We start from the raw sequence: 72,089 nt of genomic DNA on the forward strand, positions 1-72,089 counted from the left end.
GGACCATCCTAGCTTTATAAAATTAATGTGTGTTATTTTAAATTGAATTGCTATTAATTACATGGAGAAGCTAACAATTTCAATACTTCATACTCCACTCATAACAATTACATTCTAAAAAAAGAATTACTTAAAGAGAAATTATATTCTTTAATTTCCACTTGAATCAAAGAGTATTATATTAGTAGCGTACATTATCCACTATATATAAAAAAATGAATTTAGTTGATAAAAACATGCAATGTTGGATGAAATAAAATAAATAAAATATTGATTAACTAAAGATAATGAATTAGAAGGCCATCATATTCAACTATATTATTCAATGACGAACATGATAATAAAACTGCATTATGTTCTTTATTACGTACAAAGTAAGCTCAAAATTATTGTCCCGTAAACTAAACAATGATCACTTTGGTAACACTATTTAAGCGAATTAATTGGATTAATCAAATTGATTACTTGGTAAAGTAAACTATCAGTTTCTAAAAGAACTTTCGATACGTATTTGATCAAGTATTACTGAAATCCTTTTAACACAGAATTACGATGTACAAAAACTCTCAAGAGAGTATTTTTACTTATTGAACACATTTCCATTCCAAGAAAACACAAAAATTTTGATTTACGAGAATGTTCACAGGTATTACTCAAATGAATGTTTTGGATGAATGAAGCCCGCATTGTAACCTTAACGGACAAAGGAACACAAGTAAATAATCTTAGATTGTTTATAGTTGATTAGTTCAAATCAAGAAGGCCAATAGATGCAGTTCTAGGAAGTCACAAAAACTTTGATTTATGGGAATGCTCGCAAATCAGATGTTACTCTAATGAGCGCTCTAGGTGAAGCCCGTATTGCAAAATGATCAAAAGTAGGTAAATCATCTTAGATTGTCTTTTTTTTTTTTTTGGTATACCCAGAGTTTCCACCGTCGGACACATTGACTAATCCCCTTGCCAAATTGTAAGTACCTCTTTTGGGTGGAACAGCTGACCTGGAAATTTTAGGCTGCTCCATTCTTGTACATATAAATTATTATTTTAGATTATGATTATATTATTACACATTAGGATTTGATTTAGATAATCATTTAACATTATTTGTATGTTTTTTTTCGATGGAAACTTGCAGCTACTACCTCAAGGTGTGCACATGTTAACCACAGAAGAATGATAAAATCATATGCGCAAGAAGATTTTGACAAAAATCAAACTCATCACATTATGATACGAGAACATGCTCAACCTACCCGATCACTCATTTCGATGCAACAAATTCTACTTTATTAATAAGGAATGAAGTAAATATGTACATATATAAACATTTACATGTGTCATTGGCTATAAATTTGGGAGTTTATGTACGGTCAAATTATTTACTATGACTTTAAATTACTTAATATTGGTAATCGAATTCATCTTGACTGACATCATTAAGGTGCGATGCAATCAAAGATTTCTTCTACCATGTGAAAAACACAAGTTAAGTTTACTATGTATCGTATCCTAAGGAACAAAGGAGAAGATATGTTTTTTTCTCTTTTTTTTTTTTTTAAATAAAAAATTTCTTTAATTAATAATAATACCAATATAATGTTGCAAAAGGCGCTAGACGCTACTCGATCGCCCGGGGGTGGCTGCCTAGGCAGTCAAGTAATTCGAGTATATCGTCTCCACTTTTCCCACTCAGGGCTAGGAGTTGTTATAATCCTCAAACTAGTTAACTGCATATGTTAAATGGTTAGTTGAGTACATGGCTGAATAAATAATGTAAAAGAGGAGTAGTCGAGCAGGTAAAAAAAATCACTCGGCCGTGTTGAACGTCAACTCCGCCGAGTTAGGCGCTCAACTCAACCAAATCGGCGCCTAATCGGTCAGCCAACTAAAAGTCACCTAAGGCTGAAACCGTCTCGGTCGATTTTTACAACACTGATAAATACACGTCATTCCGGTAAAGTAAAAAAATATATATTGAAAAGAAAAAGAATGGGACGGCGTGTGCGCCCGTGGGGGGTAGGAAGGAATCAAAATAAATTTCGTAGCTTTCATATACATTATATATTCTATACGCGGTGCAATGATTATTGGCAGGCAGTCCAATTCGTAGAAATTTCCTTAACATATTTCCATCAGACAAATGGTAGTAAGGTTGGTCGACGAAAAAGGTGTTCGGTTTTTGACTGATTGATTACAACAACACAATATGGGCCCATGGTATAAGACCAAAAGTTAGGGAGTTGTCTTGGGTTATATATGTTTGATTATTAACGTTAACACGTGAACAAGGTGGCCCTAACCAGGTATAATTTGTGTAACATAAGTGAGTGTAACGTAACTCCTAGCCTCCTCATTGTTTGCCAACTGTTTTACATCAAAAAACACCCCACATTTTCGTATTCAACATCTTTATGTTTACCTAATTTCCTGTTATATGGTTTGCCACTTTGCCAACTGCTTTCCGAGCTTGCTAGGAATAAGATGGTAGTTAGTAACGCAACCGATAAGGTAATGCCAAATATTTGATTGTCGCAAAAATTTAATTTTGAATCAAGTTGGAATAGGCCAATAGTAGTGAAGATATATATAGTACCAAATACATGATAGTATTCGAGATGAATTAATAAGTGTTAAATGGGTTGCTGATGATGCTTGTGGCTTGGGGTGGGAGGGAGACTTGGAAGAAAATCATATACATTTCGAGTGTGATTGACCGTGTTATTAGAGAAGATTCCATGGATGTTACGCGCGTTAGGAGGGTTCTCAAGAGATCGAGATCAATAAGTGCTTCTGGAGTTACTCTCCTCTCGGATCAAAAAAATGGGTTTCGAACAAAAACAGATAATATTTGTTCAAGTTTGTGTACGACAATTTTAAATGTATTCGAGTTCAAGTTAAAAATTACTAAGCAGGAAATCAGTTTGGTTGGCGTGAGTGGTCGTGTACTCTCTTTCCTTAAGAGAGGTCGATAGTTCGAATCCCCTCTCATATGGAAAAATCAATCTGAACAGCACTTTGTCCCTTGATTGAATCGGCCCAGTGCTGAGTCTGAGTATAGCAGTTACCATCTTTAATAGTAATTATTATTAGGGCAAGAGCTTTTATTGATGCTCAGTTATTATATATTTATCTATTAATGGGTTAGGGCAAGAGCTTTTATTGATGTTCAATTATTATATATTTATCTATTAATGGATTGTATATGTTGTAATTAATCTTTTAATTTTAGAAAGCTTCAATTCTTAGATTAGTGATATGCCCATAAGAATGAGAATAATTATTTATAGGAGTTATTGTATAATTAGAATTAGAGAACATTATTAACTTTATTTTTTTTTGGATACTCAAACAATTCATTATAGTTAATAAATACGAAGAATAACTATGTGGTCCAATGGTACCCGGGTTGGACTTCCATTTGGAAGATTATGAGTTCGAGCCTCAGTGGAGGCATTATTGGTTCTTTGTGTTTCAGTAGGTTGAGAAAGTATATGAACAGATACTACAATGTAATAGAGCCAGTAACTTTCAAAGAAGAATTAGAGAACATTACAATAGGAGTTCTTAATTACGGAGTATTATATTATTAGATTGGGTGGAACGTTCAAATTACTTAGACTTTACTTAAATAATAAGCTCTTCTCACCAAAAAAAAAAAAAAAAAAAAAAAAAAAAAAAAAAAAACCTCCAGTGAAGAACAACTAGAATAATATATAATCTTTATATGCTTTTTCCTATAGTTTACAACTTTATATCTACGCATGCTTTAATTTGGTATCAAAGCAAACCTCATGCAATAGGTTATGGACAGTCCAGTTATCAGTTTAGACTTTTAGTTGGAATGATGATTGTTTTACATTTATACTTTAGATAATGTTACTTAGATTGTTTTACGTTACAGTTGGTTAACTTGGTTTAACATTTTCCTTAGATAATATAATATAATGTTACTTAGATTAAACATGTATCATCTTTTATAAAAAACAAAATTATTAACTCGGGGCACAACGACATGAATTATACCAAGATTTGTTTGGAGTTTGATCGTCGTAATGTGTGGTTGAGGCCATCCTTAGATATAACATTTCATATATTGGTCCTATTCTTGAGCAATGTAATAGGTTACTTAGTTTCTTTCATAATTTTATTTCACGTTTTATCCCTCGTTCAGCGAATTAGCTAGCTCATGCCCTAGCTAAGAACACTAGCTCTCAATCTTATCGACATACTTGGGTTGATATCCCTCCGTTTTGTATTCCGCATTTATTAAGTTAATAATACATGTTTTTCCTTTCAAACAACTCATAATGAGATAAATTGAACAATTCATTATAGTTAATAAATACGAAGAATAATAATATGCATTATAAAGCACTTATTAAGATAGTATATATAAGACTCTATTTGAAAACTTGAAAAATATTGTTTGGAAGTCATTTTTTGAATTTTTCAGTGTTTGAGTATCCAAAAAAAAATAAAGTTAAAGGAAAATACACATTTTGATCAAAGGAAAAAAAGATTTAATTTGACAAATATGACTTCTTAATTTTCAATTGAAAGACATTTGCTGGATCATTTATTTTAGTATCACTCCACTCTATCTTTTCTCTCATCTCTCCTCTCTCAGGCTTGGCTCTCTCAAACTCTCCTTCTTAACAGGAAAATGCTTAGTGCCCTTATATTTATCGCTCACAAGCTTACACTTCATAATGTGACAAGTTTTAATTGGTTTGTTTTTATTTTTTATTTTTATTTTTTATTTTTTTATTTTTTATTTTTATCTCATAACTTAACCAATTAAAACTTGTAACATTAGATAGTAATAACTGTAAGGGCACTAAGTATTGTTGTTCTTCATTTGCCTTACTCTTCACCAAAACCAACCTCAGTCAAAGTCTAATATAAAAAATGAAAATATTTCTTCTAAAAATGGTCATTTTTCAAAAATTATTTGCTAAAAAATATTTTCTGAATGTCTAAATGAACCCTTAATGTAATATTATTTTCTATTTACATCTATGACCTTTTTTATGCTCTCAAGGGGATGACGGCCTAAATTTGAAGGAGAACGACAAGGGGACAAAGGAGTTGAATAATATGGCAATAAAGGTAAAGAAAAAGAAAATGCACGTTACTTGTCTCAAGCATTTGACATCAAATCATATTTTAAATAATGTACGTAAGTTATGATAAGTTTATTGGTTAATTCAAAATTTTAAATACAAGTGAATAATAATAATAATAATAATAATAATAATAATAATAATAATAATAATAATAATAATAATAATAATAATAATAATAATAATAATAATATTATTATTATTATTATTATTATTATTATTATTATTATTATTATTGAATAGATACTACATTGTAAAGAATCATATCAAAAAAATAATTTAATAAATTTTAAAAACCATTGGCGATAATAAGTTATGACAAACATAATTTTACATCTTGATTGTAGTTGTCTATGTTAGAGGGGTCATCGAGTTAAAAAGTCAAATTTAAATTCTGTTTTCTTGCATTGATGTAAAGGAAGGTTCTTTGACCTTATGTCATGGATTTAAATTCTATATAAAACGTGTTAAGTTTTAATTCAATTTGTATCATATTATAATTAAATAATTTGCGGCTAGTCAGTATAACCATACGAATAGCTGTAATTGAAATAGTGTTTTTCACCGTCATAATTTAATAATTCTATTTGTACTCAATTTCTTCTTCTTTTTTTTGGTTAAACCAGGAAATGTCCTGAGCAGGTCATAACTATAAGAGACACTTTTAAGCTCGTATTATACTTAGACTAATCTTTATTTGCACAGAATCGGTTCAATTAAGAGACAAAATGCTGGCCAGAATGAATTATTCCAAGCTTTAAAATATAAAACTGTCCCATCTTTCTAAACCTCTATAGGGGACAATATATATGAAAATGAGTTATATTATCGTTTGCATAAGATTATGTAAGAAATTCATTTATATAATTAACAGTCATCAGTGTTAGAAATAACTCCAACTCCTTTTTTTGTCAATTTAAGAAAATTATGTAAAAATTTCACTTACATAATTAATGATCATTATTGTTAGAAATAGTTTTTTTGCCCCTCATTCTCATTCCGAATAATAATATAGTCTAATAGTCTTTTAAATATACAAATATTATTTTCCTAAAATATGTGATATCCACAAAAAAAAAAAAAAAAAAAAAAAAAAAAAAAAAAAAAACTGAGTTCCAAAAAGCCCCGCCATGCTTTGCCCATTCCCAACGCCCATTCATCCGGACCCCCGTTCACATGGCAGGTCTCCCCCAATCTTCAAACCCAAACCTCAGATTTCATAACCATTAGAAAAAACAAAAAGATAAAAATAAATCAATAAAAAAACTCTCAAATCAATTTGTACATCAAATTAGTGGCCGAAAAGGTGACTGCGTAAAATATGATTTTTATATTTAAAAATTACAAATTAAATTCTAGCTAATTAATACTCTCCTAGTTGAACATGGTTTACGTACTTTACTTATGTGGTTTGCGAGTTATTATAAAAGAGTAAAGTTTCGCGTAACTTTTAGTACTAAAATTATATCATAAATGATATACTATCACGCAGATAAAATTTTAAATAAATAAGTATTTTATTAATTTTGAGGTAATGGTTTTATCCTTTTCTTTTTTGAGATATTAAAAAAATGTGATGGGTGGATAATTTATAGAATTATAATACACTATTATTGTATTAAATTTTCATTAATAAAATTGTAGCATTGGATTCTGTGAATATTTAACTTTCCATTGGCTTTAGTAAATGTATGGAGTCAAATGTTGGCATGCTTGCTTAAAGAGTAGTGATATGATTAAAGATGAATATTTGCTAGTACTTTAAACTTTTAATGAGACAATTAAATTTTTGAAATAAAGGAAATAACTTTTTTAGAGTTGTATTTTTCTTATTTTATTTTTCTGACAAAATTACAAATATAACTATACCACAATATAATTACTCTATTTTTTTTTTCTTAAATACCATAAAATTCTATTTTCTAAAACTTCTTTGCTCAATATTGTTATTTCTAAATGACCGAGGGAAACCTTCAACTACTATCCGAGAATATGCACCGAGTAAACCCCGCATTACGACCCTATTCGACAAAAAATCACAATAAACTAAACTACCCTAGGTTATCCAAGTTGCCAGATTAATATTTTTATTTTAATCACATTGTATTCTAGGCATCTAGCGCACAAATTTCTTTTTAAGTTGTCTACTAGTTTCACACAAGCAGCAACAACAACAACAATAATAATAATTTTAAAACTTAAATTATTATGATAACATTTATACCTAAAATTAAAAAAAAAATTAAAAAAATAAAATAATATATTCATGTGCTTATAAATCATTTTTACATTTTATGCTAAAACTAAACAATTAATTTACCAAATATACTTATATAAACCATTAATACTACCACATAATCAAAATAGCTAACACACTTTGTGCTATCTATCATCTGCTAATTGTCAAACACCTATGTATATCTATTTCCCTATTGAACACTACTAGATATTATGAAAAGAACTTACTAGTTTTTGTATAATGCCCATTTGTGTGTTGTATACATATTACATAGTAATAAATTAATAATTTTAATATGGTTTAAAGTAATAGTTGAACATTATATTGATAGGTGAATTTTGTGAGCCAATCTAATAAAATAATTACATGAAATTATGTTACTTTTTCTTCGTAAATTTATCTCCTAACGTTTACCTTCTTACATGGTTAGTTGATGTTTATGAATTAACAATATTCTACTTAGTAATAAAATATAATAAAGAACTACTAAGTTATTATTACATTAGAAAATAACATTAAGATATCTGGAAAAAAAAATAACATTACTTTTATAAGAATCTATAATTCTCATGCTACAAATTTGAATTTGTGTATTAGCCAGTCTTTCCATATTAGTATCTTTTATTATGACCGCTCAATGGTTTCATGATAAGTTGCTACCTAATGCCTCAATAGAATGGTATAATTATAGACCCATCGGATTGGATTAGGACAATAACGTTTGAGTTACTAGGAGATAATAACTTTCAACTTAAGGTCTCACAATTCATGAAAATAAGATGAAATTGATACGATAAACTAAATTTAGAATTGTTAATTTGTTATCAAAGTTAGAAAAATTATTACATTAAATAAATAAATAACCCACTCTTCTTTTTTATCATTTGGTGATTTTGCTATCACGACAACAACATTGATGCTGATAATATCAAAATACAGTGTGACAATCTCAACCAAGTTGATCGGACCGTTGTCTTTGTAATCACAAGATTCTAAATTTGATTTTTCATGAGAGTGATCAATTAGTCTTCTTAATTTGAACCAACTAGATATGAGCAACTTAGGTTACTTTACTCCTTTATGGTCTTTTACCAGTTAGGGTCAAAAGACAGACTTCACCCAAAGCACACATTTAGATAATGACTGTGTTTTTTTTTTTTTTTTTTTTTTTCACAAATCAAAATATCATGTACAACGAAATATGATATACTTATTATTTTTTTTATTTTTTATTTTTTTTGTATCGAATACTTAACACTAGTACTAACAATATGTCAATACTTGTTACAACTAAATATGATATAAATGATTGTATTTATTTGATACTATTAGAAAATCGCATTCATTTGATATTAAAAACAATAATAAAATAAGTGCACCACCATTGATTGCCGTGCGATCGGTGTAAATTCATCATTAAGTTTGCAAAAATATATGACACATTGTTCGAAAATACACAACAATGAAATGTGGCAATGCATCATAAAATGCACTATACCTAATGATACATTTCCGAACAATTTGTAGTGCATTTATGCAATTATGCATAATGGTGAGTGATCGCATGGCCACACAAGAAGCATTGTCCACACGGAAACCTAACTATATATATATATATATATATATATATATATATATATATATATATATATATATATATATATATATATATATATATATATATATATATATATATACACACACTAATAAGAGCCCAAGAGAGTTAGGCCTATAATGGGTAGAAAAAATGGCGGTCAAATTTTTTAATCAAATGAATGGCTCAGATTGATCAGATTTTAATTTTTCCTTAAGATTTTCTAATTTATCCTTAATGAATATGATTATCCGTTAACTTTTCCGTTAAATATTATCTTTTCCGTTAATTTCTGTTAGTTCACCGTTAACTAACTCATTGATTTCAATAAGGTCTTAGGTTCGAACCCCATCTCAATCAAAGTTGGCATAATTAGTACTCTATTTTACTCTTATTAAATTAAATAATAATTTAGTAGCTACAACAAAAAATAATACATATGCATTTCTTTAATTTAAAATTATGTGTCTACAATGTCTTTATTCAAAAAAAAATTATTCATTATCAATAAATTAAATAAGAGAAATAATTTCATTAGTTATATTGTCTTTATTTTCTCTAATATAAAAATTCTTTACATTCAAATTCATCAATTAATTATATTCGCTACATTGTCCCTACAATGTCTTTATTAAAAATAAATAAATTACTCATTATAAATAAATTAATTAAGAGAAATAATTTTATTAGTTATATTGTCTTTATTTTTTTCTAATGAAAAAATTCTTTACATTCAAATTCATCAATTGATAATATTTACCACATTGTCTATTATCTTTTTTTTTTGCACTATTTTTTAATTAAATATTAAAATTATAATACAACATAATGCTATATATTTATTTACCAAGTATTTTATTAATACCATGAAAAAATTAAAAAAATATAATTAATAAAGCCAATCATATTAACTATTTGAGTGATTTGTTGTCAAAGAGAGTATTCAAATCACACAACAAATTGAAGTGAGAACTATCTTGCAATGTCTTTGTTTGACAATCAGCATTAGCGGTTAGCGGCATTGACCAGCGAATTATATCAACGGTTGGTAAAAAGATATTTGAAAAAATTAGCTATTTAGATTAACATGTAAAAGGGATAAGGGTATACATAATAATAATAATAATAATAATAATAATAATAATAATAATAATAATAATAATAATAATAATAATAATAATAATAATAATAATAATAATAATTGTTTTAAAAAAATAAAAAATATATAATTAAGCCAATCATATTAACTACTTGGAGGATTTATTGACAAAAAGAGTATTCAAATCACACAACAAATTGAAGTAGGAAACTACCTCGCAATGTCCTTGTTTGGCAATCGGCAGTTAGCTCTTCAATATTAGTAATATTTAATATTTTATGCACTAATTTTTATTTGCTCTCCCTTATGTCTCGTATTTGGTTTCAACCATACCTATACAATTATTTTATTGACAATTATAATCAATCTTGACTATATTATCTTGCATTTGTAAACTTAGAATTACCTATTTAAATACGCAAATTCAATATTCAATTATCTATGCATGAGCAATTTCAATATAATCTTGCCTTGATATACTTTAAAGTACTTATTAAAAAAACATTAGGCATTATCTCAATCGCGCAATGCGCGTAAAAAACTAGTATATATATATATATATATATATATATATATATATATATATATATATATATATATATATATATATATATATAAGGTTCATATGCGGCAGTGGCTTTAGGTGCGGCGGTGCAGCCATATCAGCATCGTCCATTCTGCTTAATCTAACGGCATCAACTAATTTATGAAGATTTAAAGATTTAAGCGCGTCCTGGTAAGTGGGGGGTGTTATGGTAATTGTAGTGGTCATTTATATCGGTCGCTTGTTAGTATACACCAACACTGTTAACAAAAGACACCAATAGTGTTAGGAAAAAGCACCACAATGAAATGCATAAATACACAAAAAAACACACAACACACCCAAAAAATACACCATATAACTCACCACCCCAATGGTGTATTTCTGAACACAGTGTGATGCTTTTATTCATACCTAGTGGTGCGTTCTGGTGATGCGTATATAATTTGTGCATGTTTTTTTGGTGTGCATTTTCTAACATGAATGGTGTATATTTGTATAACTATTAGTGCGGAAAAAACTAGTATATATATATATATATATATATATATATATATATATATATATATATATATAAAAGGAAGGGTTCAGGTGCAGGTGATGCTTCCTGTGCGGTTGACGCACCTTAAGTACACAACTCACGCACATTACGCAATAAACAAAACACCTTACGAACACAAATCATGCACACAAATCACGCACCTTAAACACATAACAAAGCACCTTAAGAACACAAACCACACTCCTAAGGTTTTAAAAATGGTTCACTTTAAGTTTCACACAACTGACGCACTTAAGCATACAAATCACGCACCTTAAGAAGGGAAACAACGCACATTAAGAAAAAAACTCACGCACATAAGTTTCAGCAACTACTCACATTAAGCACAAACACACGCACCTTAAGCACAAAACTCACGCACCTTAAGCACAAAACTCACGCACCTTAAGCACAAAACTCACGCACCTTAAGTTTCAACACTACTTACATTAAATACAAAACTCACGCATCTTAAGCACAAAACTCACGCATCTTAAGCACAAAACTCACGCATCTTAAGCACAAAACTCACACACCTTAAGCACAAGACTCACGCACCTTATATACATAACTCACGCACCTTACCTACCACACAACCGCACGGGAAACACACAACCGCACCTGAACCTATTTATATATATATATATATATATATATATATATATATATATATATATATATATATATATATATATATATATATATATAATGAGATCCTGTATCCATCAGCCATTTCGTCAGCAAGAGGCAAGAGGTAGCTTGGTAATTGGTATGAGGATGAACACAATAATCCAACGATCCAGATTTTGGTCCCAAACGCATCTTCCCCGTTGAGTTCCCACAAGGCTTTTCCATCTGGGCGGCTGGGCCTTGTCCCACTCTTGTCCCCTAACTGTTAAAGCACTTGCCTCAATCCTGCTGCTTATTCTGCCGACAACTTAGCTTGACTTTGTCACAATTTTATGCAACTTTTTTATATTATTATTATTATTAAACCCCTCTTCTCTTCTATTCATCCCCTCTAATCCTTTATATATCTATCACCATTCCCACCTTCCATCATACTCATCATATTTTCTTCAATAACCAGAAACACCAACAATTCATCTTTCAAGTTCAAGTTCATCACAAGAGCTTTTTGGAGTTTGTGGCTTTTGGGTTTTACCTGAATTCAAGAATCATTTTGTTGGGGAAAATGGAAGTTTGTGTTGCACATGAAGATGGTCTCAATCTCAAGGCTACTGAGCTTAGACTGGGTTTGCCTGGAACAGAAGAAATGGTATCAAGTGCCAAGAACAACAATAACAACAAGAGGGCCTTACCAGAGCCAGCTGAAGAAGATTGTGAATCCAAATCTGAGTCTGATGCCAGATCTTCACCTGTTTCCAAGTAAGTCACATGGGCATCAATTCTTCATGTTTCTGGTTGAATCAAGCCATCCAAAATGTGGGGATTAACTCACTGTAATTTTGCAGGGCACAGATAGTTGGGTGGCCACCTGTGAGATCTTACAGGAAAAACACTGTCCAGCCAAAGAAAGCTGCAGAGACAGGTGATGGTGGAATGTATGTCAAAGTGAGCATGGATGGAGCTCCTTATCTCAGAAAAATTGACCTCAAAATGTACAAATGCTACCCAGAACTCCTAGGAGCTTTGGAGAACATGTTCAAACTCACCATAGGTGACTACTCTGAGAGAGAAGGCTACAAAGGATCAGAATATGCCCCTGCTTATGAAGATAAAGATGGTGACTTGATGCTTGTTGGAGACGTTCCTTGGGAGTAAGTTCTCTCCTCTTTCTCTAATCCCTCCAAACCCAAAACTTCTACCCTTAATTGTCTTCTAATTTGCTTCTGTTATGCCTGCTGCAGAATGTTCTTGTCATCATGCAAAAGGCTAAGAATAATGAAAGGACAAGAAGCAAGAGGCTTGGGTTGTGGAGTTTGAGAAAAATGAAAATCCATATCCCAAACTCAGCAAAACTATCAATCTGTCAGGACAGGAGTGGAAAAAAGAAGGTTATCTCTCTCTCTGCAGGGAAGAAGAGAGAATTTGGAAATCTGGGTTCTCATCCATATCAGAAGAACCTCGGCCTAGTTGTTTCAAACATCCTTTTGTATCATCAAAAACAGTTTTCTATTGGACTTCCATTCAGAAGTGCAAACAGCAGAAACCTTAATTAGTCATATAATGCTTTCTTTTATTTGTTTCATGTATAAGTATTAGCAGGAGAACCATGGTGGTTTCAACATCCTGTCATGTTCTTGTTATTGATTTTGGAATAATCCCATCAGTTACATATATATAATATATATACACACACAGAGTATTCACTTTTGAAGAAATTGTAAAAAGAAACACATACATAGTATCAATTTGTTCATTGGGAATTTTGTTTTTTTTTTTCTCAATTATGCCTTGTACAAACTGTCTCAATCTGAATACATGTTTGAATGGGACTTTTTTCTCAAATATGATTTGGAAAATCCTAAACAGCAATATCATACTCACTTAAAAATCAGATCTTTAAGATAATACTCACAGATATGCCTTCTGGTTCTGCAGCCAAATTTAGACATAGATATCCCCATCCAGAAGATTAAATCTGATGAGAGTAAACAAACAATCATTCTAATACAATATGAAAGGAAGATCAGAGCACATCTGTGCAAGATTGTATCCATACCAAAAAAGTATCATGTTTGCAGAGCATTACTAGGGGTTGGGAAGGGTTCAAACAACATCCATAGCATTTGTTAACAGAAGCAAACATACATTTTTTCTGATGCTACATTCATTAGAAACATCTATACTCGTAATTGTAGCTGTAGAAGTTTTGGGTTGAATTTCACTCCCAAATCCCCTTTGATCAAAGTTTACTCCAACCCACCACCCCTACTCCCAAAAAAAATGTTAAACCCGCAACTCAATTGGTAATCAGGTGGTAGATTATGGACGGGGACACATGATCACGACCTGATAACTGCAATATAGGAGTTACACCCAAGTGTCGGCAGAGCCACCGTGATTTACCACCCCACCATCTTGTCAGACCGAGGTGTGAAGTCCTTGGGGTGAGGAAACTTCGCCGTTTGTGAGCGTTAATTGAGAGAATTACATGTTTACTTTAATTCTCTAACTTTTGATTCCCTATTCTCTATCTTTTTGTTTTTAAAAAAAAAAAGAATTTGAAGAGACGTATAAGTAAATGTATTCTCTATTTTCTTTTCTGTTCTTCGAGAAAATTGAAGAATTTCTACAATAATAAACAGACTAGGTCTTCTAGTGACTTAGATTTGATTTTCCTCCGGACCAAGTTTCTGACTAGTAAAATACATTCACCAGCACATGCCACATGATTATGGTCAAAGTCAGAATCAGGAAACAGAAGCAAGCCCCTGTTTTGAACCTCCATGAATTGGTCAAAAGTTTCACCATTAATGAACATGCTATTCCTGCACAATTGCCTTGCCCTACTAAACACACAAATAATATAATTGAGACACAGACTTCCACTCCTAATGATTCATGTGGTTGGCTCTTAATATACCATTATTTTGATCCCTTTAGCTATTATTTGACCTTTAAAAAAAAAAAAAAAAAGCATCCAAAGTTCTCCTAACCAAACTGTAACCTAATGGATCGACAACAGGCATTATTGAATAACTACACCTTTCTCAAGAATCTTTTGAGCGATGAAACAAATATTTCTTGTGCTTGCAAACATTGTACTTCATTCATTTTTCCAAAAAATAAAAGTTTTGGTTATTAAGAAAATTTTCCTGGAGCCCTGTGCTTTATAAAATGACCAAAGTTTACTTAAAAGGCTAAAAAGTTAACCGATTTTATAATATTAAGGGATTTTTTTTTACATAAAGTATCTAGTATCTCTTAGACTAATCTGGATTCGGTTCATGTCAGAATTGCAAAGTCTAATTCTTACTCAAGAAAAGGCTAACCCAAAGCCCCTTTAACATGACACACTTTTATAAAAGTGGACCCTCAAATCTTGCAGTTGCATTAGCAGTTCGCTTACCAACTATCTCAAAATGCTAGGTTATATTAAAAGAATCTTAAGGTATCGATTATCACTAATGTTTTATTACACTAAATACAACCAAGAGTTGATAGTACCAAGTACAATCCAAAAAGTATACATAATTGTATCAGATATAAAAGATACTAATTAACATTGTTAAATTTCTTATAACCAACAAGTTGTGGTTTAAGTGAAAAGAGCTTGTGTTTCTCAAGCATAGTCTAAGGTTTGATAGTTTTGAATTAGATGAAACTTAATATAGCTACTAATTATAGTGCGTTTGTAACTAGATTAAAGAAAGCGCTACATTTTAAAATATAAGTCTCCACTCCCCAGTTCAAAGTAATAACCTGACATGCAATGAACTTACACACGCAATTTCACAAACACATGGCGGGGATGAGAATTACGAAGCAATAACGTAATGGTCAGAGCTGGGCAAAGATGAGACAGGATGCGACGAATAATCTATTTAAGAATTGGAGTTTTAACCTTACTCATGATGATGCAATGCACTGAACTGCTTTTAGAAAATGGAGATCTCTCATGTGCAGACCAATTCGTTGGAGTCAGAACGCTTCCAGGAGCAAGATTTAGCATGATTTCTTGGGTCGATGAACTCCTCAGTCTGCACACTGCAAAGCCTTTGGAATATTTAGGAGCCTGCCTGCCTGGATGCATGTAATCTAATCTCTCTATTGTTAGCAATTCTGTCAGATAATGGTTGATGGGTTGGGATAGGATATGTTTTTTCTTGAGCAAAGAGTTAATGCAGTTGGTATCCAAGGCAGATTTGAGCATTTAGTTAGAACAGTGAGAAAGATGAAGAGAAACTCAGGAAGATCATGGACTGGTTAGGCCAAAATGGCATAGTTCCCACAGAAGCAGAATCAATGTTGAAATCGCTAGGCGCCTGGGCCCGCCTAGAACGCCTAGGCGGGCGCCTATGGCGCCTAGGAGGCCGACCGCTTAGTGCCTAGGCGCCGATTAGGCGCGATTTTTGCAACACTGAACAGAACCAAAAGATCAGACTAAAGCTACTAATTGTTGGACTTAGCCCGACCTCCACCCAACAATAATAGAACATGATTTTTCGCCCTATATTGTACCCGATCATGTATCGAGTGGCAACTAACTGAAAGGCTACTCATGCGACTCGAATTTACACCCTCTAGTAACTTTTGGAACGGGAAACTAGAGGCTAGGATTAGTCTGGCGTAAGTGAAAGAAAAAAGAAAAAAAAAAACAAAAAAAAAAAAAAACAAAAAAAAAAAAACAAAAAAGAGGAAGCTAACAAACATTATTTTGAAAATTTGTTTTGATTTCTGTTTCTAGCACTGCTGTGAAAGCCAACAAAATGTTCTAATTTTCCTCAAATCAAAATCACAACTATGAAAGATGACATCCAGCTTGCTATCTATTTGAGATAAATTGTACATTGAACACCAGAGACCCAATAATCAACTTATCAGTACCTAAACTTGATAATTTAAAACTCACTATGGTACAAAAATCCATCAAGGAAATCAAAGAATCGGGTGACTAGTCGCGTGTTTTTCCTTTTGACGAGAATAAGTCTATTCTCAGCCTCTGAGTCCAATGATGTCCTATAGCAGGGATTAGCAGCACCAGCTCTACAATCCAGTATTTGAAGCTGGAAAAATGCGTGTATCTGTCACTTGAACAGTCTGCATCGCGCTTACTAGTTTCAGAAAGCTAAGCTCCATTCTGATGTAGCCTTGTGCTGGGCTTCTTCCAAACGCTTAACAGCTACCCAGATGATCTTTCTTCATTCTCGGGAAGAGGCGTTCTCTGGTTCTCTGTAGGTATCTTTTCATTTTCATTATCGGGATCATTTTGAGCACTTGTTTGGGAGTGGTCGATATCAGGGTTAGTAACCAGTACTAATGAATGTCCCGAAGTTGCTGGAGCCTCGCTTTGGCTTGATTGCTTATCCTCCTTTACACTAGGACTTGTAGAGGCCACATACGATATGCCAAATCTTTGCCCGTGAGTAAGCCCCTGACACAGTCCCTATCAATGAAACAGTAAGATCCATATGATGAGTCCTAATTTGGGAAAGATAACATATTTTCTTTTTGCCAGACCACGAGGTGTCCTGAGCAGGTCCTAACTGTAGGAGACACCTTTAAGCCCATACCATACTCAGACTAATCCCCGTTCGCACCGGGCCGACCCAATTAAGGGGCAAAGTGCTGGCCGGATTGGTTTTTCCATACGAGAGGGGGTTTAAACTCTCGACCTCTCTTAAGGGACAAGAGTCCACGGCCACTCACGCCAACCAAGCTAGTTGGGAAGATAACATATTGATAAATAAATCTTTATGCAACGAGTTTCTGACCTTAATCAAGCCAGACATGGGCGGGGATTTTTGATAACTGGGGTGTGACAAGAAACTGGAAGCGGTGGAAACCGTGGAATGGGGATAGGATCCACTAGAATTGATTTCTGCAATGTGTGAGGCATGAATTGTCGGTTCAAGATCACTGGTCCTACAGTACGCTCCAAGATATGAACAATGCTCATGTACTAGAGATATTTGAGGACTCGCAGGCAACAAGTGGCCTTCAGTGCTGAAGATGTACCTTGAAAAGCAAAAGAAATTCCCCCAAAATACCATTAGTAAAGACAGAAGAGTGAGGGTAGAAGATAATAAAAGGATTTTCTAATAAATACAAGGGCACTATATATAAGAGTTTACTTGTATGGGCCATTTTCAACTAGGTTATCTGGACCGGCAGCCAAATCAAAAAGCAGCCACAAATATTTGACCTGCAAAGTTTATAGAGATTTAGAAACATAAGAGGATGGTGAAATAATGAAATCATTCATTGCCATAACCCAGCCCATTTTTCCCTTTCTTTTCATATTCTTTTTAGAGTATACTCCATGAGGTCTTGGTCTCAAAAGTGCAAGTCCAAAGATAAATAGAGACTTTTTACAAATTCCTTCTTTAAACAACCTTGTAAGGCAAAACAAAATCACTAATGTTTAAAGTCTGGTTAAATATGATATGAATTTCTTACAGTCTCTGCCAAGAAGAAACTCTCCATGTGATCTTCTTGTTTGTGAAACTCAACATCAGATATATGACAATATCCACAAGTGCATCGTGCACCATATTGCAAGCTCGCTAGCATGTCCCTTCCAGCATCAAGATATCTACATCGAGGGGTTAGATAAAGGTTTCAGATTGGAAGAATATCAAGATTCTCTAACCATGAAAGTTGAGACATCTTTTAAGAGGAGCTGAAATAAATATCTGAATTCTGATTCTGACAAGATATTAGTGCATAAATAATGACCTACTCTCCAAAAAGAGCAATAAGAGAAGTGCAGTAAATGTTTGCCAATAATTGATTTTTATTAAAAATATAATATGCTTGTAGGAGAGAAAGCTTTTCTCAATTATTATAAGTGAGGCAAATCAGAATTTAACATAGAAGAACAAACCTGGGATCCCTGGTAGCTTTGTAGAGCCAATATGTGCTCTCAATTAATTCTGGACGCAAAGGGTAGCTTTTCTGGCCTGGCTGAGACAAAAAATCATACGTCACTATATAAAGAAAACTACAAGATAATGATGATACAGAAAGCATCTATCTAAAAAAATATCAAAGAAAATATAGTACCTTCCAGGATCCTACATAGAGATAGAGACAGAAGGAGGAACAAAAATCAAGGAACGGAAATGACAAATTGCTTAACTTGGATTTTCATAGTCTCACAATAATCACATTTAGAAAACAAACTATGAACCTACACTCCCTTAGGTATCTCATAGCATATAAAAACTAGACTATCATAATTGAGTTAATCAAGCAGTCCAGTCTCATATCTTCACTATCTCATATTATTCAACTACTTGCTTCAAGCATATAGCTTCCACCTTACTGGCCAGTGGTGACTCTTAGAGACCGACCTTACCTAAAACCTCTATATTCTTAACACTCATAACTCAAAGGAAAGAGAATATGTAATCACCATCAGGTTACTGTCCAATTTCCTCTAAGGTAATTTAGATCTGTGTACTTAACAAATGTCTTAAACCCAAAAAAAAAAAAAAACTTTCCTTTCTATCAGAAGCTACGGGGAGCATGTTTCCTTTTGTCTAATTCAGTATTCAAAAGGCCTGAGACTCCATATAAGAGGTCTCATGACCTATCCAAATTCCTCTCTTCTGTACCCAAAATAAATAAATAAATCAGTGTGGCAGATTCCATTAATCTAAATTTTGTGTGCCCAAGCTCTTGGATTAAAGGAGAACCTGTAAACAAAATAACTAGAGATTATAAGAGCAAAGAAGATACTTGAACATTGAGTGTTGCAAGGTTGAAGCCCTCTGGAGTAAAACCATATTTTTTCCACACACTAAAGAAGGCAGCATGTGTTCGAATGGCAGGTTCAATGTCCCCAGCTAAAACCTTTCAAATACCAAGTATTGTCAATTCTTCGGGCGTGTAATGAACAAAAGACATTTTCCTTATTTAGGTAAGCAACAGCAGTTGTAAATTTTTAATAGAGTTACCTGAAGACCCGGCCAGAATGCTTGTAGACTGTTGAATAGTGGCCACACAAGAGCAGCAGAATTCATATTTACCTCTACATACCTACAAATATAATTAAAAAATCAAAATAAATAAATAAACTCTGATTTTATAACTTCAAATAATAAAATGAGCTCAGCTTCAAACAGGATTAGGAGCTTATCCCAGATTGGATGTATCTATAATATGCAAAAAATTCAATGATTCTGCATAGAGCCTACCCTCCTAACACTAGCAACTCAAAATGGATAAATGACCTTACATACACCTCGTAACCTCAATTATTTACCAGGGATCACTATATAGATAGTTCATTGCAGCTTTGTATGCTTCTTGGAATATGAATAGATACTCTTCATCTCCAAATAACAAATGAGCCTAAAAGTCAATTAGAAAATCAAGGAACCATTAGAATGCATTTTGACAAACCATAACAACTACTTTTTCTGGATTATGAAATATGACTACTGACTAGGGAAATTCCAACATTGGCAGTGTTTCACTTCTATAGTAACAAAAAATGTGCAGAAGGATTGCTTTGGAGATTCAGTAACAGGGGAAAAAATATAAAATAAAATAAAATTAAATTAAATTAAAAAATAAATAAATAAATATATATATATATATATATATATATATGTGTGTGTGTGTGTGTGTGTGTGTGTGTGTGTGTGTGTGTGTGTGTGTATTAGAAGCTTTTTCTGAATTTCAAATGCAAACCAAATTTTTTAGTGATAGCAAACAAAATTTGATTATCCACAATTGGAATAAATAAAATGTTGCGAACTGTATTCCATTCCAGTACAAACAAGGCCATGAAATCATAGCTTTATTATCACTGGAAAAGCTATCTGATTCTTACCATCCACAAATAATAAGAGAATGATGCTAGAGCCCAACCTGCCAACTCACTTCAAAATTTTAACAATTTGCAATGTGTTGTCTTTATTCATACATATTTATCAATACTCTCTAGGTTAAGACGTTAAGTTGAAGGACTAGATCTGACTAATTCAAAAATTATCCTTAAGTAGACCTTAACTGCTAGCTTGCTAAGATATGAGATATCCAGACTAGTACTTCTCTAGTATAGAGAAATCACCTTCAAAAGGTACTCATAGAAAGAGTCTATACTTGTACCAATTCCAGCATCCTGCAAAGCAAGAAAGCAGGTTTAAGAATAATAAGAATATGTCAAAAGGAAGATATAAAAAATAAAAAATAAAAAAACAAAACAAAGGATGAAAGCTAAAAGAAATAATAATAAATAAAATAAAATAAAAACAAATGCTAGCTAGTTCTCAAGATAACAAACAGGAAAAAATAAAGTCTTGAATACAGCAAGTAAACTTCTTAATAGTAAACTTTAATCCTGTTGTTGCATGGTAGGCTTCAGTAATCAGTTGCTTTTCTTTAGCTTGGGCTACCCCCCTTGAGTGCTTAGTAAACATATTTATCAAAATATTAAAGAACAAAATAAAGCCAATCTAAATAGCCAACCAACTCCTATACGAAAAAACTTCATTTACATATTTGTCACCTTGACTTTCACCAATTGGAAATTCAAATCTAGATTCTTATCTTTGATGGATGGAAGTGGCATTACAGATCAAGCATAACTAAATTTTCTATAAAAATTACAGAAATTGAAAGTACTATAACAAGGTTGTTAGTCTAAGAAAATATGACCTTTTGTGTCCATTCACCAGTAAAAACATCAATATGAGCACCAACCAGATTAATCTTTGATCGGCGAGCCCATAGCCCCCGAACTGCATTCTTTGCAACTTGTTCAAAAACTGGATATTCATTGAGAAAGTTATAAGCAAAACTTCAAAATGATTCGAAGGGAGATAGAGACAAGTAGCATAGAAGGGATGAGTAACAAAAATGTTCACTGGGCAAATTTATGCAAACAATATTACCGACCAATTTGACTCTTTCTAAAAGATGTCTCGTCACTTCGGCATGCATCAGAAGTAACCTTATTCTTTTAAACATTTATCACAAAAAGATACTAAGAGGATAGTATTTATTCTTTCGGCTACATACCATTGGTTCTAAATACCATATTTAGATTTGAGATTGTAGTTCATTTTTTTCATCATTAAAGCAGTATTTTTAAGCCATTTGTTCCAGTTTTCCAACTCCAAGGTCTGTTGCCTTATAGTACATAGTATATGCATATTCTCTTCATAAAGCTACCCGACATCACCTGCTTATCTATATCCCTAACCTTCTAACCAGAAATCACATGCTTATCAATGCCAAGCTCAAAGGTCTGTTACCTTATAGTACATAATCCATGGCCGCAATGTCATTATTATCCTCTTAAAGCTACCCTATTTACATGCATAAGTGCATAACAATGTCCTTAACCTACTAACCAGAAATCTAATGTTCAACTTATATTATATGATATATAAATATATTCATGCCCAGAATCTGGCAGTCAAAATTTAAAATGAAAGCTCACAGCATACTTTGCACTGGAATGTGGTAGAATAATATAATAACTTCAGTACCAAAATTGTCAGATAATAATCAAATTGCAGATATACTTACCTGGATTATTTGTCAAGCGGCTAAGCACACCAAATTCTAGTGTAAGAGTCCCACCACCAGCTGTGGATGTTACCTAGACCCCAAGAAATCTAGTTATAGGATTATGTATATATCAATCCTGGGAGCAACACACATACATACAAAGAATAGAAACAAATAAAAGCATCAACTTGTTGCAATTTACATTCACAACACTTGACTCTCATAATTCAAAATTTGCTGCATATATAAGTTGTCTGTTCCATATGCAATTGGAAGTTGGACAAATGGAAACATCAAATCTGAAGACCTAGAGATTGAGAGCTTTTAAGGTTTCTTCTTATGAGACTTAAATTTTGAACAATTACATCTGTTCATATCAAAGTCTTCAGTTTACATGTTTTGCATATTGCTAGAGTAATCTATATCACAAACAAATGCAACACTTCAATAAGTAAAGAACAACACAAAGTGTTTTGCCTTTGCAATATTATCTATTTGTGCCAACCTATCCATCCTAAATCAAATAAGGTCAAGCATTCAAAAATATAAATAAATAAAGAGAATAAAGATAATATTTGCCTTGCTTTCATTTTCATCAACTCCATGCAACAGATTTACAGAACCAAATGGTATTCCTGCATCACAAATATTACAAGCATGTCAGCAGTCAGATAGGAGGGCAAAATTCTAAGACATAGTATACTCCCACAGTCCCAAGGGGTTCATTATTGGCATGTTTGGAGAGGGCATGTATTTCTAAATGTAGGCCTTCATTGGTTTGCATATAGTTGAACAGTTAAATTAGCTCTTTACTACTTACATGTTCGCTGAAGTAACTGTTTCCATTAAAGAAGGAAATCAAGCCTTAAAAGTATTTACAATTAGAGATTGATTGGTTTCTAGGGATAGTCACAGTTAAGAAGCGCTTTTGTCTAGAAAAGAATAGCAACTAAAAAGGAAAATAATAAAACAACCAATTAAAATAAAAATTGGCAAAAAAATAAAACAAGAGCAGAAGAATATTCCCAGAAATTGTAGTCAAACAATATATTAATGTGGCCACCAAACAACTTTGTAACACTACCTGTAGGAGTTTCAAATGCAGGCAAGATTCTCTGTGCTAAATCCGCAGCCAAATAAAGCAATTCATCATCATAGGAGGAAACCTTCATGCCCTGCAGTGTAAATATTTTGGCTAAAGTTTCAAAGCTACTAACATCAAAGCATATTAATACACAAAATTAAAATTGACAGGAAAAAAGAGCAAGAGAACAACTACATTGATAGCTGGTATGCTTGTAATACCGTATTGTAATCACTTGCAATGAGATGAGCAGAAAGCAGGCCTCCAAGAATCCGGATTGTAGTCTCAAAAACTGATACTGTCTTGTTCTGTCAAATACCATGTAAACATGCATCAGTCAGAAATGTAATTTTTGGGAAAAAGCAAAAGGGACATCATTCTGGGCACAACTTGCTCAACTTCTCAGCTCATACAAGAAAACCTAGAATACAACATTGAAGTAATCAACAAATAACTAGACTTTTAATGGAAGTTAATAAGCAAAATCGTATCATCAACGTTATGTTATATCTATGTGAGAATGGGAAAAGCTTAATAACCCACCACCAGATGTTGTGGGCTCATTTAACAGGCTTCCAATTTTAGTAATAAAAATAAGGATAACATAGTAGAGGAAATTATAAATTTAACTTCATTAGTTAATTAAATTGATCTTTCTTCATTAGCTTTGAAATTGGGGGATCCCAAGGTCATAGAAAATTGATCTTTCCTAATTTTGTTTTTTTTTTTTTAACAAGCTTCACACTACATTACATCCTTTAGCAAAGTCCATACTCACAATATCAAACCGAAGATTTTTACCAATCCATTCAACAGAAGTAGAGAAGCGCTCCTGATCACCAAGTAAAGCTAACGTGTCCAATGAGTCAATCTGCAACAGTGCATATATAGCAACATTAGTTATGACTTCACTAAGCCTGTATGCATGTCTTTACACACAACATTAGATTAACCACAGCAGTTCTCTTACAAGTGTCAGGGCATAGCCACCAAGTGTATCTTCTCCTTCACATGATAAAGGCTTTAACTCATCACGTGGAAAAGCATGCTCCATGTACCCGTCAAAGGCATGAAAAAACATTTCGCGCACCTAAACGATGAACAAACTTTTTCAGTTCAAATTGACCACTTGACATCTAATTACAATTTACAAAGGGAAAATAAACAATGTTGTAAATGATTTTTTTCAGGAAAGAATGATGCTAAAAGTCTCTCAAATACTCTGCAGCCAAAAAACCACATTAAGAAAGAGAATAACTGAACCCAATGTCGAAAAAGTTAAGATCTAACTATTGGTTCTTTCTACCTACTCTACATTATACCAGTAAATATAAATAAATAATAATTCCCAATACCTAATTTATTGTTTTGGTTATCTATATGAATTTTCTTCTACACTCCCCATGTTCCCACGCAAACCTCAGACAGTTCAGTCAAATGCAAAATAACTCTAACCAAAAAGATCATCTTGAAACCTCAGACAACTAATGATTATCAAAACAATACATTTTCTTCAGAGATTAAACATAAACAAAAGGGAACTAAAGTTGGGTATTTGTTGCCAAAAGTAACGTAAACTAATTTCTTAGAAATCCAAGGTTAAAATTAATTGGGGTAAACTGAAATTGAAGAAATAGTTTGATCTGAGTTAGAGTGAGGCAGTGAAGTCGATGGAGAAGTACCTCATCTCGGAGCTCTCTAGCCTCCTGAGGAGTGACAACCTCGGAGAGGGTCTGGCCTACGAAAATGTCGGAAAAGGTCAGCAGACAAATGAGGAGAATCGGGAGCTGTGACTTCGGAGCTTCCATAGATCACTCGCACGTTCTCGTCGTCCGCTGTAATTTTCAATGATAATTCCCAACTTTTTCGTGCCAATATGCTATGTATTGTTCGATATGTAACGATGTTCTCATGTTCTACACTCTACTTCTGTTGCCCAATTAATGTAAATTATGAGCTAAATCTCAATTTCCCTTTATATTTTCGTGCATTTAGTTAATTTTATCAAAATTTGACAATTGGTTTTCTTTTGCGAAAATAAAATTTTTAATTCATTAATTATATATATATATATATATATATATATATATATATATATATATATATATATATATATATATATATTGTAGACTCAAACTCGGTCTATTAATTATTACTATACACAACTTTTTCATTTTAATTGTGTAAAGTGACAATTTTAGTCCACCACTAACAAATTATATTAATATTAATAATTCATTTAAATTTTCAATTTATTGAGGGATAGCTGAGTTATTTTTTATTTATATTATTTTTTTATAGGGAAAATAGCACTTTTTACCCCTGAGTTATATACTTATAGTAGTTTTTCCCCCTCAATTATTTAGGTAAGCACATTAGTCCCCTCAATTATTTTAAAAGTGGTGCCTTTTCTCCCTGATATATAAAATTGACATTTATACCCTTAAAGTAAACATTTTATTTATTTTACTACTCTAACAAATTATTACGTATACGTAGGGATGACCACGGTTCGGTTTGAATTGAACCGGATACTAAAGCAATCGAATTAATAGTTTCCGGTTATAATTCAGATCTAAAACTCAATATTTAAATGTCAATTTATTAAAATTATGTATCAAAAAAATTGAATCTTGAACCGTGAACCGGCGATTCTGGATCCGATTCGCGATTTTGAACCGTCTTTATTTTAAAATTTTATTCTTTATTTTAAAATAGTTTAAATTCAACAATAAATGTATTTTATTTTTCAGTTCGGAACATGAACTGTCCGTTCCGGTTCACGATTTTAATAAACTCTAAATATCGAATTTCGATTCTAAATTGTAATTGGAATATTTCGGTTGGTTGCTATATTGTTTGTTTGGTTTGAACCAAATTATGGGTATAATTTGTTGGAGAAAAAAAATAAATTAAATATTTAGTTTAAGGGTAAATATGTCTATTTAACATTTCAGGGGGAAAAACAACCACTTCAATAATTTAGGGGGGAAATATGCTATAGGTATATAACTCAAGGGGAAAAAGTGTCATTTTCTCTTTTTTATATTAAATAATTAATTAATCATTAAGTTTGACATATATATTTTTTTGCCATTGAAGTGTAGTTAAAAATTAACATTGCATTTCAAATTTTCAAATTATTGAAAAACATTAGTTAGGGTTTTCTTAAATTCGATTCGCCCAACTAAATCTTCATATATACCGATTCTCTACATTTATAATGAAAAATTACTAGTGTTCTAATATTTCTAAACATGTACCTTCGTATCTCTACCTTCAAAGTTAAATGTTAATTTACTTGTCAAAAAATGAATTTATCTTTCTAAATAAGTAAGGTGATATTTATGTTTGGTTTTGTAACTGTATATTAGTGTAATATATGACCAGTATGTATTATTATTATTATTATTATTATTATTATTATTATTATTATTATTATTATTATTATTATTATTCTTATTCTTATTCTTATTCTTATTCTTATTCTTATTCTAAAGAGTCAATATCACCCTCTACTGAAGTTCAAACCCGCAATCTCTCATATGGGAGAGCAACTTGATGCCACTAGACCACAAGTTCCTTAGATGTATTAAACATTCAGCATCAACTACAAGAAGAAAATGAGTAAAATGTAGAATAACTCCAAACATGAGCTTTCAAAAAAAAAAAAAAAAAAAAAAAAAGTGGGGGGGGGGGGGGGGGGGAGGGGAAGGGGGGGGTGTGTGAAGATGAGATTCGTTATCATCATCAGATAGAGGAATTGCGTAAAACAATGAATACTTTGGTTAGGAGTTGAGCTCTCAAAATCTTGTACAGACATCCTGCAGCCTTGTACTTGCTGCAAATGTGAACTTGGTTCATGTCTGTATACAACAAAAAAAAGAAGCAAATCTAAGGAGATGTACCACAAACTGAAAACTGGAATCCAAAACCAGCATGATGATCTTATGTACAGAAATACACATTCAAGCTTTAGTATAAGCTATTTGCATTAACTCAAGAACATGCATTCACCAAACATGTTTTGAATGGGACATGTTTCCTTGACAAATCAGAGATAGAGATGATCAGATTCATATATACAAATGGGACATGTGAACAGCAGATTTAAAAATGCTTGCAGCAGGCTAATGCCAAAACAGTTGTCCATTAAACCAGAAAAGGTGTTTTAGATATCATCTAACATCCTAAACATTTCTCTAAAGACCTGGACTAGTTAAGCACCAAAATCACAATATTGTAAAGAGCATGTTATACCTGTTGCTTTTTCTTTTTTGGCCTCCTCTTTCTTCGCGGTTTGTGTGCATCAGAATTTGAACTTTGATTTCCACTGTTGCCTGCAAGTGAATCCAAGGAATGCCCTTTTCTGAAGGAAGACCTATTGATGCTATCTGATGTGTTGCTGGATGATGACACTTCACGCCCTCGGTAGGATGATTTCTTACTTGAAGATCCTCCAAACCTCGATTTGTTATGGAGTGAACTAGAGAAGGATTTGCTAGATGGCCGAGGAGGAGGCATTAGAGCACGAGCAGAAATCTGCTTCTGCATGAATGCATTACAGAAAAGATTAATATATGTAAAACTGTCTGGGCATATTGTTTTAGCAGCAAAATAGTATAGTTCAATGGATGACCTGATTCCTTTCATCACTTGACATGCCCGACGCAGCTTTACCTGAGGCACTAGAAGCCTGCTCCCTTTGATAACATCAAGAATGTAATAAAAACTTATAAGTTCAAGATCAAAAAGCAAGTGAATTACTATCCAGCTATTGAATGAAGGGTTCTCTAACTATTCTATTCTTCTTTTATTTTCCTTTTTTTTTCAAAAAAAAAAAGGAACGAATAAAAGCTTCATTGATAAAAGCAAAGTGTCAGAACTGATTGACTAGGCAAAAAATTCGAAGATTTGCACAGTATTTGCTGCATTACAGCACAATGACCAAAGAAACTTGAAAAGTTAGAAGAAACTAAATTTTACGTGCCAATGATCTCCATTGACTCTAATTCATTAAAACACAAATCAAACAGTAATGCAATGACATAATACTAAGCCTCATTCTCAATCATGACTATTGACCCTTGGCAGGAAAATGTAGTTTCTATATGAAGCAACTATAAGCAAACTGTAAATTCTTCAAACTAAGTATCTAACCTTGTACTTTTATCAGTCCATTCATCATCAGCATCAGCTTCATCACTTGAGCTTCCACTCACAAAGAAATCATCATCACTTAGATCTAGAAGCCCATCATCTTCACTCCCTGTCTCTGATAGCAGCAGCACAAGATAACACATTAGTTCCACAAATACAAAAACCTCAAGCAATATCAGTTGTCATTTACATAAGTCAGAACTCAGTTTACAAAGGTGAGCTGCAGATTTAAGCACTTCAAGGGCCTACCTTCCAAATCCTTTCCACTAGCAGCGGCAGCAACTAAGTTGGCCTTAATCTGTTTGCGCAATTCAGTTCGTTTTTCAATAATCCCTTCCTCATCACCTCCAGTGAACAAGGATACATATTTCTCAGTTTTAGGAAAGAACTGCAATTAAAGTTAAAGATTTCAATGTAGATATGGCCAGCTAATAAATCAAAAGGATATACACCTTGAGCAAATAAACTGATTCTACCAACTATAGTATGATAAACCACACTTCTAAGAGTTCTATGCTATCAATGTGGAATTGTAATCATGGATGTAACACACCACATGCTGGCACATTGTTAGACTACTTTCTGGACTATGCAAATTAGAATAAAGTCTGAAAACCCAAAAAAAAAACAAAAAAAAAAAACAAAGTAACTGCAAAGAAAAACTTGCTTCTACCAGCTCAGGAACAGTGTAAGAAGGCAAACTTCATAGAACACCAGAAAGAAATTGATAAACAGCATACCCTAACATATTCAAGGTCTTCCTTCAGTTTAGCAAGTTGCTCAGCAATCTGCGTTTCCTGAGCCTGACCAGAAGAAGTGCGCTGCTGTCTTTCCAACCTTCTTATTTGTCTTTCAATCTTTCTTCTCTCTGACCACAGAAATTTGAAGCTCACATTCATTCAGAACCTTTAGACATAATATTCAATGTGTGCAACAACAAGAGAAAAATATCAAATGCAAAAAGCAGCAATGAAACTGGTTATTACCAAAAAACTTGATCTTTCTGTTTCTAAGGAATATTTTGCGCTCCACAGCAAGACGATTGTGAATCTCTTGCTGTTTCTTGAATTCTTCTAACTTTTTTTCTTGAGCCTCTCTAACTTCCGGTGGCAGATCCTAGAAAAAAAGATTATGTTTAAATGCATTATAACGCAACTGAACCAACCATTAGGCAAGACCAATATATCCAGAGAAGTCATTTAAGATATGTTCAAGATTTCTCATGGCATAGAAAATCTTTTAACAAAGGTAGGCACTTAGGCATTGGCATATTTTAATATGTGCATTTTATTGAAATCACTTAACAAGTGCAGCAGCATAAAAAAGAACTTCCACTAGAAGGAACTTAACAATCCAATAGTTCCTCAATAGTAGTCACAAGTTCCTTAATATCTACCTATATGAGCTCAGTTTTCAAACCCTTCAAAACATCTGGTGTCGATTTCTTTCCAAAATGACAACATCATTCAGTGTGAAATTGTTACCAAGAATTTGTAACTCAGCAAGCTCTCCAAAAAAAAAAGAGACCCCTTCATGCATACTCCATTGGTATATAAAACTGTAATCTTTCATTTCAAGTATCATGCATTGAGATTTTGGTACCTCACTTCCCAATTTCACTGTGTTTATACCCCTTTTCTCCTTCTATCAATTTCAATCTGTCCATACTGATGCACTTATCAGCTTAAACCTAATTAACAGCTAGAGTTCCTTTTTCCTATAGCAAAAACGGGGCAGGAGGGGAGGGGATTGCAAAAACAGCAATGTTTTTCAGACGAATTCTTACTCTACACTCTACAGTCTACCCTCAAATTCCTTATCCAGTAAGCTGCCAGGACATGAATAAACTCAAAATGAAAAACGAATACAACACTACTATATACAGACAATAACATATACATAAACACAAACACACACTACATAGAGAGAGAGAGAGAGAGAGAGAGAGAGAGAGAGAGAGAGAGAGAGAGAGAGAGAGAGAGAGAGAGGAGAGAGAGAGAGAGAGAGAGAGAGAGAGAGAGAGAGAGAGAGAGAGAGAGTACTTTGCGGAGCATGCGCTCGACGGATCGAATTTGGTTCTTGAGAGAGACGGCCTTGGACTTAGGTTTGGACTTCTTCTCCGCGCGGACTGCGCCCAGTGATTTCGGTCGGCGGCTGCTCCTCTCGGAGACTCTCCGCTTACCGTACCCACCATGCACCATTCTTCTGTAAAGTATATTAACAAATTATATATCTATATATATATTTATAGAGAGAGAGAGAGAGAGAGAGAGAGAGAGAGAGAGAGTCGACAACTCCGACACTAAAGTGCCAAAGGAACGGTGACAGCCTTCCATAGGTTTTCGGATATCCAGTTTTGATCGAGGAGCGGGCACCGGGCAGCGGGTAGCTCCAAGTTTTAAAATTGCATAATAAGGACATACCTTTTGAGATATTACTAAAAGAGAGTTTGAGAATTCAAATATTAGAAAGTTCTCACTTTTTTTTTATTACGGAGTACAGTCTAACCTATCTATAGTATTTGATCAACATTATGCCAACATCTTTTGGAATGGTAATAGTGATACCATCACACCACAAGATACTTGATAAAATTTGTTCACTTCTTAAAATGTATTAGTTGATGACTTTATGTAGCTCATAGAGTTGTAGGCGTAAGTATACCAATAAACAATTATGTGGTGTTGGCATTGTCACGAGTTAAATTATTATTTTTTTAAACCAATGGAAGTGTTTGGTTATTGGCTTATCAGCCAAAAAGTAACTGATTGACTAGTTAATAAGTTGTTTTTTAGTATTTGGTAAATGATTGATTGGCTCAATCAGCCAAAATACAAAACGTTGATCACCCTAACTTTTCTAAATAAATGATTGGGTAAATGGCAATGTTAACCCTTAATCCCTAATCCTTCAGCAGCATACCTTCACATCATCCCTCTTCAATTTGCAGTAAAAATTAGTGTTTTCTCTTCAATTTGCAATTTAGAGATTATGATGATGGTGGCAGCAACAGCAAGAAGAAGAAGAAGAAGAAGAAGAAGAAGAAGAAGAAGAAGAAGAAGAAGAAGAAGAAGAACCTTGCGGTTCAATGGCAACAAGTTGCTCCTTTATATGGGAGGTTGTGGGTTTGAGCTTAGGCGATATTATCTTTTTGTGCTTCATTTGATTGAGAAAGTAGCTATGAACAAATGCTACATTGTAATAGAGTCAGTAGTATAAACACCCCAGTAAGTAAATCAATATCTATTTGATTAATTATTTAAATTTGTAATATTATAAACTCATTTTTCTCTCATTTTTAATGTGAAACACTTTAATAAAATAAGAAAATATCATTTTTAGTCCCTCAACTATAATACATGTATCAATTTTAGTCATTGACTATTAAAATGTTCAAATTAGGTGCATGAATATTTAATTTATATCACATTTAGTTCTTGACCATTAACATTTTCAAATTATGTGCATGAATATTCAATTTGTAGCACACTGTTAAGGTTGTGTTTGAAAACCCGGAAAATGACTTATGGAAATCATTTTATGGGTTTTTGGTGTTTGGATGCAATTGAAAAATCTAGTCAACGAAAAACATTTTCTGTTGACTGGGAAAAATGTGGTCATTTCCCGCCAACATTCAAAGCATGATTTTCGGCGGAAACTATATCACTGGTTTCCACCGGAAACTCCTGTGATTTTTTTTTTTAAGGTTTTTGGCAGAAACCCTAGTGATTTTTTATTTATTTTTTATTTTTTTGTTATTAGATTTCTAGCGAAAAATACAAACTGCATAGCAATAATGTAGTCAAACATGCAAATTTTACATTTTCTCAAGAGTCAAAATGCACTGTAAGCTCTAACACAAAAGATGAAATTGAATTATTCAAGGAATAAGGACTCGATGACTAGTCGGCGTCGATAGAGTTGCAACCTATTTTCAGTGAATGACAGAAGTGTCAAATAGGTCCATCTACTACTGCAAAGTGTTCAATTCCCACTACGAATTTAATTAAAGTCTAATCAGCCTTTACCAGCTAAATTTGTTTGATTTATTTTTATTTTTTTTGCAGGTTGCCTATTCAATTATTAAAAAATAAAATAAAATAAATTTTTTAAAAAATATATATATATTTTTTGTTTGATTTGGTTTGGATGAATGGGGGAGTTGAGGCAACCATGTTGTTGATCTAAATGTATCTCATATCATTGATCTTTGAGGGTCAAAGACTGAAATGAGAAGTTTTTCCCATGAATTGACAAAAATGGGACGATTTTGAAAGCCGAACTGAAATGGAAAAAGATCATTTGGAACTTGCGTTTAGTAATTTCTTTTATTTTTTCGAAATGTTGACCTCAGACGCTCACTTGCGTCTAATGTATTATGTGAGTTGGAACTGGCGATTTCTGGGACATGCGTTTCTAACACCAAACACAAATCCCAAATGATCTTTTCCCATTTCAGTTAAGCTTTCAAAATCGTCTCATTTTTGTCAATTCATAGAAAAAGCTTTCTATTTCAGTCTTTGACCCGATCTTTGAGTGGGGGAGCGAGGGGAGGAACTACCATGATTGCTTCTCCCTTGTCAATCTCTTAGAGAAACCCCATTAGTGAGGTTTTCACAATTTTTGAGGCAAATATGACTGAGTTGGAAGAGAGAAGGTGCGGAGAGAGAAATGCAAAGTTCTCCCTGCAAGTACCTTAGTTTTTTTAGAATGTGGGACCCACCTGAAATAAAGGAAAGTCACGACACAACGCTAGCCTAGCGCGTGCAGTGCACGCGCTGGTTGGCATGTCCTGTAGTGTTGTTTTTATTTTTGTTTTTTTTTTCTTTTTACTTTGCGTCTGAAATTTATTTTTCTTATTTTTTTTCATTTTTTTCTTCTTTTCTTTTCTACTTGGCACCTCAAAAATCACACCAAAACCTTCACTATTGAGGATGCCCTCAAGACAAAACAATTATAACATTTTTTTTTTTTTTTTACAAACAAAAAGTAACATTGCATTTAATATAAGTTTTTTTAAAAAAAAAATTATTATTAAATTTTGGAAGAAGGGGATACAATCATGTTAAGCATCCCTCTAATTGATTTGGTCCCCTAAGTTGATTAGAGTGTAAACACTTCTACAATGAGTTACCTTTCATTACATTTGTGTATTTTTTTTGTTAATTATTTTGTTGTTGTTGTTATCATTACATTTGTGTATTTTTTTTGTTAATTATTTTGTTGTTGTTGTTATTGTTATTGAAAGTGAGTTGCAATTGTAAAGAGAATAAAAAAAATTATGAGTTAATTACAAATACAATGATATGACAATAATGTCAAATTTTGAAAGTGAAAATGTTGTAGACTAAATATAAATTTAGTCTTAACTCTCATTATTGTTACATCATCATTTACTTAAACAAGAAATTTGATTTTACTTACAAAATAGAACGATTGGTAGATTTTTACAACTTCAATATGTGAATCACATAATATAATGTTATAAATAGTAAATCACATAATATTATAAAATAGAGTAAATACCCAAAATGGTCCCTTGACTATAGCTAAATTTATAAATTGGTCCTCGACTTTTAAATTCAACCAATTAAGTCCTTAACTTTGCAATTTTAACACAATTTGGTCCTTTGTCTATTTGACCGTTTGTTGACTGTACTTTTTTAGGATATATATGTAATTTCATGGTCCATCGTCGGTTTTTTAAGGTTCCGGTTGCATTTCTAGATCGCACTGTTACATTTGAATCCATTGCTGGCGCTGCACCCCATGCCGGAGAGATTATAGCTTTTGATAGATAGATCGCCGAAGTCCCTGGAGTGGCTCTTCGAGAAAGCTGTGACTCCAAGCGGTGTAGGCAAGCTGAACCGGCTCAGGATCCCCAAGCAGCAAGCGGAGAAGCACTTCCCCCCTCCGAAACGGCGTTGTCACCTCCAAGAGCGTTCTCTAAGCTGAACCAGCTCGTGATCCCCAAGCAGCAAGCGGAGAAGCACTTCCCCCTCCGAAACAACGATGTCACCTCCAAGAGCGTTCTCTTGAGCTTTGCACGTGAAACTACATATATATCTTCAAAGATCGCGGTCAACAAACGGTCAAATAGATGGAGGACCAAATCGTGTCAAAATTGCAAAGTTAAGGACTTAATTGGTTGAAATTGAAAGTCGATGATCAATTTATGAATTTAGCTATAGTTGAGGGACCATTTTAGGTATTTACTCTATAAAATAGAATGTAGAAAGACTTATTTGATCTTCATCGTTTTATCATTAAAACTTTCTTTCATATTATTTAGAAGAAAAGAGACCCACATTTTGTATCTTCCTTCTTCCTTGTGCCCTCTTTATTCCCACATATAATGATAGCAAGAGGAAAAAAACATATAATAAGAAACCAAAAATATTATTACTAACTTTTCTTTTTCAAAAGCTACAGATGAATTGTATACCAAAGTGGTTGGATTTTGCCAAGTGAACTTTTCTACTTAGAATCAGACTTAAATTTACTATAAAAATATTGACAAAATTTAAATTAAGGGCAAAATGTATTAGAAATTAAGGGGAAAATAATCAATAAAATGGATGAGAATAATTCAAGAAACAAGGGCAGTTTCCTGGGATTACATGAATCTATGTGAAGTTGTTTAAAACTTTAAGACTCTGCTTCAATGACCACAGGCTGTTCTCCTTCAAGCTCAGATATGACTATCAGGGAGTCACCAAGTTGAAGATTAAGGGGCTCTGACTTGGGAATTGGGTTCAGAACCTGCAATGATCAGATCAAGATATGAGTTTCAGATCTAAAGAGTAAGTATCCTCCTCCAAACAAGCATATATATATATATATATATATATATATATATATATATATATATATATATATATATTTTTTTTTTTTTTTTTTTTGGTTCCTGTGAGAACAGGTCTTCCCGTGCGGTTAGTGCGGCATACACCATTAGGTATGCATAAATGCACCACACAGTGTTCGAAAATACACCAGAATGAAATGCCAAAAAATGCACCAAAAAAAAAAAAAAAAAAAAAAAAAAAAACGATGTGTGTGTGTGTGTATGTGGGTGCAAACTTTACGTTTTTGTTGTTCTTGACATAACCAATGGCAACTTCTCTTCGCAAATATGCTCTTTCACTGAGCTCGGCAAATGAAGGATTCTCCCCTTCCTTCATGTAGAGGCGGATATCCTAGAAGGGGAAGAAAAGCAGCATAAGTCAGTCAATAAAGGATCCGGGAATGATATGATTTTTTGGAAAGTTGTAATGATCGGATCAAGATATGAGTTTGAGGTCTATACTTTAGGAATCTTGATGAAACTATTTATGATGTTAAGAATTCACGATGGTTCATATTGAGATCCAGTTCTTTCACTGTCACGAAAGATATCTAGAACAACGACAAAGCTTTATTACCTTAATGTATATTTCATCCCCATCGGCATCTAAAATGTCTTTCCAGACCTCATCCAACTCACAGTTTTCTGCAACTGTCAACACAAGCAATTCAATCATTAATGTCAGACACACTACAAGAAGAGATGTGATAAAGAAATGGTTTTGAACCTTGAGCTGTCACGAGGCTCATTACTTCCTCCGCCGCAATGTAAGTTAAGGACGGCCTGATTCTTGTAATCTATCACGCATCAGATAAAGTAAATCAACCCCGCTTGATAACAAGGAAAAGAGAAGCATAAGTTAGCAGCATGAAATAAGAAAAAACAATACCTGTTTCCCAAACTTGGAATCAACAATTTCTGCAACTAGGTTTTGCACCTGCAATGCTCCAAAAGCAAAGTTTTCAACCATTTAGTAGCATAATTAACATGAAAACACATAAAAATAAGAGTTTTATGTAAACTAGGCTGTGTTTTGGATGCTGGAATAGAATATACTGAACTACAATTTCATTCTATGCTATAGAACCAGGCCACAATCTTTATTAAGTACAGAGATTAAATAATATGGTAAAGGTTATGGCATAAAATATAAAGTTTCAACCAAAAATCCTGAAAACTAGCAAATGACACTATCAAATCTATAGAAACCTAAAACAAATGCACATGGGAAAATGAAACGTGAATTATCCCAATTTACAAAGCCAATTACCTAGCAACTGGAAGTAATCCAATAGCCTATGTAGGTCACTAACATCTTTATTCTTTAAAAACAAGATTATGTCCCAATTGTCACCAAATAGTCAAATACACAAGAAAAATTACATAAAATTCCATATCTTCTGTTACCCTAACTCTTTTCTAGTAAAAGATTGAGAGGAGGTTTTGAAAAAGTAGCATAGACTTTTTTTAAAAAAAATATATATAAAAAGTGGGACTCTGAAAGGTAAAATGATAACAGCTTATTGTAGATACCTTCACCCCAAGTTTATTGCAAATGTTTTCAGCAAGGAGAAGAGAGTATGCAGATTGCTTGTCTCCCTTGGATGGATCTGAACAGATGAAATATATAAGATAAATGTATAGTACTGTTATGGACCTGTTAAAACTTTAGGATAAAACCTCATTTTGTTACCTCCAAGGAGCCATTCTCGATCAGATATCACAACAATGGAGAATGTAATATCTTCATCTTTCTTTAAAGATTTTTGAATGCTTACAATTGTGTCGTTCAGAGTGTCATAGTCCATCGGGTTTCCAATCTGCAGCAGAATGTTGAAGATTTAAGAAACTGTTGAACTATTCGAATATATGATTGGACAAGTAGTGTTAATTTATTACATTGAATCAGGAAATACCCTGTGAGAAATTTGCACATTCCTTAGCTTCCCATGACCAGTAAGTCTGCTAGCTTTATTTCTGTCATCCAAGGGAACATAGGACAAGACTTCCTACAAATTTTGCAAAAAGATGACATAGGACTTGATTATATTAGTAGTAATAAAATGATTAACAATATGCATTCCTAGAGTCTCACTAATTTTGGCTAGAAAGTAATTCAATCATGCCATTTGATTGTAACAAAGACTACTAGAAGAAGAATGGATCCTACCAATACACTGCCAGGACCCAGGTAATTGTCATATTCTTCAATCATTTCCACAACATCTGGCCGCCATCCCAGCATTAGTATGCACTCTTTTGGTCCCAAAGACAAATCTGATGCCTGCGTTCAATAAGAAAATTTAGACAAAAAACCTGTTATGCGTGTTGACAGATGTAGACTGTTACTCAGGCATTGACCTTAGAACCAAATCTTGTTCGTTTCACGATGTTCTCAAGCCTTGCTTTTCTAATGTCCATAGTTTGATTTGTAAATCTACCATCCTTCTCCACATTTTCAGAATCATCCTTACCGTAATCGCATTCTTCTCTATTCAAATAATCAAGTGGTAGATGCTTCTTCCCATGTATGGGTGCAATAAACAGAATCTGTATGAGTCAAGTATTAGTAGGTTATGTCAGATATGAATAGATGACACAATTCACATTTTCCTTGACATTCACTGATAAAGCTTATGATAGTAATCCTGAGGTCCATAAAAGAACTATGCAGAAATAAAGGTACCAGTTTCAGATTTGGTATTAATTGAAGCATGTGCTCCATCTCAACTAAAAGCCTAAGCTGATAGTTGGATTGCACATTAATGGTAACACGTGGACCGTAGTCGCTTATCGGGTGACGTAGAGATTCGAACCCATGACCTTTGGTCTGGCTCTGATATCAAATTGAAGCATGTGCTCCATCTCAACTAAAAGCCTAAGCTGATAGTTGGATTACACATTAATGGTTATATGCTCAACAGTATTAACTGCTGTAGTTTCTCTGCTTAACTTGAGAGATCAGTTTTGTCATATTAAGATCCAAATATCTCAACTAAGATAATTGCAGACCTATAAGAAATAGATTGTTTCTTCTCAAAAGAGTAATTGCTAACCAATCGGTCAGATACAGTCAGAAAATTCAAAAGGTGTAGGGATCTACATCAGAACGGCCTATGAATTATTTTTGTGTTGGTTGACAGAAAAATAAAGCAGTAATATGCAGCAAATAGGTACATACCTTATCGCTTTGTTCTAATACTTCATCATCATTTGGGTGGAAATATATCTTCCCTCCTCGATACAGACCACAAACAACTGCCTAAACAATGTTCATCAATTGTTAAAAAAGAAAACATTAGGGCCTGAAACATGCAGGAAGAACATGCAGAAAGGTTCTTAGGAGAATAACTACCTCTTGAAAGCCACGTCTCAATTGCTTATATCTCAATCCTGCTAGGTCAGGGAAACTGCATAGATTAAACACATTCTCTGCAATATGAAGCACACTTTATTAGAACTTCTAGATAATAATTAATAAAACCTGAATTGTGAATAATACACTAATATAATAACATAAATAGTGGTGATGCATCATTGAACATAACATTATAGCAGTCAAAGTTAGAACCAGAGTGAAATTTGGCTTCAAATTCAAGTGCGAAAGCACCACATTTTCCAGTTGTGAACTTTGAAATAATGATCTACCACCAAGCATTTTATATGGAATATTAAATCACACTTCAATTCAGACACATAAATGGTTGAATTCTTTAGGAGCTCATGGTCTGGTCCATGAAACCTCCATAAATGCCTTCAGTAACTCATACATTTACTTCACTAGGAACTATAGACAGCTAAATCTGAACTCCAACATTGCTGATGGGTTTACAAACCAGCAAAGCCTTAAAAAGTTAGCTTGAGAAATAAACTTAATTAGTGAACACAAATGAAGTATAGAAAAAGCTAAGTGCAGTGTATGTACTGTGCTCTTTAGTCTTATTTTCATACAGTTGATTACAAAATCAGTATAGTCTTGAAACTTAAGGAGGAATTCATGAAACTTTAACCAGCATGCTTAGTCTCACAGCAAACATGCAGGGGGTTCTCTATGAAGTTAGAATGTATTATATATTGACAAACTTTATTGAAATATGAAGGAATGTTCATATTATTAATATTTTTCACAGTACTTCGATAGTTAAGCAAATGTTTGTATATTTTTATAAGTCCCTTCTGCCGAGAACACTGGACAAATAACTTGGATGTAACATTCTGCACAGGATGTACATTCAATCCTGAAATTGATTTTAAAAGCTCACAAGTGTTGGAACTTGAAACCTGCATGCAATAAAGGCAGCAACAAGTGAGCTGTTTGCTAATGATAAGGGATATATGGGATAAACAAAGTAGTCATTTACCAATGGCATACCTCAACTATAGTGGGCACAGAGGCCATTTCTGGAAGAGGTTGAAGAGCCAGTACGGATAGAAATGCATCAGTATCAATTTCGTACCTAGGCCAATCAAGAGCATTCAAATAATTAAACTGAAAATCAGTGAACTTTAATTTAAATATAAAAGTTGCTATTACTTGATAGGAAGGGGTGTGTTGATCAGATGCATCACTTCTGATGCATTACTTGATAGGAAGGGATCTGATTTTTTATTTTTTTTTATTTTTTCCAAGCATACTTGTATTCTTGTATCTCAGGTTGGCAGCTAGTTTTATGAATTATTCTACAGCTATACCCTAGTTGCATTTATCTGTCAGTTTTTTCAACCCAAAAAAATAAACCTCAATTGACCTTTTTGAATATTCAAGTAGCGACACGAGAATTTCTAATTGAGTGCAAATAACAAGCAATCTCTGATATGAACATAAGAAAGGAAGAAATGTTAACCTCAGGTATCTGAAGTCTATAAGATTCTTACCGATCTCCTTTAGTTGGCAATATAACAATTGCGCGCGCCTTATTAGCTGCTGCTCTTTCAAATGATCTTGTCAAACTTAGACTGCAACTGTAACAGCAGAAAGTCACAAAGTAAGACTCAAATTGGACATAGTAAAGGAACAAGTATTTGGGCTCAGAATTAGGATCACTGTCTTAGCATCCAAATTCATTGGCACACAAGTGATGAGCGGGTTCTAGTGGCTTGTGGAGATAATAAAGGCTCCTCTTAGCAGGATCATGCATTGGGTTAAACCCAATACCTTCCTTTTCTCACTTCCCCTCCTCATGCCCTCTTCCCATAAAGAAGAAGGTTAGAAAAATGCAACTGAGCTGGGAATAATAAAAAGAAGCGTCTTTTTCATTTATACATGGAGAAAGACATGTGGAAAGCAAGCTTGAAATGAGCATTAGAAACTGACAGGACAAATAAACTTTGATCAGGTTCTGATACTATTTTACAGCATAATTTGTGTTTGTATGATTTATTTTTACATGTTTAGGATTGGATGAGAGTGAACAAGTCAAAACTATCTTAGTAAATTTTCTTTAAGGCCACTCAGTGAACAAAATAATTAGCCCGTCAATTATAATTTAATGGGCAAATCAGTCCTCGAGTGGTGTGTGTGTGTGTGTGTGTGTGTGGGGGGGGGGGGGGGGGGGGGGGGGGGGTTTTGCAAATCTACTCCCCAATATTTGCCCAAAGTGGCAATTTCAGTCTATAGCCATTAGTAGCCATTAAAAACCCTAATATTTGCGGTTATTTTGGTAACCCCTAAAAGACACACATCATTGGCCATATTTTCTGAAAATTTTAGACATGCCCTAAATATTTTCAAGATTTTTGGACACTGGTCATCCTCTTTCTCCATGATTAGGTTGAAATTCTAACTTATAGATCTTCTCATAAAACCACCAACTTGACCAGGAAAAAAATGATATTTTGAGATCAAAAGTCTAAAAAGATTAAGAACTTTGGATATTGTTAGAGATGATGGAACATACTCCTAGGTCAAAATGCAGTTCTGATCAGCTGTAAGCATTGGCCATCGCCAAAAGGCCATGAATGAATGTTAAAAATACACATAATACAAGTTTTATGAAGTATGTAAGCCAAATAAATTATTCAATGTTTTGTATTTACAATAATATTTTTTCAGACTTAAGTAGTTGATATATTTTTTAGTAAAAAATAAATGAGGTATTTAGTAGCCACAGATGGGTATTTTCCCCAAAATTAGGTTTTCAACAGTTGGCAGCAACCATTTAACAGCTATGGCTTAAAATTGCCGCTTTGGGTGAAAATTGGGCAGTAGATTTGCAACCACATATACTTGGTGGAGTGGTTTGGCTATTCAGCTCTAGGCCTCTAGTTGATGGAATAAAAGTACTTATCAACAAAAGTTTATAAATTACCTTTTTGAAAGAACATCAATATGTTTGAGATCTTTTGCCATGGTGTCAGCCATTTTGTCCATCTGCCTTCTAGGAAGATCAGACAAAAGAAGGATCCTCTGTCGTCTGCAAGAAAATATAATCCACAGTCACACATGGCACTGTTAAAACTTGTCATAGTATGAAAATATATGCAAAATTATTACCTAGCTGTAGCTGTACCTAAGCGAACAGCGAACTCATGATACTTATTTAGCTGTTTTAGTACGAACATCAGACGACTATTAACTCCACAAACAATAATATGATCAGTTTCCAAAACTTGCATCTGTGCCCCCTCTCTAAGTCTGTGCATGTTATCCTGTCCAAAAAGGCTTGTCAGGGGAATGCTGCGTAATATTTACTTCAGCAAAATATAGCATCTTTCAAGACCTAACCCTGAACTGTTCTGTCATGGTGCTTAGCAGGCGAGAATAGAACAAAATGCCCCATATAGCGAGCACAAAGCCAATCACACGTTCAATCCGTGTTCTTTGCTGCAGTAAATGGGGAGATTGTTTAGTAATAATAATTGACTTGAACATTGTTTTGGCATTAAGAAGATTACATTCTATCAAGTAAAAACATGAAATGACAATGATGTGTCATACTTTTAGATGAGTAGATGATGAACACAGGCATGCCCAGGCCTCCCAAAAGCAATCCTCAAGAGAATGTGCATTGGTCCTGCATTTCTCCATGGGCAAATTTTGAAGTCAACAAAGACATGCATTGAAAGTAGCTGCTTAAATATTCAATGTAACAAGTTAACAACCAGCTAAGTTACTGTGGAAAGGGTTTGATGGGTTCTGTGTAGGACACTTAAGCCACTTAGAAGTTAGAACCCTTCAAAACTTTACACATACATAGCATATACATACAAGTAGGGGTGTCAAGGTGGGTCGAAGCCCGCGGGTTAGGGCCTAGAAATTTTGGCCCGCGAAAATGTGGGCCTCACGGGCTTTGGCCTGCACAGGTTGGCTGGCTACACGGGTTAGCCCACACGGGCCGCAGGTCAACCCACGGGCTTCTCAAGAATATATATATATTCTAAACATTAAAAACATAAAAAAATTAAAATAGTTTAATTTATAAACACGAAAAAATTCTAATATTATTTAGGTTAAATTATTAGAATATATATATATATAGAATAATAGCATAATAATTTTTTTTTTAAATTTGGAAGTTGGCCCCCGGACTGACCCGCAAGCCCGCATGAGGCGGGCTAGGGTTGCATAATCCTAGCCCGCAAAGGCCCGTGAATAAAAAAACCCACGGTGGGCGGGACGGTCCGCATTGACACCCACACATACAAGTTAATAACCTATATCCATGACTACTAAGGTTTGACTGAAATTGCATACCTGAACTTAAAGAAGAGGAAGCCACCAATCAGAACAAATACAAAGCATGAAACAAGAAGCACAACAAAAAACCTGCATAAATCCACAGCAGATCATTCACCTTATTATTAAAAACAAGAATAGCAAGATGGTACTTAGTTTAAAGCATGCAAAAGCAAATAGAAAGATTATAAATCATGTTACGTGTGAAAGAGGAAAGGTGATGGAATTAGACATTTTCTCACTTACATGGCAACATTTTTCTCAAGTTGTATGTTGAATAAATATATTAGCCGTGAAAAACTCCATTTGATATCTTTCAATGAAGGCAAGGACACTTCCAATCCAAGAGGTGTTGGTTTGTTCAAGGAATTAGATATACAAGCAAAAGGCAAACTCTGTGCACCAAATGCTTTAATCGCATAGAAGAATAGTTCTCGGAATACGGTTGTCTTCATATTCATAGAATCTAGTTGTATCAATCTACAGGCGAAATATGATGGCAATGCTGCTACTATGTGTCTTACGGGGGAGCCCTGTGCTTTTGGAATACAAATATATATCAATAGTCATCCCAATAGATACTAATAATAATATATATCAAAATTTCACAATACAACAGAATTTTCTTAGTAAGGAGAGTTGGAATACGAGCAGATAGAATTTTAAGTCTTAAAACCCTAAGCCAGAGAGTGGATGACTTAACTAAACTAGTTTCTATAGAGAAACACAACTGGCATGCAAAATTGCAAACCTGAGAATTACTATTAAGATCCATTTTCCGTAGCAAAGAATTGAAATATCCCAAGGCATTCTTAGTCAGCAAGCAATCCAACTTTCTGCATTTCATCTGATAATTGATATTGGTCCCTAGTAAAACATAATTACAAAGACTAAGTAGAAATAAAATAGATGATAAAAAGGCAATGCAGTGAGTCTGTCCAACACACATATGCATGTAAAAAATGGTAAATTTGGATCTATGTAACCAAAGACAGTTAGAGAAAATAGAAAATTCTTTCCAAATGATATTCGTTGTAGCAAATAGGATGCTCCGGAAATGAGCACATTAAGAAAAGCAAGGATCTAAATACATTAATTCAAAAGAGGTTCCATATGAATGAAATACGATACATGTTTGCAAGGATCTCAGCTTCTAAACATCCTTTGTAAAACTATTCACAAAACTGAGCATCTTGAGGAAGTATGAAAATAGTGCCAATAATAAATACAATTTGAATCATAGGCAATTAATGACATACTGACCATGGATCAGTTAACACTAACTCACCATTGTTGCTTATTGGTGAGAAAGACTTCCGTAAAGCTGAAGGTGGGAAGCACCGGCAGGGGCATTGCAACGACTTTCTGAAAAATATATATGGCTATCAGGATAGAACACTCCTTATCCCAATCCTTTTCAATTAATATGGCAGGAAAAAAAAAAAAAAAAAAAAAAAAAAAGAGATAACGCTTTCTAAAATTTTACAACTGAGAGTCTGAGGCAACACTTGGGAGTATAGCCAAAATACAAATCAATAGGAACTCGTATTTTCAGCATAACCATATAAAGGAAGATAATAATCTTGGGATTTATGAGCTAGCAAAGCTGAAAATATTCACAGTATTTCTTCCCAATTAAAATATGCAATGAAAAATACATCTAAATTTCTATGGTACTGATAACATAAAGTGGCAAGGGAGTGGGGGTGGCTTGTCTCCATGTATACAGGGGAAGAAACCTACCAATAAAACTCACAAAGTCAAAAAACAGAACTTTTGACTAATCCATATTTCAAAACTCAATTTTAATGTACACACATAAACACAAACACATATCCTACATACGAATGCATTAACAAATTACAACCTCAACAACAGAACACAATTCAAAATCTCAAATATCTATCCATCCAGTCAAGCAGCATACTTAAATACCTACATAAACAACAATAAGATACAAATACATATATACATACATATGATCATAATTAAGCATGCATTGATCATTTAATTAAATGCTCGACACTGATTTGAAGAGTGGGATTGGGTAACCTCATAGAAGGAGATATCTGATAGAATCTTGGAGTGGGTGGTGTGGGCATCCATGTCGTGGGCGGGCAATGCAATTGAATCATTCCTCTGTTTCACCTTTTTCCCCCCTTCCTCAGAAATTAATTGAAAATACCCATTCACTAGGGGCGAAGATTTCGAGGTTTCAGTCTATATATACACAATTGTTCCATATTAAAAACATTTTTTTAAAAAATAAATAAAGAAAACTGTATACAAAGAGTGTTCTTTCTTGTTAAACCAAAACAAACAAACAAACAAACAAAAGTTTAAAATTTTTTAATCGCAGTACTTCTCTGAACAGAAGATTCCAAGATTGTTGTTTCATTCGTGAGAAAAGGATGCTGGGGTTAGGGGTTGGGACAGACGTGGAATAGGATGCTGGGGCTGAGATGCAGAGCTACTGGAATACAGATCAGCGATGGTGATACTGATGTGCCATTAGAGCATCACAATGGTCAATCGTTATGCTATGCATCCGTGGTGCATACGGATGCCAAAACGACGTCGTTTTATTAAAAAACGCGCGTCTCCCTTTTAAAAAAGTTCAGGTTCGATTCTCAGGAACAACATTATATTGTTTATTCATTCTGGAATTTTAGTTCATAGATTATGGAATTATAGTTCATTGATTATGGAATTATAGTTCATCGATTCTGGAATTGTAGTTCATCGATTCTGAAATTTTAGTTTATAGATTATGGAATTTTAGTTCATTCATTCTGGAATTTTTAGCTCATAGATTAGATTATGGAATTATAGTTCATCGATTATGGAATTATAGTTCATCAATTATGGAATTTTAATTCATATGTTGTTGCTGGGAATCGAACCTGATTTTTTTTTTTTAAGGGGAGACGCGCGTTTTATTAAAACGACGTCGTTTTTGCATCCGAATGCACCATGCATGGTGCATACGGATGCACAACATAATTTGCCCACAATGGTTGAGTGTTTTTTTTTTTAAGTTTTTGATTTTGTAAGTTTTATTAGAAAAGAGAATATGGGAGGGGATTGAAAATAAATAAATAAAACTGATTTTATTAAAAGAATAATTAAAAAAAATCAACTGTCAGGCCTGATGCACCTGCCGGGCACACTGGTGATCATCACGCATGGCTTGTGAGGCTCTGTATTTTCTTTTGTGGGCTCATATGTCTGCAAATAACTCCATCCTTGTACACTGTTGAAAATTATAGAATGTTTGACCACTTAAAAGTGATCTTAAATTAAGTCGAAAGCCTTGTTCTGATATCCGAAAAAATATTTGTTGCTAAAATAGGAATTAATGGTGTTAACTCCTTACTTTATAAAAATATATACCCAAAATAATATACATACATATTTATGTGTATGCATGTACATATGTATGTATATACTCAATACACTCAAGACATATTCATAAACAAAAATTATTTATATTATAAGGGAACAAGTCATTTTTCAAACAAATAGATAATGAAATATTTTGAATTAAGACTTGAATACTTTTTAAAATTGAGAACTAATAAAAATAAAATAACTTATAGTTGAGAATAAAATTTGACATTAAAATTACATGTCTCACATAAAATGGTCTCATCACACAAGACCTATTCATAAAAAGAATTATTTCCATAAGGGAATAACTCATTTTTCAAACAAATAGATAATGTAATATTTTGAATTAAGAGTTGAATAGTTAAAAAAAAATGAGAACTAATAAAAATAAAATAACTTATAGTTGAGAATAAAAATTGAAATTCTTTTTTAATACATGCACCTTAACCTATATTATAAAATGTTCAACTCTGACTCTCATTGTTTTTCACGCTCCAAATTTTGAATAATTTCATGAATTTATCTATGTGAAAGGGGGCTATCACTCTCAGGGGAGAGAACAAAGAAACCCAAATGACTCAATGTATTTGATAAGTCGCACTATATATCAATCAATGACGCATCTTCATCTCCAGGATTTTGGGTGAATGTGCTTTGGAACACCAATAGACATGCTAATAGGCATAAAACGAAAAGATCCCTACATTAAGTTTAAAATTTCACTTTGATGGGAAATGAAAGAAAAAAAAAAAAGAAAAAAAAAAGAGAAGTATTTTTTTTGAAGAGAAAAACTTAATGAATTAACTCAGAAGAAATACAATCGATGAGAAATTGATGAGGATTGTCGAACCACTCCCCGCAACCTGACGCAGAAACGACTTCCCGAGCAATAATGTGGGCAGCACGATTCGCAGATCGCCTAGCAAAACAGAAGTGTACATCATGCATAGAAGAAGCAACTTCTTTTATATCATCAATTATTAAAGAAAAAACATAATTGAAAGAGTCTGAACATAAAGCATGGTAAACCAATTGCGAGTCAGTCTCAACATCGACCACCCCATGGCTCCTTTTAGCCAGCTCAAAGCTTCACGCACACAAAAGAGAAGTATTATTGGCTTTATATTATTGAGTATTGGTTTTTATCTTTTTTTTTTAAAAAAAAAAATTATACATAGATTCTATAGACTATAAAAATGTCTAAAATCTTATCTTACTATATATAATAGCAAAATGTTTTTGCCATGTCATTTTCCTGCCTAAATATTACAGCTTCGTTTCAGCTATTAGATTAATAATATTGTGTCTTTCCATATGTGTATTAATTGTTTTAACATTTCTTTGAATTCTTTATTATTTTTGATTATACTCTTTAGAATCTGGTCGTTTCAGCTATTAGATTACTAATATTGCGTCTTTCCATATGTGTATTAATTGTTTTAACATTTCTTTGAATTCTTTATTTTTTATTATACTCCTTAGAATCCGCACAGCTGCAGTTATTTTGTATCAGTGTGATTATTTCCACCGTTTCAGCTGTTTTAGGAATCTTAGTTATAAAGTCATTAGATTACTAATAATATTATATTACTAATATTGCGTCTTTCCATGTGTATTAATACATTTCTTTGAATTTTTTCATTTTCCAGCCCTGATTATACGTTGCATTGATGGAGAGGCATACTTGCTACTCAAAAAATTAGTATAAATATGCACTAATCCAGTAGTGTTCTTCACCAACGTAACTTTCTAAGGAAACAAACTCTGCAAAAAAAAAAAATCTGTGAAAATTATTTCTCAATACATTCTTGCATCTCAAGTTAGTCCTATACACACCCGGAGAGCTATCCGGGTGCGCTTGGTGAGAACCTATAAAGTCCATCAATTACATGGGGGAGCAACGGCCAGCAAGAGCAAGGAATTACTCTTCCATGATTAAGAGGTAAGTTTAATACGGTAATTTTTGCAGGTGCTTCAACTAGGACAATGCACAAGTTAGCAGACATAAAGCAGGAAATGACAGATTAACAAGTACCAAATGCAGCATGTTAAGAGATCATTGAAGTTTTGGGACAATGTCTTATATATGTTCTTTATTACTTTTAGACAAGTGTTTATACTATGTTTCTAGAATTCTTACTACAGTCTTTTCTAAAAAAATATAAATACACAAATTTGCAGGATACACAATTTGAATGTCCAAATGCATATAAACTACTTGCGATGAAAATTAATATATCTAGAACGCCCAACATAACGCTCAATATATTGAAATAACACTGTAAACTAACTATGACCATAAAAGTTTTTCAAATTATATGTAGAACTGACCAGCACACTTTTAAAATTAAAAACACTAAAAATGTAATTAAATTACAAGAAAACTAATTTAGAGGAATCTGTATTGTAAATGCATTTAATACACAATTACAACATGTCTTACTCACTATTTAAAAATCAAAGCGCATCAGAATTGAACTATCATCATCTGCATGAACCTTTAAAATGATTTTTAGTCAAAATCTATGAAAAAACTGCAGTGGAAACATACAGATACGAGAAATTTTACTAAGGGACACATTTTGTTTACCCTAAAATAAGTTGAACAGAGAGTTCATGTGTATGAAACTGAAAAGAAAGTGCATATCTAAGTAATTAACGCTATAATCAAGGTTATATATACAACATGGACTATTAAAAACTAATCACCATCTAGAACAGATATATGGATCTACAACTATCCTAACAGCAAAATAGGAAAATTTTGGCATAAAAAATTATCGGGGGGCAAACGTAAACAAACCAGACCATTAACAGGTATTAACACATTATCGGGGGCAATCAAGACTAATGTTTAATGAAATTAAAAACAATTACAAAAAATAAGTAAATCGGGAGAATGGAGAGTTATCTATTTGTAATGTAAAGAAATTTTCAACAATTTGTAATGTATTTATCTATTTGTTATTGAATAATTTATAATTTATAATTTGCTTTTATCTTTTTTTAGTACTATTATACGACGATAATCTTGAATTACTAATAGGCCATATTTAATGACCGTGCATCGCACGGGTAAGTTACTAGTCATAAAAATAATGCATAATAAATATAGTAAAGTTATTATGAATAAGGCCTTCTAGTGATGGTTAAATGGGGCCTTTTCGCTTAAACATAAAAATTTTTCTTATGAAAAGTAAAAGTAATAATCACATTAAATCATAAAGTACTTGATAGAAAATATTTTTATAATTGAAAATTAAAAATGAAAAAGAAATCTGCATAGATTCATAGCCAAATTAAAGCTTAACATTCACATGGGTTTCTTGTGATGTAACTGAAAGCTAAGCCACTCACACCACTATACTTAAGAATGCGGCCTCACCACTCACCACTATTTGACAAGTGACCTTATTATGCCACTTATAATGTGTTAAAAGAGAGAGGAAAACTCTTTTACTTAACCAAGTATTGAGAAAAAAAAAAAAAAAAGTGACGTGTAAAAAGGGAAATCGAGTTATTGTAACGTCATTGTATGCTCTATAGTGTAAAAAAAAAAATGCATTTTGAATACATGTATGCACCAACGATGTTGGCATAAGAAATGGTGTCCGGCCAACTACCTTTTTGTGAGTGCAACTATTTTTGTATTTTTTTATTGTATTTAATATATATGAGAAAGATTACACGATTGATTGATACATGTATCTTTTGCATATGATACAAATTCTAAAACTTTATGAATTTATTTTTGGTTTTACTTTGTAAGCCGTATAATCGACACCTTAGAATATACTTCATGTGTGTGTGTATCAAGGTTGCAAAACTCGGCCGCCTAGCCGCCCGCCTAGGCGCTAGGCGGCCCCGAGCCTTGGAGTTTTGGCCAAAACTCGGCTGGCCGCTAGGCGGCCTGGGCGGCCAAACTCAGCCAACTCGGTCGAGTCGACCAATTTTGTCCGATTTTGACCCTTTTTGACCGATTTTGACCGATTTTGTTCGATTTTGACCGATGTCGTCTTTCATTAATTATTGATTTTAATATTATTATGACATTATGACTTATAAATTATCATTATTTCATTTATTTAGATGTGTTATTTGAGTGAACGTTGAAAACAACATCATTAAAATTGTCGAACTACAAGTCTGTTACTATTTTTTTTAATTTTTTTGGTGCCCGCCTAGAATCCGCCTAGGCGCCGCCTAGACCGCCTAGGCGCTAGGCGCTGCTCGGCCGCCCGACTAGCGCCTAGCGCCTACTGCAACCATGGTGTGTATATATTAGTAATGCCATGGAATTATAAAAAAAAAATTAAAAAGAAAAAAAAAAAAAACTTGGGCCGAGCAGCGCCTAGCGCCTACTGCAACCATGGTGTGTATATATTAGTAATGCCATGGAATTATAAAAAAAAAATTTAAAAAGAAAAAAAAAAAAAAACTTGGATCCAATGTATATTGTACTGTAGATGCCCTTAGGAAAATATACACGCCATCCCATCCATTATTACACCTTATTGACATCTTATGTTTATCATGTCTAGACGTGATGAATATTTTGACAAAATCGCACTTTTGGTCCCTCAATTAGTGCCCAATCTGCAATGTCATCCTTAGTTCCCAATTTGAACACAATTGGTCCCTCAATTATTTGACTATTAAGCAGATTTGATCTTTCTGTGAGACCATCAGTTTAACTCCGTTTAAATCAGGGATATAATTGAAATTTCACATGAGTAAGAATTGAAAGTAGTCTAGCCATCAACATAGCTGTGATTTTCGGTGATGATGGTCTGGTTAATGCCGTCGCCGATCATCATCAAGTATTTCTTGTTCTTGGCAATGGAGACGTATTCTTCGTACACGTCGGCAGTCACATATACGAGGAAGTAGCCGCCATCGGACAAAGTGTTGTTGGGAGCAGCGGCAACGTCGTCATTAATGGTGGTAAAATTTCCACTCCCATCTTGACTCACAACCACAATGTCAGTCACCAGAACCTGGTCATCTTCCTGAGTTTGCAGGAGTTTTCTCCGGCTAACTCGCTCGAAAATCGCATTCGTCCGTTCCGACATCTTCAGAGGCAAACGCCCATTTCGGAACAAGCTGTTTCTTGGTCGGACGACAAGCTCCGGCGCCGGCGGCCTTCTTCTTCCTCGGCACCCACCCTTTAGTGAACAGAGCCAGAGAAACACTAAACAGCCGCGTGTCGTTCTCCAGCGGCACCACGATCACATTCCTAACGCTCCAAGCCGATGACATCGCTTGCAGGCTGTATATACACATTTGCGTGTTGGTGAGAATGGCGCTGAGCAATGTTTGCACGTCATCGGCTTCCAACACCAGGAGATACCGAGAAGTCCCGTTGACAGTCTTGAAAGAACTGGAGAGATAATCCATGTTTAAACCGGCGAGGAATTGAACTCGCAATCCTTGAGAGCTCGAACGGCGGTGGTGGTTAACGACTTGGAATTGCGGCGAAGGTACTTTTGGATCAATGTCAGAAACTTGCGCGCAGCGGATAAGGATTTGTAGACGGAGAATCGGCCATAGGCGTAGACATTGGAAGAAGAGTTGTTGTTGGGGAGAACAGTTAGGCAGTAAGATGGGTAGGGAGTGGACTTGCAAATGGTGGATGCCGAGACATTTCTCGACGGTGGCGGAGCATCTGCGACGGCGAAAATAACAACCGGGCAGAGAAAGGGGAAAAAATTAGCTTATTATATTCAAGGCTATGTGAAATTTCAATTATACCCCTGATTTAAACGGAGTTAAACTGATGATCTCACAGAAGGACCAAATCTGCTTAATGGTCAAATAATTGAAGGACCAATTGTGTTCAAATTAGGAACTAAGGATGACATTGCAGATTGGGGACTAATTGAGGGACCAAAAGTGCGATTTACCCTACTTATTATAAACAATGCTATGTGAAATTCCACTTTTAATTTACCTATGCTTTAAACGGTGTTAAACGGTCATATAGATAGAAGGACCAAATCTGCTTAATGGTCGAATAATTGAGGGACCAAATGTGTTCAAATTGGGAACTAAGGATGACATTGCAGAATGAGCACTAATTGAGGGACCAAAAGTGCCATTACCCCTTTGACAAATTTTTCATGGGTTAAATACACAATTTGGTCCAATAATAATAAATTTCATAGAAAAATGAGATATATATATATATATATACAACACTCAAAAGTCAAAACTATAATTAAATTACAAGTACTACATGCTTGCTCTCATTAAAATGTATTACGAGTAGGAATTAAAAGCATATATTGTAAAAACATTTCGATAAGGTATGAAATACTGTATTCTAAGTAGGAATTACTTGCTACAGTATATTTCAGGTAACAAAATCGCAAACTGCTCAACAAAACATGATGGGCTCTGATCTCAAGGCCAGACATGAAATTAATGGAAACTTTGGCATATATATATCATCGATCAATGGTCAGTGTCATGACCTTTGGACGGAGCCAAAGAGGATAGGGGGCAACTGTCTCTCACCCCACTCTCACCCCATATATAATTTTGTATGTATATATATATATATATATAGTACAAGTTTTAGTATTAGTATAAAACAAACTATTAAATGTTAATAAGAAATGAATTGAATTAGTTAACAGAACACATGTTTAGTAATAATAAAAGTTAAGTGTTTGAATTCTAGTATTAACATATATAGTTTTACAGTTTCTTATAATGTGTTTTCTATTCAAATTATTTTATCAAATAAATTGTGTTTCATAATTTGTTATGAATATTTTTATAAAGTTTCGATGTGTCTTATTTTTCGCTCATATCCAATAATATTTACAACTATATTTCTTAGGTAATTTTTTTTTTTAAAATTATCTCTTTTGCTTTAATGTTTCGTCTTTACTAAAAAAAATTCTGAATCTGTCTGTACTTCTTCACCCCCCTCAACTGAATTTATTTCTAGCTCCGTCCCTTGTCACGACTCATGAGAAAGGGAGCAGCTGACCAGATAAGACGTTGAAAGGTAGGTAGTTGATCTAGTAGGGATTCGAATCTGAGTAGAAACAAACAATTAAGTTCCAATGAAAACAATGTGGGAAGTGCTTGCAACTTCAGTAGGGTTCTTGGTCATATCTGCTCTTCTCACTTCTATGGAGGGTAATCAACCAATTTGTGGTCCATATGGAAAGATGATTGATATATGACATGCATGCAGCTTTCTGGGTTTTTTCTTTCTTTGTTTTTTTTTTTTAATCTCATTTTCATCTGTCATCTCCAGCATGGGATGATGGCCATATAATTGACCAAAATCTTGGTACTTTTTGGAGAAACTTGCTTACGAAAATGACAGTATATATGAGCTGAGAGGAAGCTAGAATGCCATAATTATTGAGAATGAAATGGGGACCAACGAACATTAGGTACTTTACAAGATGACAAAATACCCTAAACTAGAAACCCTACTTATCGTTTTTAAGTGGTGTAATGTACTACTACATACATTTATCAGTAGGTTTCTTGGTCATATCTGCTCTTCTGAGAAAGCAAAGCTTATGTGGAGAAGAGAGAAAAAAAAATATTTTCTTGTGTGCAAAGCATTTGTTTTTATCATAATTGTGGGATCCACCAAGAAAAACAGGTTTTCGCACCCTGATCGCGTAAAGTGCAACACAGCTCCCGGCTGGGCGCGTGCACTACACGTGCCCGCTGGGCGCGTTAATGAAGCTTTTCTCTTATTTATTTATTTATTTTGGTTTTCAGCTTTGTTTTGCTTCTTTTTTCTCTTCCTTCCCATCTGTGAGGGTTTTTATCAAGTTTATGTCAAAAATTTAAAATAAAATAAAAGAGCCCTCAACATGCCCAGTGGGCAGGTGTAATACACGACTACACGCGTCCACTAAGCACTGTTGGTGCGCTAGTAACTTTCTTTATTCATTTTATGGGGCGATCCACCTTTGAGACAAAAAATAATCACTCTTTCTGCAACATTTTTTTTCCTTCTCTTCCCCTTTTCTCTTTCTTCAACATCAGTCACTAACTCTGAAAAAAATCAAGTAAAATCTACAATTGGGGATGCCCTTAACAGAGAGACTATCCTAAGCTCCTAGCTATGATTAGGAATGCATATATGCAACTTAATTCCATTGTTATTCCCAGTTTAGATGAAGCTAAGCTAGCTAGCTAGCTGGAACTTAAAAAACCAAAACATTAAAGGCTTGTAGTAGTGGAAGAAAGACAAATGATTCTTTGTTGCAGCTATTAATTTCATTCAATTCTGCAGATAATTCAGTTGATAAAGAATCAATGCCCAAATCTTCGAAGTTCGATCATGTAACCACCCACTTAGAATGATAATAAATGTGTTATCACACTACATAGTAGTTGACGTTGATGCTACAGTCTAATTTGTTGAATATGGATGTTTAGAGGCTAGGATATATATATATATATATATATATATATATATATATATATATAAAAGCATGCATGCACGCACATGTTGGTGTTTGATCTATCTTACAATATAATAGCTAGTTTACTTTCTGGAAGCTTTTGCATCTGACTTGAGTTGGTCAGGTTACTAATTTAGTAATCACAAAGTTTCAAGTTTAATTATTAATGGGAGCAGTCTATTGACTTTCTCGGTTTGAGACGATCAATTATGACTTATAGATGGGCAACTTGAACTGATTTACGTTATTACGGTCCTTTGCAAGCTATGATCACAAAGTCAATTTTCTTCATAGATATGATGCATATTCGGATAACAACTGCAATCTTTCTTATAAATCAAAGTTTGTTTCAATATCAATATTTTAATAACTTAATCTTAACTTTCACAAAAATAACTTAATCTTAACATTAGCATTGAAATGTGATTAATTAGAGTGATCTTTAATCACACCGCTTAGCTTTTATATATATCTTCTTAATTGAAATTAATTTTTACAATTAGAAACATAATTAAATTACCCTATACTAATCGATTCAAAGATAATTAATCCAAACCACCTTCAGTTCTTGAGGCCCCCCTTATCATCAATTTTCATCGAATCCATGTTTAAGCAATTTTCCATGTTTAACCACAATTGTGAAAATCATGTATATAAACAATTAACCACATATATGGTGTGGTTTAGTGGGTCCCCCAAAAATTTTGTAGCATATATGTACATGCATGTGCAATGACACATATATGTGTATGTGTACTATTATATGACCCCCTTAATTATATACTGTTTGATAGTGAACTTTTCTAATAATTTTAAAAATCGTACAATTATTAAGGTGTATGTTTTTATTTGAAAAAGTCCAGGTCAATTAGAAATATAATTATTCTTGAAAAAGTTATAAAGTTATTCCAAATTAAGGATAACCTAATTATTTTTCTTAGTTGTTTACCTGTGATAATCGTATATTGAGTCTTTAAAATTTTTCTTTTTACTGTAGCATTTTTTTAACTACTAGAGTAATATTTTATAATTTGCATGGGGCTGGTCAATTATGACTAATATAAGTTTAAATTCCGAACTTAAATACTCCTCATCACTCTTGTCTAAAGACTGGTGGATGCATGAAGTAAATCCAGAGATGCACTTCAACTGGCCTATATGTTCCTAAATAATATTTGTATATTAATACTCACAGCAAAACTAAATTCATATCCTTTTTTTGGTAGGATTCAAACCCTTTCCCTATAGCTACTGACAGAGCTATTATGAGTTATGACACACACATGCATTATGCATATGCTTGTTATTCTTTTTCATAATTTTTAGTTAAAAAAAAAAAAATCATTCTTCATTCTTTTAAAAAAAAAAAAAAAAAAAAAAAAACTAGAGAAATGTTTACATAAACATTTTATTTATTTTCCATTCTCCAAACTTTTATTTTTCTAAAAAATAGAGAATTTATTATCTCGTTAATAAACATAATCAATGTTTCTTGCTCCAGGCCAGTGCCATCATACCAAACAAAGGAATTGAAATATGGGATAGTTTTGAAAATAATCACTTCTTTTTGTTCTATTTTTTTTCAACCACTTGATCGATATGACTAAAGTATTCCACCATTTTCATCATTTAATTTTTGTAGGAGACATATGAGTAAGAAATACCCCAAAAAAATTATAGAAAAAAGAGGGAAAAATAAAAATGGTGGAATATTGAGGGTCACCTTATTACATTTTTATGTTTTTCATTTCTCTATTTTCTTTTTTCATAGTTTTCTCGTTTTCTTTTTTCATCAGAAAAATAATAGAAAACAAAAAACAAAAAAAAAAACAAAAAAAAAGAAGAAAAAAACATGCATATTTATCAATATCTTTTTTTTTTTTTTTGAAAATGCATATTTATCAATATCTAATTTTCATATTATTTTTCAAATGAAAAGAAAATGCAAAGTTATTTGAAATTTAATTGTTTGTCTTCATTTTAACTTACAATATTATTAGTGATAAATAACGATACTATTGAGTAGTGCAGGCATGTATGCGCGATAGATTGAGTTGGTCATATTTAAATGTTATTTCTAATATTTAAAAATTCAAGTGTTATTTTTTTTAGTTTTAATTCGGATAATATGAATAATATTCATGGATGACAACGCGTAAAATAATATTAGGTATCTGACCTCCCATACCCTTATAGTATGACATGTTCAAATAATTGATAATTAAATTTGAAACAAGTTCGGGTAGTAGTAAAATCCTCATACACGATATTGTGTGCATGTGTGAGTAAATATATTAAACGGGTTCATGATGATGATTTTGAGTACTATTGGATAGTGCCAAACGGGTTAGGAATAGATACATATAATATTCATTCGTGTTCGAGTTGTTCTAAATGTATTCAGGTTCGGATTTAGAAATAGCTAATTAAGCAGATGAGTACATATCTATTGTCATCCCTAATAACACGAGTAGATCGAGTAATTAAAAAAATTAATATTATATATAGTCATAGTAGTATATATATATATATATATATATATATATATATATATATATATATATATATATATATAAATAATGATGGTGTTGTCGTAAGACTGTTAACAAATCGTACATAAACGATGATTGTTTGTGTTTGTTTGTTAAGATTTTTGGAATGTTTGTGTTCGTGTTGGTTAGTTAAGATGAATTGTTTACAATAGTTTTTGTTATTAGATGGTAACCCCTACCCTACAACTAACTATATTGGGAGTTGAGACGACACTCCACAATGAATTGAAGTGGCGGCCAAAATGGGTAGGGATGAATGCAACTTCAATTCAGTATTTGTGGAAGGGATTAATAATATATATATATATATATATATATATATATATATATATATATATATATATAGAGAGAGAGAGAGAGAGAGGGGTTGGACCAATGAATGTGCACTAATGGAAATTATGAAATTTCTGACCACCTGAAAGTGATCTTAAATCAAGTCGAAAGCCTTATTCCGACCACTGTTGGTATCCGGAAAAAACCTTTGTTGCTATTTCCGACCATTTTTTGCTTTTAACTTGATTTAAGATCACTTTCAGGTGGTCCAAAATTCCATAATTTCCAGTACGTAGTGGGTGAGTATATGTTAGTGGGTGGAGATTAGGAAAAGGAAAAGTTATAATCATAAAATGTAGAGTTTGTTGTCATTAAATTGAGGACCACTGTGGAGATGATGATGATGATTCTAGGACGGATGAATATTACAAAAATTGAATGGAATTATATTGATGCCATGATGGAGCAAGCACTAAGCTAAGGCTCCACTGTACAGGGAAATAAGGTTAAGTAGATTTCATGCATGGGCCACTACTCTGATAAGTTAATTTATGTGTGTGACAGTGTGAGTTGTTAAATATTTGTCATGTACTATATATACATACGAATCTCAAGCTATGAATAAATGACACTCGATTTTTATTGATTTGTCATGTGTACAAAGAGATTATAAATTGTGGCACGTCCAAAAAAGTAGAAGTGGTCGATGGAAGAAATACGGATATGAAAATGGAAAGTAGATGTGGTATGCACAGCGACACCTAATTATGAAAAGCAATCTACAGTGCATAATAAAAGAAAAAAAAAACGAGGAAAAATAAAACTTTGCAATGATCAAAGCATAGAATCATGGTGACATCACCAGTGTAGTAAGACAGAACTTATTACGCTATTAAAATTGCGTTAAAATTAAATTACATAAATGTAAAGAAAATAATGAGTGAATTACAATTTACAAATATGATAATATAGTAATATAACTCACTTTTAAAAAGTGTTATATTTTTGTCCATCACATTTCATTATGGAATATTTCAGTCAAAAATAACATGGATAAATTTAGCGTAAAACTAAAGAGATACAAATAATATACAAAGTATATGTCAAGGACTTTGTGATCTAGTGGCACCAGTTTGTGCTTCAGTAATTTGAGAAAGTAGCTATAAACAGAAACTGCATCGTAACAGAGTAAGTAGTGCTTAAAAGAAAAATATATACAAAGTGATAGCAAAATGCATATCACATATCCTCCTAGAGATCAAATAGCTAGCTAACTACCCTGGAGGATCAATATATATATATATATATATATATATATATATATATATATATAGAAAAACGCTTATATGTGGTCATGTCATTAGGTGTGGTCGTATTTGTGTCGTTGAATCAGTTTAATCTAAAGGTTGTAGTAATTCTGAGGATTTTCGCGCGTTTTAGTAAGTGGGGGTGTTATGGTAATTACAGTGACCATTTATAGCGGGCGGCCAACAGTGTTGACAACATACACCAATAGTGTAATAAAACACACCACAGTGGAACACACCAATGATGTATTCCTGTGTTATGGTAATTACAGTGGCCATTTATAGCGGTCGAGTTCCAGAATACACCAATAGTGTTGACAACATGCACCAATAGTGTAATAAAACACACAACAATGTGATTTTCCTTATTCCGGTGTTTTATGACAAGTTTACCCTTACAGTTCGCTGGGTAGAAGAATGTGCGCGAAAATACTGAAAAAATCTTGATTAATATGATTCATTAGATCTATCTAATCTAATGGTCTATAATTGACCATATAACCACACCTAACAAATGGCCACATGTGATCACTCCTCTATATATATATATATATATATATATATATATATATATATATATATATATATATATATATATATATATATATATAGTTACAAATCTAAACAAAGGAACATCCATAATGTTGTTATTGTGAGACTAGTTGGCTGGGAGTCCCACCCCATAATTGGCCCCTCGCACAGTTGCACTTCACACTTGTGGTTTATCAATGAAATGTTAAAAACAACCTTATTTACACATTTCTGCTATAAACAAACTTCCAATTAATTAAATCTGAAAACTTAGAAACAACCATATACATATACATTTTTGGGTCTCCAAGGATTAAGAAAAGTTGACAAACAAACTTATATACATCTTTTTGTGTGATATGAAATATATTTCCAACAATAATGAAAAGAACCATATACACATTTTTCAATTCATCTGCTGTCGAGATCATTGGTATGACACTGTCAAATCATCTTGGGGTGGATCTTTGATTTCAAGCAGCTTAAAAACCAATCACCCACTGTTGTCATAAGAAATGTACTGGAAACAGCTGCAAGCTCATGACCATATACATACAATCCCACTCTTATCGGCGGTCGCCAAAGGTTTGCCAAGACCACTCCAGGAACAACATAGAACCGGGGCTGTGTGTTCTTTCAAAGTGCTCACTATTTGACCGTTCAATATTGACCATATATGGACAGATCCATCAGCAGATCCAGCGGCTACATAACTGTCATCTGCACTGATGCATGATCGGCTCCAATTAGATGCGATCCGGTTACCGTTCGCTCTGAATGTGCCACAGATTTCGAGAGTGCGGATATCAAACAGATTATGCAAGTTGTCTCTCCCGCTTGTCAATATCACGTTTCCATTCCGGGACAAGGACATTGACGTCACAGCCTGTGAATGTGCAGCGACTTCGCTCAGAAGTTTTCCTGTTTGAAAATCCCAGAGTCGAAGATTCCCATCTACATGCCCAGAACAAATGGTCTGTCCATCCAGACTGAAACAAAGGCTGTTGCAGTTGCTGTGAAAAAGAATTGTATTGGCACAGTATCCTTTCATTAGATCCCAGACTTTTATAGTACGATCATAAGCTGCACTTGCAACATGCCGAGTTGAAAATTTGCCCACATCTACAGCACATACTTTATCTTTGTGGCCAGTGAGAGTATGCCGTATTCTACCAGTACCAACATCCCACACATACAAGTTGTTTGAGCTACTAGCTGCAATGATTGATCGGTTATCATGTGTTATAGAAAGATCAAGAACAGAGCCCAGACAACCATGAAGTGTGTTGCTTAATGACCCAGTGTTAGTATCCCACATTTTAATTGTATGGTCCTGCCCTCCACTAATCAATTTGCTGGAATTATACTCAAATATGGTAGAAGCACAGCCTCCTTCATGAGCCGTGATCCTTTGCTTGCAAGAAGAGGGGATAGTTGACTCCATGTAGTATTCTGCACCATCTTCACTTCGTCGGACAACACCATCTACTTGCTGACGAGCAAGTTGCTCTATACTACTGGCCTTGAGTTTATCCAGCATCTCTTCGTATAGGGAATTAGCCTAACATAAAAAAAATATAGAGATTTGATATTAAAGTGGAAACCATACGGTCATCAGGTCATGTTCATTAGGCACAAGCATCAAAGTGGAAACCATACAAAGAATGAAGAGAAAGACCAAGGACACAAAACTGATGTCGTATCCAACAGATACATTTCTACAACGATTTATTAAAATGAAAGATACATGTCTAGAATGGCATGATTGTATGAACCCAGAACTTTAAATTATTGAAAGCCAACGTAAAGTGCAGACAGAAAGAAGTTTCAACAATCAGAATACCTCATTAAGGCGTTCAGCATCCTGCATTTTCTGCAGCATCCAACGATCAATCAACATCTTATTTTCTGCTTCAGCTTTGTTAGCCTTCTCAGTCATTTCATCAAGATTAGCTTTAAGGTCCTGGTGCTCAATAATCATTAGTTCAAGAGCTTGAGTCTTTTCTTCAAGAAGTGCAGTTAGGCTAGAACATTCATCCCTGCAATTAACAAAAATTTCAAATGATTGACATGAAAGTTATTTGCAACTTAACCTACATCATCACTAAAGTTTGATATTAAAAAAAAAAAACAAAAAAAACAAAAAAAGAAGGGAAAAAGGCCAAATAAACCCCCAAACTATTTGGAAAAGTTCAATTGCACCCTCAAAGTAGAAAATACTTCATATAAAACCCAAACTTGGGAAAAAAAGAGCAATTAGCCCTTTATTCCTGTAAATTACCCGTTGTAGTAGGTTACCAATTAGTTGGCTGTTGGCATGGCCTTTTTTTTGGCTGATGTGTCATTTTTTTTGCTTAGTTGGTGATTTCCATTTATAATTTATATAATTATTTATGTATTTATTTATTTTCCTTTAATTACTGATTTAATAATAATAATAATAATGATAATAATAATAATAATAATAATAATAATAATAATATAACTAGGGTCTAGGGTGCCTCATATGCCACCGGCAACAATGGCTGCCCATGCTACATACAACTGATACAAGGGACTGAACAATCTGGACGATGAGGAATTCCTCATCCAGATCTGACGAAGATGAAGAAATTCCTCTGTCAGATCTTGAAGAGGAATTTCTTCATCTTCGTCAGGAAAGATTATGAAGAGGAAGAAGAATTCTTCTTCCTAGGATCTGACAAAGAAGAGTTTTTGGCCTGAAATAATGATGAGAAGCATTTTGGCCAGAAATAATTGTGAAAATTTCAAAGAACAAAGCAATAATAATGGGCAAAACTTCATCTCCAGCTGAAAATAATGGTGAATTGAAGCAGCTGATCAGATGCAGCTTCCCCTCTGTCCCCAGCAGCTGCTGATCGAAAGAAGAAAAGGCGGGTGACACTAGGTTTCCAATTTTTATGTTTATTCATTGAAGAAGAGAATAATAATAATATTATTATTATTAAGAAACCACCTCACAATAAGATTTATTTTTTCCAATTAAGCAAAAAAAAAAATGACATATCAGCAAAAAATGGCCAACTAAATGGTAACTTGCTACAACAGGTAATTTATAGGGGAAAAGAGCTAAATGCTCTCTTTTTTCAACATTGGAGTGTATAACTTTATTTGAAACGTATCTTAGTTCGAGGGTATAATTGAACTTTCTTAAATAGTTTGAGCCCTTATTTGGTCCTTTTCCCTAAACAATACTCCGTAATACTGAAGAGTGCAACTGCAGTCTATGAAAACCTTTAGCAAGGTGAAATCTGTTATTTTTCTTTGCATCAATGACTGGCAACTTCATTTTGTATTAAAATGCATTAGTTATACCCCCATTTCATTCTAAACATCCATTTTCCTTCAATGGAAATGTCAGTATTATTGCCCATTGTCCTAAACAAGCAAATTACTATTGCCCAAACTGTAATTCAGTCATTTATTCAATTTTTGAAACATTGAATTATATATTTTGAAATTAATTAAAGGGCATATGTGGATAGAGAAAATATTTTATCAACTTTCTTAATAGTCATGCAAAGCTGAATGGGACAGTATATTGAAAAGGAATTAGTGTTACACATGTTGTTAACTTGTTATAATGCATCTCAGCACCTTTTGCATCAGTAAATATAGATTGTTTGCTTCATTGAGCTCATTTTGATAGTTGAAAAATATAATTAATATTAATAATTAATAATAAAGCGGAGATCAAAGGAGAAACCTTGCTTGATTAAGCTCATTTTGCAGGTCAGTAATCATGGCTTCCTTTTCTTGAACTAGAGCTTTTAAAGCTCTGGACTCGGCCACTTCAACTACTAGCTGCTCTGACAACCGAGATTGAGCTTTATAACATTGTTGAAGCTCTGTTTCAAGATTTTCAGCTTTCTCTTTCCATTCTGAGCCCTGTTGTAGAAGTATAGAACAGATAAAGTCAATCATAATCCAATTAAACATTGACAACTAGGAAACAAATCCTTCAGTATTTTACTAATAACAAAAAATCAGCACATACATCTGATGAAGACCATGTTTCTCTAACATCAGAAACAAAATGTTTAGTACTATTCCTTATAATATAGTATGAAATTGTCAATCTAAAAACTCTAATTAAACAGCTTTGGCAAGTTCAAAGCAAAAGTTGCTGACTGAAAATGACACATAACAGAGAGCAGTGAACAGAAGGAGATAATGAATGATAAGTTAAAAGACTAAACCCAAGGAAAACACCCTAATAAATGGATTAGTCTCCTGCCCCAGCTTTCTCTTTACTATTTAATTTTGTAGTTTTAAATTTTAAAAAATGAAACAGCGGCTGGCATTGCATTATTCCATTGAAATACAGGTTGTGGAACCTTTTTTATCTTATAATAATACCTAATATGAGCAACATTAGTAAGAAGATAGTTTAAACAAGAATCAAGTTTATGCAAGTAAACCATAAATCAATAAAAATGGCTGACACTCACATTCTGTCATTTTGTAAAATCTGATTACGCAAACTGAGTCAACAAACCCCCCACACCTCCAGACTCCATAACTTTAATAAAAGACTAAATATAAAATCAAACTTCTAAAAGCTTATACAAACTATAGTTTATTGAATGTGTCCAATTTTTTTCTCTTTACGGAGAAGAGACAAAGCAGAACTAGTTTTTATGCTCCAGCTTTGAAATTTGACAAAAACAGGTTTTTGACACAAAACTTTCCACTTTGCCCACAGACAAGTCTCTTGTCTGCAAAACCTCCTCTCATACTCATTCTCTTCCTCTTACAATCAATAGAAGGTATGAAGATATCATCAGATTTAAGTTGTTCTCTCTCCTCTCACTGTCTCTCAGGCAAAACTGACCATGTTCTCTTACTAGTTCTCATTCCCTCGATGGAATAAGGACAAGCTTCTTACCCCAAGCAAACTCAAGGATAATTTCTTGAAGGAGAGTAATATTGAATACCAAGTAGTCCTACACATGCAAACACAGAACCAGCCAACAAGGTGAAAGTTGAAAAACAAGTAGGAGCAGAAAGCAGCCATGGTTCAGTTATGCAGCTAAGAACAGTGATTCAACACAAAAAATTTGGCTCAGGATGTTCAGCACATCTGAAGAAGCCACTTTGGCTTATGACATAGAGAGAGAATGTAAAAATCATAGAAATAATATCAACACCTATGAAGGTTAACTGGGGTCTGGGGTTTGATTCATATGTGCCACAAGCCTAACAATAAACTACCCAGAAGCTGGTGATGCAGCAATAGCACCATTCTTCATCATTTTATGCTATCCTCCAAAGATGGTCAATAATTTTTAATTTTTTTTTGGAAATAAGATGGTCAATAATTATTAGGTCAGTAAATATCTACAACTCTGTAAAGCTCTCCTCAACACACCCCTCCCTGAACATATTACTCACCCATCTCGGAACCATAACCACTATGATTGCTTAAGTTTAAGCCTCTCGAATATTTACTTTCATGGAATATTACAATTTCCCTAAATATTATAAAGCATTGCAACAAAAAAAAATGATTAAATTGAACTCAATTAAACAAACCACTTGAAAAATTCAGTAAACTATACAAATAAACTAAAATTATACACGAGAAATTGGAGACAGAATAAAATCAGAGAAAGGGAAGGAACTTGATGAATAATAGGGCGAGAAAGGGCGGTGAAAGCAGGAAGATGAGCGGCTTCTTCGAGTAAATGCCGCTTCCGAAGGGCCCTCAGCGCGTGGTTTATGGCTTCTACTGCAATTTCTTCCATTGAAATCTCTTCTCCCAAATTTCCAGAAATTTCCAACAATATATATCGCCAGAAGTCCACGGGCGATTTAAGTTTTAAGCCTTCTAGGGCTAAATTTTAGAACATTAGCACATCCCAAATTAGTCAAACTTTGTACTCAAAACAATTTTAACCTGTAATTTTAATGTAATTATATTTTGGATCGGTTTGTGTATTACCCACCATCTTAGAAATACAAATATACCTTTCTTCAAAAAATAAATCAAATACAAATATTTCTATGTTTATTAAATGAGGTCAACAAGTCAAAGCTCATTAAAATTTGATATGAGATAAAATTATTAAGTTACCTTTCCTTATCCTTAAAGGTTAAGGAATCACTTAGGGGATATTTGATTGGATGAAAAACATTTTCTATGGAAAATATTTGGAATAAGGTTCAAATTGGTCACTGAACGTAACATGAAAATGCAATTAGGCCACTGAACGAAGAAAAAAAGTGCAATTAGGCCACTGAACAGTGAACACTCCAAAAACGTGCAATTAGGCCACTGAACACTCCAAATATATGCAATTTCACCGGATAGCAGGTTACCATCACTTTTAGCAGATTACCTGCTTACGTGGCAGCTGAGGTGGCATTTTAAATAATTTTTAATAAATTTTAATAATAGATTTAAAAAAAAATTAATACACAAAATAAACCCCTGACATTTTTTTAAAAAAAAATTACATTTTTTAAAAATTTTAATTTTTGAATTATTATTACTACCACCACCACTACTACTACTTAAGAATGACAATTCAACTCGATTCTGATCAAAAACTCGATCCCAACAAGAACAGAGAAATTTTCCGAAGAACGAAATGAGAGTTGTACCCCAACCCTAATCCTAAACCCTTGATATATATATATATATATATATATATATATATATATATATATATATATATATATATATATATATATCTTAATTTATTTATTTATATAACTATATGTAATATACTATGGAGTAATATTTATATGTACTAATATTTAATTTGAACTTTGTTTTAGTTATTATGTATGGATATTTAGTATTTTGGTTAAGAACTTAAAGATTTAAACAATTTGAATCTTTTAAGTATTGTTTAATGTTTTTAAGCAATTTTTACTAATTGTATTTTAGATGATTGGATGTTACACTAATTGAATATTTAAATATATAAATTTGTAAATTAACTGTATAATTTAAATAAAATATTATTTTATAATGTACTATAAAATTTGAAAGTGTATAACAAATTAATAAAAAAGAAAACTAAGACGAGAAATTTCCGCCCTTGAAAAATTCATGCGGGGACGAATATTTGTTAAGTTATAAATTAAAAAGTATAACATTATTTGTATAATTCATTGTTTTTATAAGTTGTTTTAATTGTTTCAAATTGTATTCCATTACTGGATTTCAACCAGAAAGGAAAATAAAATAAAAAAATAAAAATAAAAATCTAAAAAAATTATATTACATAAAAATTTTATAAAAAAAAACCACAAAAAAAAAAAAAAGGATGGGTTCTAAGGTGATTCAAGCTGCATTGATTTTTTTTCTATGTGGCATATCTCGTAGCAACAGTACAGGGTGTTGAAGTTAACATTAAAACATCTGGTGCAAAAGGCGACGGGAAGTGCGATGATGCTCTGGCTTTTAAGAAAGCTTGGGGTGAGGTATGCAAAGCGGCGGCGCCGAGCACGCTGAAGGTTCCGGCCGTCAAGTATATGGTGGGTCAGATTGAGTTTCTAGGTCCTTGTAAGAGATGTGATGATGGACAATGTCAGCAACCCAATCTTGATCGATCAGCAATACTGCCCCTGGAATCAATGCAAGACCGGCGTCCCGTCGAAAATAAAGATCAGCGACGTTAGCTTCAAGGAGATAATGGGGACGTCGGCGACGAAGGTGGCGGTGAAATTACTGTGCAGCTCCGGAGTACCGTGCAACAAAGTAGTGCTGAGTTGGGTGAAGTTGGAATACAAAGGAACCAACAGCAGCGCCATATCGGAATGCGACAACGTGAAGCCAACACTCTCCGGCAAAAATTCCCCAGCAATTTGTGATGCCTGTATAAAAGCTTAGCTTAATCATTCTGTGTAATCCCGTTTCTAATTAGAATTAGACTTATTTGTAAATAAATAGCTTAGATCAGACCAAGGACCTTGTAGTCCAATGGTACCACGTTGTTCCTCTATGTGGGAGGTTTCATCTCTCATTTGATTCGGAGAAATAATAAATATTATTAATTTATTTATATTCTACTAATAAAGATTAATAACTATTTCAAAAATTTATGGCGTTAACATGTTGCATAATATTTTTTGAATTTTTAAAACGTTTGCATTTATTATGTTGATTGAACTACACTATTCGAATTCACAATCGAATCAACTACTTTTTTTTTTTTTTTTCTCTCTCTTAATATATTACCATACTTTCTCTTAATTTTTATGTTATTTATTCATTTGTTATTTTATTTTAATGAACAATTTTAATAATATCTGCAAAGTCAATATAATAATATTGTGAAGCAATGGTCGAACCCAAAAGGAATTAAAACAACGCAGAGATATTGAACTTAAATAATTGAATGAAATGTTTTGGGGAAACCATTAAAAAATGGTAGACGAAACAAAAATTAATGGTAAGTGAATTTAAATAAACGTTTTGAAAGGTCAAAATGTGACATGAACAATTCGGGGTAGTTCATAATGCGGGATGACACCCTAACCAAATATTTTTTGAAAATAAAAAGAAAGTTTCATTAAACTGGAACGAGGAATTCAATAATACAACTATAAGAGGTTGAGAACCAAGTCCTCGTACTAGATTGAGCACACATGAGATATACAATTCATCAAGTATAACTTAACTATTAATTTAAACTTTTAGTTGAGATGCAACACATATTTTATCATAACAAATTAAACCCTATGTGGTCATGGGTTTAATACCCGAGGTAAAGAGAGATACGGCACCATTTGAGATTCAGCCACCTCAATGTTTCCATACATGGCAGCAACACCGCAGTGCCGCTGCCGGTGCGAGTTTCGAGGCGAATCACGCTTCATCCGGCAACATTGCTACAAGTTTTTTCTGCAAATGATGCACAACATGAAACACAATTTGTGAATAATAGTTGAGAGGAGTTTGGATTGTATTGCATTGTTGGCTCAACAACTTTTGAGCTTCCTCCCAATTTGTGTGACGTTTTGTACAGTAACAAGTATTTGCTGAAATCTGCGATATAATGCTTTGCATCGCCTGTGTGCCTTGAGGAAGGCTGCTGTAACTGGAAGAAGAGGAAGAAGAAAGAAGAAAGAAGAATCCATTAAGTAATTTAGTTTCTATCTGCAAATTTTTCCCATCTTTAGCTCTGAAGAATATATGCAGTGTAATGGTTGGGAAACATTCCATCTATCTGCCTATTTATATATACATACATCCATTCCATTCAATACCACTTTGGCACTTTCCCCCTTTACAGGCTTTACTTATTTAGTTAAATTAAACCTGGGCGTTTGGTTGGAAGGGGAAATTATGTGGGAAAGGGATAATTCTATAAGGGGTCGTTTGGTTCACGGAATGTCAGATTACCTTAGGGAATGTTAGATTACTCGGAATGTGAGATTACTGGGAATGTGAGATTCCTGTGTTTGGTTAAAATTGGGGTATGTAATATAATTATGTTTGGTTTAGGGTTCACACACTATAATATCCTTAACATATTTTCATATATTTTAATAAATTTAAAAATTAAAAATAAATAAATAAAATAACGGTATCATATATAATTACATGATTTTAAAATATTAACTAAAATATTGAACTTGAAAAACAAAATTATTTTATATGCTAACCTAACATAATAAAAATAAAAATATATAATTACAAAAATAATTATATATATATATATATATATGTGTGTGTGTGTGTGTGTGTGTGTGTGTGTGTATGTGTGTGTGTGTGTGTGAGAGATAAACTAACATAACCAAGGTTATCTTACATAACCTTAGAAATTGAAGGGAATCACATTCCCTTCAAAATCCTATGTGGAGGGAATGTGACATTCTTGGGGAATGTTAGATTCCCTGAGTTAATGTGAACCAAACATAGGAATGTGAGCTTTGGAATGTCACATTCCCTTGGTTATGTTATATAACCTGAACCAAACGCCCCCTAAGAGTTGAATTATTGGGAATAAAGTGGAAATTTAAATTTCAGTGTTTGGTTGACAGGAATAAAATTACTGAGAATTTCAATTCCAATGTTTGGTATACATGGGAATTGAAAGGGAATAAGTAGTATAAAGTCAAAAATGTCCATTATTGTTGTTAGACATTAATTTTAGGTTAAAAAAGGAATGAGTAATTTTGACTCCTCACTATCTTTTTTTTTTCCAGGAATTAAAATCCCAAAAGGGACATGTGATTTTAATTCCATGAAAATGGGAGAATTGCAATTCCATGGAATTGCAATTTCCTCCAACCAAACTACGGAATTTAATGGCCTTTGAAATTAGATGAGAATTAAGTGGGAAGGGAATTTAAAATCCCTCCAACCAAACGCCCTGTAAGCAAAGAATCAGAATCTGCAATTCAAAATTTCAAATACCACTTTCCCCCCTTTATAGGCTTTACTTATTTTAGTTATTTACTTAAATTAAATCTTAAGCAAAGAATCAGATTCAAAATTCAAAATTTCAAATACCACTTTCCCCCTTTCAAGAGTTTGGGAAGTTGAATGTATTTTCAAGAGTTCTTCTGGTTGGGGGAGTGGGGGTGAATTTAATTGTCCTGTTTAATAGCCATTGAAATATGAATTTAATTAATAATCTATACTCAACTTAGGCGGGGAATACCCTGGCAAAGAGGGCATTGGTAAAGTGAGGTGGAATTTCTAATACCCATATATATATATATATATATATATATATATATATATATATATATATTTAATTTTTTTTTATGCTGAGTAGGATTGTAATTTGTAAATCTGCATGTGATGATATTCTTTACGGAAATGTCATATGCAAAATGATTATATTATCTATCCAAATTTCCTTCAAAAAATGATGATATTCTCTATCCAAATTTCTTACAAAAAATGATGATATTTCTTACGAAAATGTCATATGCAAAATGATTATATTCCCTATCCAAATTTCCTTCAAAAAAGGATGATATTCCCTATTAAAATTTATTACAAAAAATCATGATATTCCATATAAAGGTGATTATATATATATATATATATATATATATATATATATATATATATATATATATATATATATATATATATCTTGTTACAAAAAATCATGATATTCCATCTACTACTCATTTTACTAAATCTCATTACTCTTTCTTCTCCTCCTAATCTCATTACTCTTTCATCTACATTCTTTCATATACTATGGATGAGTGGAACTCAATGGGTGACTAATTCATTTTATTCTGAATTTTATACCAAAAATTATGAAAATCCTCCCTTCTCCGACTCATCTTCTTCATCCCAAGATCCAAATAATCATTTTTATGAGCAAAATATCATTGAGTGATTCATGAATGATACTTTATCAAACCTAATAAACGTACGGCAAAAAGCTATAAAAAATGAGGCTATTATAGAAAACAATTTTTTTTTTTTTTTTTTTTTTTTTTTAGAAAAACAACAAGTAAAAAAATTATTAAAAAAGAAGAAGAAAGACACGCGGCAGCTTTAGAAGCATCAACATGCCAAACATGTTAAATTAGGACATAATTGAATATTGTTACTAAGGAGGTTTGAATGGAGCTTTAAAAAAACTTAACATTTAATTAAATTAGGACATAATTGAATATTTTTACTGAGGAGGTTTGAATGGAGCTTTAAAAAAACTTAACATTTAATTACATTATCAATTTGATTTAGGAGACTAATTTGACCATTTAAAAAAATTAAAAAATCATGACTATTAATGGTGATGCAAAGAGTAATGTATTAGTTAATAACATAAGTTAGTATTTTAATAGTCATGATTTTATAATTTTACCGTCAATATTAGTGATTCACACACAAAAAAGCAGGGCCGTTTCAATAAAAATTGGGGCCTTGTGCAATATCTTAATTTGGACCTTTTTTTATAAGTAATTTCTATATATAAATAATAGTTACGGTGTTCAAAAAGTTGTATCAACATATAAACATTGCATAAAAAATACATCTAAATTTTTATTTAAAAAGTGATAGGCGTCGTGCACATTTAGACGTAAAATCATCCACCAAACTTTTGATACCAACTTCTTACAAAAGCTCATTTTCAATGGAGATTAAAGCTAATCTGTTGAGTCTCTCTGTTAGGACCATCTTTCGCAAGAATATCTATTAATTTAGAATCAAGAGCATCCCAATTTCTTGGATCATATCTAAATAAAAACATAATAAGTGTGGATGAAGGTTATACCTTCATTTATGTCCATTTTTTCTGTTAAGTTTTATGATACATTATGCTATAAATGTTGTACTATACAATATTTTGAACAAACATATCCCTACCGGTATAATGTCCGTTATCGTTTTCACTATTGCTACCATGCACATGCATCTACCATATATTTTCTTATTTTCAATAATAATAATAATAATAATAATAATAATAATAATAATAATAATAATAATAATAATAATAATAATATAATAATAATAATAATAATAGTAATAATAATAATAATAATAATAATAATAATATACACATTATATATTGGGGTT

At 33.0% G+C, this 72,089-nt stretch overlaps 5 protein-coding genes and 1 long non-coding RNA gene across 13 annotated transcripts; 2 read left to right on the forward strand and 4 right to left on the reverse strand.

The window, feature by feature from the left end:
• Positions 1-12,184: 12,184 nt before the first annotated feature.
• LOC109176259 (auxin-responsive protein IAA4-like) lies at positions 12,185-13,533 on the forward strand. Its single transcript, XM_019325716.1, has 3 exons — positions 12,185-12,532; positions 12,619-12,924; positions 13,015-13,533. Exons 1-3 carry the CDS (start codon positions 12,339-12,341, stop codon positions 13,088-13,090), a joined length of 576 nt encoding a protein of 191 aa, XP_019181261.1. The 5' UTR covers positions 12,185-12,338; the 3' UTR covers positions 13,091-13,533.
• A 2,931-nt stretch (positions 13,534-16,464) lies between these two features.
• Positions 16,465-25,269, reverse strand: LOC109176230 (alpha-mannosidase I MNS4). 2 transcript variants are annotated; one of them, XM_019325687.1, is made up of 17 exons: positions 25,064-25,269; positions 24,352-24,471; positions 24,160-24,252; positions 23,603-23,689; positions 23,382-23,472; positions 22,877-22,932; positions 22,316-22,388; positions 21,440-21,549; positions 20,853-20,903; positions 20,040-20,128; positions 19,732-19,813; positions 19,514-19,627; positions 18,657-18,736; positions 18,230-18,365; positions 17,905-17,975; positions 17,545-17,788; positions 16,465-17,204 (listed from the first exon to the last, which is right to left on the reverse strand). In XM_019325687.1, exons 1-17 carry the CDS (start codon positions 25,187-25,189, stop codon positions 16,953-16,955), a joined length of 1,875 nt encoding a protein of 624 aa, XP_019181232.1. In that variant the 5' UTR covers positions 25,190-25,269; the 3' UTR covers positions 16,465-16,952. The 2 variants fall into 2 exon arrangements, with proteins under 2 accessions (XP_019181232.1, XP_019181231.1); XM_019325686.1 differs by having other exon boundaries at positions 16,465-17,216; positions 25,064-25,267.
• Positions 25,270-26,920: 1,651 nt separating this feature from the next.
• On the reverse strand, positions 26,921-30,854 carry LOC109176035 (rRNA-processing protein EFG1). Its single transcript, XM_019325444.1, has 8 exons — positions 30,584-30,854; positions 29,528-29,657; positions 29,282-29,409; positions 28,791-28,929; positions 28,542-28,656; positions 28,021-28,084; positions 27,642-27,929; positions 26,921-27,247 (listed from the first exon to the last, which is right to left on the reverse strand). The coding sequence occupies exons 1-8, from the start codon at positions 30,740-30,742 to the stop codon at positions 27,242-27,244; spliced, it is 1,029 nt and encodes a 342-aa protein (XP_019180989.1). The 5' UTR covers positions 30,743-30,854; the 3' UTR covers positions 26,921-27,241.
• A 4,209-nt stretch (positions 30,855-35,063) lies between these two features.
• On the reverse strand, positions 35,064-45,573 carry LOC109176034 (putative ion channel POLLUX-like 2). Of its 7 annotated transcripts, none has more exons than XR_002053338.1 (25): positions 45,499-45,573; positions 45,113-45,280; positions 44,349-44,425; positions 43,812-43,927; positions 43,307-43,593; positions 43,079-43,150; positions 42,323-42,398; positions 42,110-42,208; positions 41,879-42,033; positions 41,694-41,798; positions 40,261-40,347; positions 39,758-39,842; positions 39,519-39,666; positions 38,741-38,817; positions 38,567-38,647; positions 37,747-37,935; positions 37,556-37,669; positions 37,302-37,394; positions 37,079-37,205; positions 36,919-36,995; positions 36,275-36,330; positions 36,113-36,182; positions 35,963-36,036; positions 35,627-35,737; positions 35,064-35,303 (listed from the first exon to the last, which is right to left on the reverse strand). XR_002053338.1 is itself a non-coding variant. In XM_019325438.1 (25 exons), the coding sequence occupies exons 2-25, from the start codon at positions 45,193-45,195 to the stop codon at positions 35,190-35,192; spliced, it is 2,565 nt and encodes an 854-aa protein (XP_019180983.1). In that variant the 5' UTR covers positions 45,196-45,280; positions 45,499-45,573; the 3' UTR covers positions 35,064-35,189. The 7 variants fall into 7 exon arrangements, 6 of the variants coding, with proteins under 6 accessions (XP_019180983.1, XP_019180984.1, XP_019180985.1 ...); XM_019325438.1 differs by having other exon boundaries at positions 36,275-36,322; XM_019325439.1 differs by lacking the exon at positions 45,499-45,573 and adding an exon at positions 45,348-45,427 and having other exon boundaries at positions 36,275-36,322.
• A 14,219-nt stretch (positions 45,574-59,792) lies between these two features.
• Positions 59,793-65,414, reverse strand: LOC109175877 (autophagy-related protein 16). Its single transcript, XM_019325247.1, has 4 exons — positions 65,203-65,414; positions 63,285-63,466; positions 61,401-61,596; positions 59,793-61,118 (listed from the first exon to the last, which is right to left on the reverse strand). The coding sequence occupies exons 1-4, from the start codon at positions 65,323-65,325 to the stop codon at positions 60,096-60,098; spliced, it is 1,524 nt and encodes a 507-aa protein (XP_019180792.1). The 5' UTR covers positions 65,326-65,414; the 3' UTR covers positions 59,793-60,095.
• On the forward strand, positions 64,707-65,076 carry LOC109175880. The gene is made up of 2 exons (XR_002053321.1): positions 64,707-64,855; positions 64,889-65,076. It is a non-coding gene; the product is annotated as an uncharacterized LOC109175880 (long non-coding RNA).
• Positions 65,415-72,089: the final 6,675 nt, after the last annotated feature.

The sequence above is a fragment of the Ipomoea nil genome, unplaced genomic scaffold (genome assembly GCF_001879475.1).
Source record: "Ipomoea nil cultivar Tokyo-kokei standard unplaced genomic scaffold, Asagao_1.1 scaffold0688, whole genome shotgun sequence".
NCBI lineage: Eukaryota > Viridiplantae > Streptophyta > Magnoliopsida > Solanales > Convolvulaceae > Ipomoea > Ipomoea nil.

Excerpts from the sequence above, each read along its gene's own strand:
- LOC109176259 (XM_019325716.1), top strand. The coding sequence starts at position 12,339 with ATGGAAGTTTGTGTTGCACATGAAGATGGTCTCAATCTCAAGGCTACT. Across the intron at positions 12,533-12,618 it reads AGATCTTCACCTGTTTCCAA|GGCACAGATAGTTGGGTGGC; the intron begins GTAAGTCACATG and ends GTAATTTTGCAG. Across the intron at positions 12,925-13,014 it reads GTTGGAGACGTTCCTTGGGA|AATGTTCTTGTCATCATGCA; the intron begins GTAAGTTCTCTC and ends TGCCTGCTGCAG.
- LOC109176034 (XM_019325438.1), bottom strand. The coding sequence starts at position 45,195 with ATGATTCAATTGCATTGCCCGCCCACGACATGGATGCCCACACCACCC. Across the intron at positions 40,348-41,693 it reads ATTGATGTTCTTTCAAAAAG|TTGCAGTCTAAGTTTGACAA; the intron begins GTAATTTATAAA and ends CTGCTGTTACAG. Across the intron at positions 35,304-35,626 it reads ATGTCAAGAACAACAAAAAC|GTTCTGAACCCAATTCCCAA; the intron begins GTAAAGTTTGCA and ends TGATCATTGCAG.
- LOC109176035 (XM_019325444.1), bottom strand. The coding sequence starts at position 30,742 with ATGGTGCATGGTGGGTACGGTAAGCGGAGAGTCTCCGAGAGGAGCAGC. Across the intron at positions 29,658-30,583 it reads TCGAGCGCATGCTCCGCAAA|GATCTGCCACCGGAAGTTAG; the intron begins GTACTCTCTCTC and ends CTTTTTTTCTAG. Across the intron at positions 28,085-28,541 it reads TGGACTGATAAAAGTACAAG|GGAGCAGGCTTCTAGTGCCT; the intron begins GTTAGATACTTA and ends ATGTTATCAAAG.
- LOC109176230 (XM_019325686.1), bottom strand. The coding sequence starts at position 25,189 with ATGGAAGCTCCGAAGTCACAGCTCCCGATTCTCCTCATTTGTCTGCTG. Across the intron at positions 20,904-21,439 it reads CTGGTGAATGGACACAAAAG|GATGCTGGAATTGGTACAAG; the intron begins GTCATATTTTCT and ends CTTGCTTTGCAG. Across the intron at positions 18,366-18,656 it reads AAAGCTACCAGGGATCCCAG|ATATCTTGATGCTGGAAGGG; the intron begins GTTTGTTCTTCT and ends CCCTCGATGTAG.
- LOC109175877 (XM_019325247.1), bottom strand. The coding sequence starts at position 65,325 with ATGGAAGAAATTGCAGTAGAAGCCATAAACCACGCGCTGAGGGCCCTT. Across the intron at positions 61,597-63,284 it reads AATGAGCTTAATCAAGCAAG|GGATGAATGTTCTAGCCTAA; the intron begins GTTTCTCCTTTG and ends TGTTAATTGCAG. Across the intron at positions 61,119-61,400 it reads ATGCTGAACGCCTTAATGAG|GCTAATTCCCTATACGAAGA; the intron begins GTATTCTGATTG and ends TTTTTATGTTAG.